This window comes from Desmodus rotundus, chromosome 13 (genome assembly GCF_022682495.2).
Source record: "Desmodus rotundus isolate HL8 chromosome 13, HLdesRot8A.1, whole genome shotgun sequence".
In the NCBI taxonomy this organism is placed as follows: Eukaryota; Metazoa; Chordata; class Mammalia; order Chiroptera; family Phyllostomidae; genus Desmodus; species Desmodus rotundus.
Genome location: NC_071399.1, coordinates 37878336 through 37950424, shown reverse-complemented (window position 1 = coordinate 37950424; position 72089 = coordinate 37878336). Strand labels below are relative to the sequence as shown.

General features: G+C 37.6%; 1 protein-coding gene across 1 annotated transcript; it reads right to left on the bottom strand.

Annotated features, from left to right (window-relative positions):
* Positions 1-27310: 27310 nt before the first annotated feature.
* On the bottom strand, positions 27311-48420 carry SLC10A2 (solute carrier family 10 member 2). The gene is made up of 6 exons (XM_024578806.3): positions 47875-48420; positions 40799-40917; positions 36299-36387; positions 35074-35249; positions 32232-32389; positions 27311-29631 (listed from the first exon to the last, which is right to left on the bottom strand). The coding sequence occupies exons 1-6, from the start codon at positions 48249-48251 to the stop codon at positions 29504-29506; spliced, it is 1047 nt and encodes a 348-aa protein (XP_024434574.2). The 5' UTR covers positions 48252-48420; the 3' UTR covers positions 27311-29503.
* Between the last annotated feature and the right edge of the window lie 23669 nt (positions 48421-72089).

Sequence of the window (72089 nt, the reverse complement as noted above, 5' to 3'; positions counted from 1 at the left end):
ATCCTTCTTACCTCATCTAACCCCAATTACCTTCCAAAGACTCCATCTCCAAATACCATTGAATTGGAAGTTAGGAATTCAACATAAAATTTTTGGGAAGACACAAGAATCAGTCTATAATAGGGCTCCTTCAGTGTCCTCAGTCTCATTTATGTTACTCCTGGGTGTGTACACCCATCTCCAGTTTTTCCTCACTATCACTACCCCTCCCCCATATTTACCTTTATGCTTTTCCATCTGCTGTGCACAAGTTCCTTTACTACCCCAACTTCTTTCCTACTCCTCTCATTCAGATTTTTCATCTTCCCTTGTACTTTCTCAAATTGGACATATCCTTCAAGATTCACTTCAAATTGCACCTGTTTCAACAAACACTTTCTAATCTTCTCCAATTCATACTAATATTTTCTTTCTATGAGCCTGTACTATAGTCACACCATAATTTAGTACTTAATTATTCTCTATTTTATAGTATTAGTGAAATATCATATTGGGATTTATACTTTACTAGGTACATTAAATCTATAGTCTCATGTGATTCAAAAACTCTGATATAGGAATTATTATAATATCTATTTTACACAAGAAAATTGAGGCTCAGTGAGGTTAAATGACTTGCCATGGTTATGAAACTAGTAAGTCAGATTCTAGTGCTGTTTTCTGATTCTAAGACTCAAGGTCCATCTACTCCTTCCTTATTCCATTTTATGAATCTTTATATAAGTTTTCTTCTTTTTCACTCATTCTAATTCAGATCTTCTTGTGTTTTATGTATCATTATATGCTAAATTTAATTTTTTGGGGGGGAACAAATAGAATGAATTTCCTTGAATTTCAGTGTTTATTCAATCAAGTTTCTTCCCATTAAATCACAATTCTAGCTAATTCTGTCTCTCCATCTAATAAATGAGGAAACTGATAGAAACAAGGACTTAATTTCTGCATTTTATCTACTGGATTAGACAATTGCTCTTTATTTTTTTACAAGTAAAAAATGTTAATGAGAAGCTCTTGGCAAAGATTACATATTTATTTTGAAAAGCAATATATTTTTGTTTTGTTTAATTGCAATACATTGACTTAACTTCTCCAGTGCCTGATTTCAGAACATTTTGGCCTCCCACACAGAAGATGAACTCTGAGGTTACAGTCATTAGGTAGGGGTGAGGGAGTGTGAAAAATTTAATAGTGGAAACCCACCGATCATACCTGACCCTAATCTGTCCAGACATAAGTGCAAAAAAAAAAACCCTACTTACAAATTCTTTTAGAGTGATACCAAATCAGAAACATTTAATGTGCACTGAAAAAGCCAAGTTAAGTATCAAATTCAGACATGTAAAGGTGTGATATCTACAATGAGAGCCAAGTTAGAAAAGGGTTAGCCTTTAAAATGGCCAAATTAAACAAGACACAATTGAGAGTAACTCATCCCTCTAGGCACTCATAAACCTACATGTGGGAACTTTTGAAAATGAAGTTAGCACCAATTCTGTCTTGTTTTGCTTGGCCATTTAATGGGCTAACCCTTTAGCAATTTGGCTCTGACTGGAGATATCGCACTTTCATGTGTCTGACCTCCCCCCTCAACTCTCCTTTTTTGGAGTATATATAGAATTTAAAAAATCAGATATGGTATTACATCATTAGGTTTAATAAGAATGAAAGATAAAAACAAAATATGAAAAAGAGCAGAATGTGTTGAAATAACAGTGTAATTAGACTACCAAGGACACTCTAGTTTCTTTCTGGTCTACTTCACAATTAAGGGCTGAGTTGCATAGTACTGGTAAAGATCAAAAGTGAAGCTACTTGGGGGGAATTCTGCCTCACTAACTTACTAACTAACTTACTAACTAAGTTAGCTTCACTAACTTACAGCCTATACACTCAGAAGCAGGCACATTTAAAAGGGAGAGCTGAATATGTGGGCACAAGAAGGCATGTGTTGAGAGTCATGCAGCAAACAGATGAATATAGTTAAGTCTAAAAATGGCTCCTGTTCAATTTCTTCAGTGTTTGAAGCTAATGTAGTGTGTGTTAGGCAGAGATGGCAGTTTCTGTGGCTGTATGCATAGGTGGGAAAGAGGATCTTGAGAACATTATGAAAACCTGCTTTCAAGTGCATTTTCCCACTGAGATATTCTGTGCTGTACCTGTCAGCAAACTCCCCCTGCTTTGAAGCTGTAAATTTAAACAGCTACTCGCCAATGCAGTGCTGACTGCATAGATTACCAGAGAAAAATTTCATGGCACTTGATTAAATTGTAAATTTTTATTGCAATGTAATAGAGAAGGCATCTGTACTGAAATCCTTAAGCACCCAAATTCTGAGCCACTATCTCAAGTGACCTCATATTCAGACACATTTATATAGAAAGCTATACTTTATTTTGGTTCCAATAACTGAGTAATGATACTTTACCATTCCTTTAACAAAGCATTCATTTGAAAGGAACATAAAGTTTAACAAGTTAAGGTATATATATCTACTCTCATGTTTTCTGGATTTAGGTCCTGCAAATCACTATTTTCTCTTTTAACATTTGTTTCTTAGCATTGCTGTGCCCATGTGAGAAATAGCCTCAATTACTTTTTACAGTCTGATTTAAGGTCTTATTATGGGATTGATTCTGACACAGAAATGGTGAAATGATATTTTCTACTGTCAGACAATTAGACAAGATTCAGTGCATTGAGCTCAGGAGAAGGCATTATATAAACATGCAATTTAATTCTTGCTCAGCCCTCTGACTGTTGTGCAGCTAATGGTAATTCTCTTAAAAATTTGTTGGCACTTTTTATTTGGCAATTTAATGTTAAGATAAATGTTGACAAATGAACAAATGGTTTCTGTTCCAGGCTCCCCATGGTTCTGTTCTAGGTCAACCTGAGTATTCTTGCATAATCTGAGAAGTTTCTGGTCAAGGAGGCCTCTGGGAGACCATCTCTTAGAACTCTGCTAACCCCATGTTCATTGGATGACTAACTTGGCAATCTATTTTTCTCTGTACAAATTTCCTGGGTATGTCTATCTATTACTGAAATTCCTAGACAGACACCACTTTATGATTCGACCAGTCATTTTTGGGGGGGGGTTGTTTTTTTTCTTAGAAAACTGGGAGTAGCTTTTCTAATTATCTGCTCTGTGTTTGTCCATATTCTCCAGGACTCACTTCTAAAATCAAAGATCCCTTTGAAGTGGCTCATTCTATGAAATTACTAAACCTTTACTTTTCTCTTTCTTCAAACCCTCCGCAATTTTTCTAGTGTCATTAATGATCTTTATAACTTTGTAATTAGTTTTTCTTCATAACAAAACTGTTGGTATACCAAAATGTACAGATAGAGATTTATAGTATATTGGAAATACTCTTCAGATAGAGAGATGAGAAGCTAAAGGAAATTTTATGCATTCATCAGGTATTAATTATAAAGCTCCTCTATGCAAGTTGCATTGTAGGTGCACACTTATATTTTTATTTTAGAATTATCTAGATATTATATGTAATTGATTAGAATGTACTTTATTTGAGTGAACATTGTGATTGAACTGATGATTAAAAGAATTTCCTAGGAGAAATGAACCTATTGCTCGAATTCGAGGAAAGCGGTTTTGATTTAATAGAGGCAGTAGAAAGAACATTTTTCAAGGAAGGGCAAGATGGCAAAAATAGTGAAATAGAAGTTTAGTCCTGGCTGGTGTGACTCAGTGGATTGAGCGCCAGACTGTGTCCAAAGGGTGGTGAGTTTGATTACCAGTCAGGGCACATGCCTGGTTGTGAGCCAGGTCTCCAGTATGGGGTGCTCAAGTGGGAACCACACACTGATGTTTCTCTTCTTTTCTTTCACCCTCCCTTCCCCTCTCTAAAAATAAATGAGTAAAATCTTGAAAAAAAAGTTTAAGAGGTTTAAATCAAGTATGCATTTATGGCATACAAGAGATAACTGATTGACTCTAGCTCTGATAATATAATTGATGTCTTAAAAAATGAGGACAGTTAGACAATGATGTTGGAGAGGTGCTCTTATGGAATACCTTTATAGACCATAGCCAGGAAGATAACTTGACCATTATCAATTTATTGACAATTTGATGATAAACTCATGCTCAGATCAGACTTCTGGAGTGGCAATATCTCTCTCCTCGATTTACTAGTGAGATATCTTAAATAAGAACTGCAAATATAAAAGACAATCTACAGTATCCTAAACAAAGGCAATTGATATACTCCCAATGCCTAGCACAGTGTCTAGAAGATAATGTTTGGTCAATAAACAAGTAATGTTCAGAAGAATGAGAGGTCTAGAGCAAGTTTACCTCCTTTGCATGAGAATATTTTGCACATACTTGTAGTTGATCAGCTATTCCTCTTTCACTGAATAATTACTGCTTTTCCTACTTTGAACTCTCACTTTTTTTAAAAAAAGACTTTATTTATTTATTTTTGGAGAGGCAAAGAGAGAGAGAAAGAAAGAGAGAGAGAAACATCAATGTGTGGTTGCCTCTCACATGGCCCCCACTGGGGACCTGGCCCACAATCCAGGAATGTGCCCTGATGGAATTGAACCCAGTGATCCTTTGGTTCACAGCCTGCACTCAATCCACTGAGCTATACCAGCTAGGGCTGAATTCTCACTCTTAATCAATTTATAGAAACCCAGAAGCTTTTCTTAGTAGAAACACTCCATCTGAGCAGTGGTAAACAAGATGTTAAATTTTATAGAATGGAAAACAAATTATGTATAGGAGTGGTGTGTGATAACTTAGAAAGAAAAAGATGGACAATTTTTAACGTACTTCTGCTTCTTTAATTGTTTTGGCATGTGAGAATCAGAGAGTCACTAAGGCATGCAAATTTTAGCATCCCCAGAAGACTGCCACTTGGCTGTTCAGAATCTCCATGCTGCAGAAAAGACTCCAATAGCACAAAGCAAGAAAATGTTGTTATGTTTGAAATGACTAAAGGTGGTTTTGAACTTTTTCACTGAAACCCATGTCATGGGTTAAAGACTTCAACCAAGACTGAAATGAACTATAAAATCATCTCCAGATACCAGCAGATTGTTTATAACTGATGTTGGATACCTATCAAGGATTACAAAGTGATATTTCACAGTAAAGACTTTTCAATATCATTGTTTGGGTCTTTAAGACTGAACATACATATTATAAATGTTTCCTTTCTTTTGTTTTTATTGCCTTCCCATACTTTTCTTGTATGAATTTGGAAGAAAAATTTCAGAAAATACAGTGATAAGAGTCAGTAAATTTTCTGCAGAAAGTTTAATGAGACAGTTAAGATTTCTTAAATAAAGAATTGTTTCTAGCCACAGACATAGCTATTCTTACAGTTATGGATGGAAGGAGGCCACTAACAGCATGACAGCCCTGATGATACCAAAGATAATGCTGAAAACAGCTGATGATGCCCACATTTAATGGATGCAGGAACTGAAGCTGGTAGAGGATAAACAACAAAGCCAAGGTCACACTGCTACTGCTGGTAAGTGACAAAGCAATAATTTGAATCTAAGTCCTCTAACTTTAGACCAGCATGTTGCATTTATTAAACAGATGGTCACTAAGTTTCCAATTATTTCCTAGTACATTTATGAAACTGCTCATCTTGGTGGATGAGTCTTACAATATAGGACAAAGTCCTGCTCTTAAGAAGCTTATACTCTTGTCAGGGAGATAAGAAATGTTGAAACAAAAACTAACCAACGTTGAAGGCAGAAAACAAGATGTCAAAACTTAACGGGAACTCCACACAGAAAAAATAGAGAAGTTAAAGAAATAGGTATGTATCTTAAACAAGGTAAGCTCATGTTTTGACCCAAATCATTTGTCTTTTGAAATATAAAATGTGGTGTCATTCTAATAGGACATGAAGACCTACTTTAGGAGAAAAGACATATCATTTACATGAATTTTACAGCTCTATGGTGTTTCCAAAGACCTGATGTGATCAGGAAGGACTCCATGGATGAGGTGGAACTAGAGTGGGACCTTAAAAGGTGCATGAAATTTGGATAAGTGGAGAGGTGAAAGGAAGATGTTGGAAGTTACAGAAATGTTCCCATTAAGGTCAAGTATGTTTGTGCAGTGATTGTAAAATATTGAGTGGATTGGAATTTTTTAGAGAATAAGTTTTCTGGGGAAGTGATATAAGACTAGAGAAATGTGAAGCCCCACAGCAGCATCTGGAAGGAAAAGGGCCGCAGTATGCAGGGGACGATGATACACAATTTGCTTTCACAGGATAGTCTGGGGGTGGCTCTGTTCACATATTAGTGTTTTTGTCTGGGATTGTTCCTTACAAACTCTTATTTTATTTTTAAACACCAAGGATAAGAGAATGCTGAAATAATTATTAAAAAAAAAAACCCAGGGGATAAAGATTGCAGGATTATTTCCCTAAGCAGCAGGGTATTTCCTGAGGCTAAAACATGTGAGTTATTTCCTTTATTACTTTTAATACTTTACTAAATGCCTGCTAGTCTTTGGAGGGTCAAAAATAAACTCTTTAGTCATTTTTCTTATCTTTGAAACTTATCTGATAAGAGCATTTCCAACTTTTGAGTTGCAGGAACAATTACCCTTAATAAAATTATATGGTCCATTTTGATATCTGATTTTTATCTCTGTTTATTGTCTGTATTTTGATATTACTATTACTGGATGCTTTTTACACACATGTGCAGATTTTTTTATTCTTAAGTATAAAGAAAACAAATTGGATAAATTTCTCTAGTTAATTATATGTGAACAGGAATAAGTTTACATATGTTTCTTTTCCATTTCAACTGATTGCAAATAAACAGAGTTAGTACATAAATTTTGACATTTCCGGAAGCAATAATTTAAAAAAGTAAAATATTATCTTTCTATTTCTGATATGTTTTTACTCTTTTTCTATTTCATGGCTCTAAATATAAGCATTTAGGAGGCTCTGATTATAAAGGTCTTCTTAAGTTATATACTTCATATTAATCAGTTGATGTAGAATGTAAGTTTTCTCTCCTCTCAAAAGTGTGTTATGTGCAAATTTGTTCTCCTTTAAGATTTATTTACTTTTTATTATTCACAGGAAGTATACAAAGGTAAAATAGCAAAAATAGAGAGTTAAGGAAATATCTAGTCCTTTACATTATTGCAGTCAGTCAAGCAAAGACCTTAAGAGAGAGTGTTCATCTTCCAAGATTATATATATCTTGCTGAGGGAAGAAATGTGCAAGAAACAGTGAAATAACATTGCAGATTAGAATGCCCAAATTTATTACTGTTGTATAGGAAATGCCATAGGAATTCAGAGAAGATAGATGGCTGATGAGGGACACAAGTTATTCTAGACATTTATTCATGGGCGTAATAAGGTAAATTTTGCATGTGTGAAAAGTGGGGTGGGGCAGGGTGCTTTGCAGACTTGGAAAATCTTGATTCTGTGATAGTGGGGTAGTTTGGAAAGAGTGGACAAAAGTTGGAATCAGTCTGAATTGAGACATACTGGGACAGAAGTGACTTTATGAACTAACCATCTACCGTGCTTTATGATAAATGTTTTAATCTATCCATCCATTCATTGATTCATTTATAGAACAAATAGTTTTAGATTCCTAATATTTGTTGGATATACTGTCAAGTGTTGGGTATTCAGGATTTGGGGAGGAAGATAAACTGAAGGAATATAGTTGTTCAGATATGAGAAAATGAGGGCCAGTATTGAAATATGGTAATGTAAACAAAGAGGAAAGCCTGGATTTAGGAGGCTCTTTAAATTAATGCTAAACTGGTTATTTTATCTGGTTGGTTAAAGGGAATTTAGAAAAGGTAAGAGTAGGAGATGCCTCCATATTTTCAAACTGGGCTGACTTGGAGAATGCTATTGATAGAAAGAATGAAATTAGGTAAATGGACACGATTTTGGTATAAAGAACACAGATATTACTTCATGGTAATAGTGTCATATATGCAATTATAATTATAGTATTAGAGCTTAAATGAGAGATCACTGTTGGAAATGTAGGCATTAGAGTAATTAACACTGTAAAGGTAGAGCCATTAAATCTAATTTAATGATATAAATTATTTTTTTTACTACAGTAGAAGATCACAGAGCCAAGAAATACATGTTGGAGATGGTCACAGGTGGTATAGGAGATCATAAAAAGATGAAGAAAAGATTTACAAGAAGCAAAGTAAATGGAGGAAAATGGGAGGAGCAAAATATTTCACATGTTCATATTTTCTTTTTTTCACACTTTTTATTGTTGTTCAAGTACAGTTGTCTCCATTTTCCCCCCACCCAGCCATCCCCACTTCCCACCCTTGATCCTACCCCCTTTGACTTTGTCCATGTATCCTTTATACATGTTCCTGAAAACCCTTCTCCCTTCTCCCTTTTCCCCCCATTATCTCCTCCTCTCCCTTCTGGTTACTGTCTGTTCTTAATTTCAATGTCTTTGGTTATATTTTGCTTGCTTATTTGTTTTATTGATTAAGTTCTACTTATAGGTGAAATCATATAGTATTTGTCACATGTTCATATTTTCCACAATAGACTTTGCATAGAATTTTATTAACAAATATTATAAAGCACTTATTATGAGCTAGGCACTGTTTTGGATGCTAAGGTTATAGGATTGAGTATAAAAGTCCTGGACTTCATGGAGGTTATTTATTGATGGGGGGTGCAAGACAGCTTGAAATACTCTAATGCCATGTGATACAACACACAGATATTTTAATAAATGGGTATCCAATATGTTATGAAAATTCAAATATTGGGTTTAACCTCCAAATAGTATAAAATATATTTTTAAATAGAGTAATTTTTCCCTTAGTTTTATGATTCCGTAAGCCCAATAACAATTAAAGAAAAAGAGTCATAAAAAAAGAGATAAGATGGAGTGTGGAATGAACAGAACTTTAGGTGTATGACTGACATTGTCATCATGATCATCATCATCAACATCATCAGATATAATACAGTTTCTTTACAGGTCTATAAAATGCTTAAGTCCTTGAAAAAGGGAGTTGTAGAAGAGGTGGGGCAGGGACTGGGTACTTAAGGTAGATTGCCTTGGGAAATGAAGCTGCTGACTAGATTTAACTACTACCCATGGCCTTTTCTGAATTGTCAGAAGTGAGTATAGTAAAGACAGCAAGCTACAGTAAGGTGGACAACTCATACTTAAGTCATAATAAAAAGCTTTCTCCTTTGCAGCTTACCTTTGCAAGGATAGTGTTGTTTCTCATGGCAAACATCTTCCACATAAATATCTGGATCCTGCTTATAGTAATTAGACACACGCACACCCAGAGAGGCATAATTGTACAATTATCCCTTTGGTAACTGTTGTCATTACTTGTAGGTTTTACAAGGATTTTATGGGCCCTAGATAAATGCTTATTTATTTCTCCAGGAAACTTTTGGTATAAATAAGAAAAAGTGGGCTGTTGGCACTTACATGTGGAGCCAATGCATATTTTGTTAGTTATGAAATATGTTGTAGGACTAATAAACTTTTGAGACACAAGTATAAGGAACCTTTTGGCTAGGTGGTACAGAAAAAGAATGAAGCAATTTGAGACTTTAAAGATCTGTAATCCTTTAATATAGTCATGAACTACTTAATGAAGGACATGCATTTTGAGAAATAAGTCCTTAGGAGATTTTGCCACTGTGTGAACTTTATAAAGTGCACTTATACAAACCTAGATGCTATACCCTACTCATACGCAGGCAAATCTGTACAGCATGTTGTGTACTGAAAGCAATTATGACACAATTATAAGCATTTATGTATCTAAACATAAAAAATACAATAAAAATATAGTGTAAAGGGATAGAAAATGGTACACCTCTATAGGACACTTGCCATGAGTAGAGCTTGCAGAACTGAAAGTTGCTCTGGGTGAGTCAGTGAATGAGTGGAGAGTAAATGTGAAGGCCTAGGACATTATTGTACACTCTACACTTTATAAACTTTGTTACACTTAGGCTACACTGAATTTACAAAACAGCATAAGATTACATCAAGCACAATAGAAAGTGACAATTAAGAAATGTAAACACCAGATGTATGAAGCTATTGCTGGTGTAACACGACATGCTATTTTACAGAAAACTTTTATAAGTAGAAAAGTATACTTTAAAATTGTAAAGGGTATATTATTGTAAATACATAAACTAGTAAGAGTTGTTTATTATCATTGTCAAGTATATTGTACTGTACATGATTATATATACTATGGTTATGACTGGCAGGGCAGTAGGTTTGTTTACACCAGTAATGCATTGAACTATGGGATTATGATGGCTATGATGTCACTAGGCAATATAAATTTTCTGGTTTATTTTTTATCTTATGGGACCACTGTCATATATACAGTCTGTCATTGACCAAAATGTCATTACATGGCATGTAACTGTACATTATTCAGCAAATATTCATTAAACCCTAACTATATAAGGCTTGGAAAAAGAGAAATAAAACTAACCAAACAAGCCTTTTGGATGTGCCAAATGCCAGTGAGGATCATAACAACTATGGGAGAAGAGAATAATGTGATAGCCAAATCTGAAAATTAAATAATCTTCAGCATCTCAGTTAATGTGGTGGGTGTTATGTAAGATAAAATGATTCCTTTAGAGATACCAATTAATGCTGGACAAGTGATTTTATCCTAACCTCCTCAGACTCTAACTAGATGGAAGACTTTCTAACAAGAAGTAGGATTTTACCAATGATACCTCAGACAAAGGTTTGATCTCCAAAATATATAAAGAACTCATATGACTCCACTCTAGGAAGATGAAAGACCCAATTAAAAAATGGACAAAGCACTTGAACAGACACTTCTCTGAGAAGGACATACAGAGGGCCCAGAGACATATGAAAGGATGCTTAGCATCACTAGCCATCTGAGAGATACAAATTAAAACCACAATGAGATACCACTTCACACTGGTGAGAATGGCCATCATAAACAAATCAACAAACTTCAAGTATTGGAGAGGATGTGGAGAAAGGGAACACTAGTGCAGTGTTGGTGGGAATGTAGACTGGTGCAGCCACTGTGGAAAAGAGTATGTAATTTCCTCAGAAAACTAACAATGGAACTGCCCTTTGACCCAGCAATTCCACTGCTGGGATTATACCCTAAGAGCCCTGAAACATCAATCCAAAAGAACCTATGCACCCCGATGCTCATAGCATCACAATTTACAATAGCCAAGTATTGGAAGCAATCTAAGTGCCCATAAGTAAATGAATGGATCAAAAAACTATGGTACATTTACATGATGGAATACTATGCACCAGAAAGAAAGAAGGAGCTCCTACCCTTCAAGACAGCATGGATGGAACTGTAGAGCATTATCCTAAGTAAAATAAGTCAGGCAGTGAAAGACGAATACCATATGATCTCACCTATTAGTGGAACCTAATCAACAAAACAAACAAGCAAGCAAAATATAACCAGAGACATTGAAATTAAGAACAAACTGAGAGTAACAAGAGGGGAGTTCAGAGGGGATAATTGGGCAAAAAGGGTGAAGGGTTTTCAGGAACAACTATAAAGGACACAGGGACAAAACCGGTGGGGTGGAATCAGGAGGGAGGTGGGAATGGCTGGAGTGGGGGGCAGTGATGGGGGGAAAAGGCAGACCACTGTACTTGAACACTTGAACAACAATAAAACTAAAAAAAAAGAAAAAAAGTAGCAGTTTCAAGTAATGGACCTTGTCTAATGGCTTGGGGGAGGGATCAGTGTTTGGTATGAGGAAATTAGATTGGATAGTAGGAGCTCCAGATGAAGAAGAAAGAGATAAAGTTGCTAGTGTGAATGCAGAGGTCAGGGCTGGAGGCATGGGAAGACAATGTGTGGCAAGTTCAGAGACCAAAGGTAGCAAAACTCTTTATAATGTTGCTGATTCATTCATGGACCTTTATGTCATGAGAAGTAACACTTGGCTTATAAAATTAACCATATTATATCACTTCAGCATTTTGGAGATCATTGACACAGTACATTAAGAATCCCTGACATAATAAATATATTACTTTGGGATTCTAGCCAGGTTTAATGAATAAATATAACATTTAAGCGCATTCCTAAGAACCTAGTCTAGATTAACTTGAAAAACTAGATAAGCTTACTGTTAATGAGTTTGCTCTGTATGACTGAGTTAATAATGAGTGCTTAATATCACAACTAATGCATATTTACTCAACAAAAAATAGTATGAGTGATAACTCTATGTGTAGTTGGAAACTATGTGTATTTGAAAACTTCAAAAACTATTATTATACATTAGGATTATATAGTTTTAATTTTCTTTCCATTTAATTCCACCTGTTCACTATGTGGCAGGGCCTTGTTTTCATTACAACAAATGAAAGTATAATTATACTTTAAAGAAATTTACATGTTCTAGGGTGAATTAATAAAAATTATAATTGTGCTGTGTACAAACTGATATATTTCAACATGTAGGTTGGCAGTAACTATTTGGAAATTAAAAAAATCTTATTCCCTATATATGTAATATATGTATTTTTGACTTTTTATCAGTGGTCTGTCTTAAAACATTTTTTAACACAAGGGCTGGTAATTTGATGGGAACCTCTTTCACTTTTGTTGAAAACAAGAAACATGGCCCAAATGAAAAACAGACAAAAACTCCAGAAAAAGAGCTAAATGAAATGGAGATAAGCAATCTATCAGATGCAGAGTTTAAAACACTGGTTATAAGGATGCTTAAAGAACTTAGTGAGGACCTCAGCAGAATAAAAAAGACCCAGTCAGAAATGAAGGATGCACTAATTGAAATAGAGAACAACTGAGAGGGAAACAACAGCAGAATGGATGAAGTCCAGAATCAAATCAGTGATTTGGAAAGTAAGGAAGCAAAAAACAACCATACGAGAAGGAAAAAAAATCCAAAAAAATGAAGATAGTATAAACAGCCTTTGGGACAACTTTAAGATGTCCAACATTTGCCTCATAAGGGTGTCAAAAGGAGAAGAGAAAGAGCAAGAAATTGGAAATCTATCTGAAAAAAATACTGAAAGAAAAATTCCCTAATTTGGTGAAGGAAATAGGCATGCAAGCCCAGGAAACACAGAGAGTCCCAATTATGAGGGATGCAAAGAGGCCCATTCTAAGATGCACCATTATTAAAAGGCCAAAGTTTGAAGATAAAAAGAGACTCTTAAAAGCAAAAGAAAAGAGGTTAGATATTGAAAAGTTGCCAGATGGGAGGGGGAGGGGAAGAATGTGTGAAGAGGTGAGAGGATTAAGAAGTACAAACAGGCAGTTACAGAATAGCCATGGGGATGTAAGTACAATATAGGAAATGGAGTAGCCAAAGAACTTATATGCATGGCCCATGGACATGAACAATGGTGAGGGAATTGCCTGAGGGAGTAGGGGGCACTGGGTGGAGGAGGGCAAAGCGGGAAAAACAGGACAACTGAAATAACATAATCAATAAAATATAATTAAAAAAGAAAGATTGGAAGTACCTATTTTTCAAATTATTTCTGAAATGAGCTATTAGATTCAGTTTCTAAGAAGTATACTACAAAAGGCTTTCCTAGACTTATCAAATAGCTCTTAGGGCCTGTAATGCTTTCACTTGAACTCAGTATTCTCAGAGAGGGTTAGGAAAATGGGATAAATTTCTTTGCTATACCTTTACCAATAAAATTTTAAATAGACTTTATTAACAGTATAATTTACATAGAATAAAATTCACCAATTTTAAGCCTAACATTCTATGCATTTTGACCAATGCTTTAAGTTGTATAACCACCACCAAAGTGATGATATAGAATTATTTCCATCACCCCAAAATGTTTCCCCATGCCTCTCACTGTCAATCCTTCTTCAGGTTTCTGGCCCCTGATCTTTCTGTCACTATGTTTTACTTCTAGTAGCTGGGTAAAAGTGAGATTGTTAAGTTATATGGTTAGTGTGTGTTTAACTTTATAAGAAACAGCAAACTATTTTTTTTTGCTGAAAGTAAAACAAACTATTTTTATTATTGAAAGTAACTGTACTGTCAATAATGTATGAGTTACAGTTGCTAGCCTCATTAATACTTGTTATCATCAACCCTGACTAGTGTGGCTCAGTGGGTTGGGTTGGGTGTCATCCTGCAGACCAAAAGCTCACCAGTTTGATTCCTGGTACGTGCCTAGGTTGTAGGCCATGTCCCCACTTGGGGGCGTGCAAGAGGCAACCAATCAATGTTTCTTTTGCATGCCAATATTTCTCTCCCTCTTTTTCCCTCTCTCTAAAAATACATAAATAAAATCTTTAAAACATACTTGCTATCATCAATAATTTTTATTTTAGCTTTTATTATTGGGCATGCAGTGGTACCTCATTGTGGTTTTAATTTGCACTTTTCTAACTACTAATTGCATCAAGTACCTCTTCATACATTTATTTGCCATTGCCATGTACTTAATTTGCTTCCATAGCCATTCTTTGATGAATTTTGTTCAAATTTTTTGCTCATTAAAAAAATTGAGTCACTTTTCTTATTATTTCATCATGAGTATATATTCTAGATCAATTATTTTTATAATGTTTTTTATATTATCATGTTTTTCACATTTTTTAAAACTTGCCTAATTTATGGAAAATGTTCTTCATATTTCCTAATTGCTAACAAAGGGCACTTTTCAAACCAATCAGCCAAATCATGCCACTGTCTGTCAGGAAAAAAAGAAATCTGACTTCATTTTTTCTATTCTAATCAATACATTAATATGATGAGTGCCTATGTCACTCCCCTCACATCTGAATTCCAATGCTAAGACAAGTAAGATTCAGACATTTGTCAAAGGTGTGTAATCCTTTGGTTGAAAAAAAAGGGCTCTTTCAATGTTTCAAACTGATGCTCCTTTGCTGGCTCTCACAAGATTATCCTCAGAAGTAATATACTCAGGAGACATTTTTAGGGCAAGTAGTTGAGCATGGAAGTGCCAGCAACATAAATGGAAAATTGTCTTCACTTCCATCCACTTTATAGTATTTCTGTATTCAAAATATTCCAACACAGGCCAAAATGCCCTATTTTTAAATTCTTAAAGAAGCACGTATACAACCGAGAAAGATAAGACTTTCTCAAACACGAATTTTATGGATTATTCCTTTAGTTGGTATTCAGTCTAACCATCCCGAGCCAATGAACCATAAGATTAGGGATGATGAATCATGTTGAGAAGATGGCAGCGAGGTAGGTGGGAGCTGAACAAACTTGCTAGGGCACCCAACTGGGACACCTAGCTGATCTTCCAAAGAACAGAGTGAACAGCCAACAGAATCCCAGCTGATATGAAGTTCGGAAGCCAAAGGTTGCAGAGGATGCTTAAGAAGGGACAGGAAGGAGATTTTGAAGGTTGTTGGGAAGGTCCCCTGGCCTTGCACCAGACACTGCGCCTGCTGCAGGAGCATTGGAGGAGAGTCAGGTCAGTAATTGCAACTTGGTGGCTCTCTCCCCTTCCAGAGCCGGGAAGTCACAGGTCTCTGCCAGGAGGAACCTGGATGCCTAAAGTCCTCGGGGGGGGGGGGGGATAAAGAGGTAGTAAGAGACACACAACCAGCAGCATAAACCTGCTGGGGCAGTGGTCACTGTCTGGGACAGTGCCAGAGAAATTGGGGAGCCAGGTGACACCTGGAGTTAGAAGAAGAGACAGGGCAGAATTGGCCAGGGCACAGATAAACTCTGGACTGGTCAGAGAGTTGAGCTGTGTGGAAAGCCTGGTGTACTTGTTTGGAATGGCAGGCCACACTCAAGGGATCATCTCTCAAAAGAGGTTCTCAGCTGCTGTGCAAAGACCTCACATACACAGAAACATTGCGTGCAAAGAGTCCTTGAGTGGCCAGTGTGGGGACAGCCATGAGGGAGGAATGGGAGTGTAATTTGCTTCTACTCAGGGCGCCTCACAGATTGATCAAAGGGGGCAGCAGGGGCTTAGAGAGGTAGCAGCACCCAGAGACTCCTTTCAGTAAAGGAATTGAGCTGCCCTGCAGAAACTTTGCACAAGCACAGCACAGGGACTGACTGAGAGGGAGGAGGAGGGGTGCAGTTTGCTCCCACTCAGTGCACCTCACGGAAGTCAAAGGGTTGCACGATGAGGTGGATTATTGTTGCTGGCCTGGTGCATAGGCGCAGAGTGGACAGTTTGGCCTACACAGCGCTCTGAGGGTGTGGGCTGGAAACTGGGTACCTGTGATTATTGTAACCACCACCCTCTAGGAACCACAGGAAAGAAAAAAAAAACAGAGCCCAGCTCCCTTCTATCTGCCTGCAGGATCTGGGAAGACCTGCAAACCTGCTTAGCAGGGATAAATGAGCAGGAGGCCTCCCCCACCTTCCCCCCTCCAAGAGTAAGACAATAAGACATGGATCTGTGAGAAAACCAGAGACAGATCCAGAAAGAAGTCAGAAGGCAAACACCAAGAGCTAGGACAAATTTCACTGTGCTATCTTTCAGAACTTGCATGTTTTTGTTATATTTCTCTTCTTTCCATTTAATTACTTTTTTGTTTTGTTTGATTGATTTCATTGTTTGATTTGTTTTCTTTATTCTCCCTTTCATATTGCATTTTAATTTTTCTTATTTCACTTCACTTGTATTCCAATAACACACTACTCTTGGTCTTTTACTTTTTATTCTTTTTATTCAGATTATATATTTCTTAGCATACTATTGTTATTCCAAACACCACCAACACCCTTCCCTGGTCTTAATCCATTTTCCATCTTCTTGAGTTTTATTATTGCTGTGGTTAACTTTATTTTCGCAAACACTATGCCAGATTTCTATCCCTTACTCTCATTATTTCTCCTCTATCTACCTCGTGTACGTGCTCAGCTTTATAAAGTCAGCTCAGATTCTTTTCCCCTTCTAATAAGAGTCTTATCTGTTTTTCACCTCTTATAAAAAGTGGCTAGTTGGGTGAAATATCACAGTAATTGCTGTACTTCTCCAAAGAATATCCTATTTTGGGGGGGTCTGCCCACAGGGCCACCCCCGGCCACCATGGATGAGAATAAGTCTACCAAGACATGATCTTCTTAGGGAGGAAAGGTGGCCAATCTCTCAAAGGAGAAGGGCCAAGAGCCTTTTCCTCAATGGGCTTTTACTGAGTTCATTTTGCACAGGAATACAGGTAAAGCTCATCAATCATTGTCAGGCAGTAAGGATCAAACAATAGATAACATACAAAGAACTCTGAGGGCTTATTCTGAGTCAGGGTCAGTTAGTTAAGGGGCTATAAGATTTTGGGAAACAAACTCATTTCAGGCTTGGACCCTTATCATTTAAATTGAGGGTATAAACAAAGCAGGTTGCACAGGATTTTATGCATTCTTTCTTAGGCCTGGTAACCCTGGGGAATCCGCCCTTTCCAGCACAGGACTGCACTGCCCTCTGTCATTGTTTCAGGCTTAAGTCAGGCAGGGGAAGTAAGGCAGCCAAGAGATTAGGAGACTTCTTGCAGACAGACTGAGGGCTCAGTCTATGTCAAAGCTGAGGGGCGAGGGTCCATCGTCCCCTTTTTCTATAGCCCCCCCGAGTCCCTCCCTGTGGGCCTTTTTTGTTACCATGCCTGTCTTAGGTCATCCCTCCCTTGAGGAATCTTACCTGTTATTAGCTAACTGGTCAAGCTCAGGGCCAAGCAAGGTAAAGTAAAGTGGACAGAGATGGCACCCTCGCCAGGGAGATAAGCTTTGTCTCCTTAGTGGCTTATGGTCCTCAGGTCTCTGACTCAGCCTGAACCATAGGGGTGTACAGCTTCTGAAACCAGGCAGGGCAGTTCACAACACTCCTCCCTCTTACCACACAAAAAAATTTTCCTTCTTATAGTCATCTCATATTCCCTTTGTCATATCATATACTATCTTCAATCCTTCTACACATTTATTAATCATAGTTCTATGACAATTGAGACTGCTGATGTGGTAGGCGGTTTCTTTTTGCAGGCATTGGTTTGATGGCCTGGTAATACCACTTTGTTAACCAACACCTGTACAACAGCATACAAGACAAGGTGGCAGTTGTGAATACCAGTAAACCTGCTGGAGGGGAGAATGCACCAAAAAAGGAGCCACCAACAGGTAGAGCCCAAATACAGAAAGAGAGCCTACAGAAATGGAAGAAAAGGCAAATCTAGAGCATCCAGATAAAGAGATCAAAGAGACCTCACCACTTAGTCCCACAGAATTCCTACCACAGAAGTTCAGCCTACAAAGACGGCTAGCAAAGCAGAGCATTCAGAAGCACAGAAACAAACAAAAAGAGTGACCTAAAATGGGGAGACAAAGAAATAGCCTGCAATAGAAAGCAGTGGAAGACTCCCCCATAAAAAAACTAAATGAAATGGAGGCAAGCAAACTATCAGTTATAGAATTCAAAAGAGTGGTTATAAAGATTTGCAAGGAACTCACAGACAACTACAAGGAACTGAGTGAGAACTACAATAATATGGAAAAGGAAATAGAAACTATAAACAAGAGTCAGGGAGAAATGAAGAATACCATATCTGAAATTAAAAAAAAAAACACAACAGAAGGAATTACAAGCAGCCTGGTTGAAGCAGAGGACCAAATGAGTGAGCTAGAAGACAGTGTAGAAAGAAACACTCAGGTAGAGCAGCTGCACAAAAAAAGACTAAAAAAATATGATGATAGCTTAAGGGAACTGTAAGACAACATGAAATGCAACAACATTAGAATCAAAAATATCAGAAGGGGAAGAAAAGGAGTAAGGGATAGAAACTGTGTTTGAAAAAATAATGACAGAAAGCTTTCTGAACCTGGAGAGGAGGAAAACTCCAGGAAGTTCAGGAAGCACAGAGGGTCCCAATCAAGATGAATCCAAAGAGGCCTATTCTATGACATATCATTAAAATGCCAAGTTTTAAGGATGAAGAGAGAATCTTAAACACAGCAAGGGAGAAACAAGAAGTGTCATAGAAGGTACTTATAAGGCCAGCAGCTGATTTCTCAATAGAAATATGACAAGCCAGAAGGGAATGGCAAGAAATATTCCAAGAAATGAAAAGCAAAGGGCTGCAACCAAGACTACTGTATCCAGTGAGACTCAATTAAAATGGAAGATTTTATTTATCAGTAATACCTTAAATGTTAATGAGTTAAATGCTCTAATCATAAGATGGAGGAGCTGAATGGATAAAAAATCATGACCCACACATACGCTGCCTACAAAATACCCACCTCAGAACAAAAGACCTATACAGACTGAAAGTGATGGGTTGCAAAAAAAATATTCCAAGAGAAATGACAGGAAGAAAATGCTGGGGTATTAATATCTATATAAGACAAAATAAACTTCAGAAAAGGCCTTACAAAGAGACACTGAAGAACATTTCATAATACTCAAGGGAAGAATCCATCAAGAAGACAAAAACATTATATGTTTATGTGCAGCCAACAGAGAAGCACCCAAATATATAAGGAAAATCTTGGAGGACTTCAAGAAAGATATAGAGAGCAACACAATTATGACACCCCACTAGCAAACATGGATAGATCTCCAAACAAAATATCAACAAGGATATTGAAACATTGAGCAATGCCTTAGATCAAATGGACTTACTGATCTATATAGAAAATTTCATACCAAAGGAGCAAAATGCAAATTCTTTTCAACTGCACGTGGAACATTTTCAAAGATAGATCACATCATAGGAAACAAAACAAACCTCAACAAATTCAGGAAAATTGAAATCATTTCAAGCATTTTCTTGGACAACCAGGGCATGATACTAGAAACCAACCTCAAGGAAAAAACTCAAAACACTCAAATTCATGGAGATTGAATAGCATGCTGTTAAACAGTGAATGGGTTAAGAATGAGATCAAGGAAGAAATCAAAAAGTTTCTGGAAACAAATGAAAATGAACACGCAACAATCCAAAATTATGGGAGACTGTGAAGGCAGTGCAAAGAGCGATGTTTATAGGAATATAGGACTACCTAAAAATGATAAAAACATTTCAAATAAACAACCTAATCATACATCCACAAGAACTGGAGGAACCAAAACAAACAAAGCTCAGAGTGAGTAGAAGGAAGGAAATAACCAAGATCAGAGTAGAATTAAACGACATAGAGACTAAAAGAACAATTCAAAGGATTGATAAATCCAGGATTTGGTTCTTTGAAAAGATAAAATCAACAAGACTTTAAGCAGAATCATCAAGAAAAAAAGATAGGACCCAAATAAATGAAATCAGAAATGAAAGAGGAGAAATTACAACTGATACCTCAGAAATACAAAGGATCGTAACAAATTACTGTGAACAACTATATGCCAAGAAATTTGAAAACCTGGGTGAAATGGACACGTTTCTAGAAAAACATAATCTTCCAAAACTGAACAAAGAAGAAGTAGAAACCTGAGCAGACTGCTTACAGCTGGTGAAATTGAATCAGTAATCAAATACCTGGTGCACAAAAGGCCTGGACTAGATGGTTTCAGGGAAGAATATTACAAAATTTAAGGAAGAGCTAACCCCTATCCTTCTTAGAGTATTCCAAAAAATGCAAGAAGAGGGAACTCCTAAACTCTTTTTCTGAGTCCAGCATAATCCTATTCCTAAAACCAGACAATGACACAACACAGAGTGAAAAATACAGGCCAATATCACTGAAGAACATAGATGCTAAGATCCTCAACAAAATATTGGCAATCTGCATCCAGCAAGACATTAAAAAAATCAAATATCATGATCATATGGGATTCATCCCAGGGATGCAAAGATGGTACAATATTCACAAATCAATAAATGTAACACATCACATAAACAAAATGAAAGACAATAATCACATGATTATATCAATGGATGTGGAAAAAACACTTGATGAAGCACAGCACCCATTTATGATAAAAACACTCAGCAAAGTGGGAGTAGACAGAGCATAATTCAACATTATAAAGGTCATATACAAGGAACCTGCAGACAACATTACACTCAACATGCAAAAATTAAAATGTTTCCCATTAAGATCAGGAACAAGACAAGTGTGTCTGCTTTCACCACTCCTATTCAACATAGTATTGGTAGTCCTAGTCACAGTGATAAGATAAGAAAATGAAACAAAAGGTATTGAAGCTGGAAAGGAGGAATAAAACTGTCATTGTTTGCAGGTGACATGATATTGTATATAGAAAACCCTACATACTCCACCAAAAAACTGCATGACCTAATAAATGAATTTGGCAAAACAGCAGGATACAAAGTCAATATTCAGAAATCAAAGGCATTTTTGTACACCAGCAATGAAATATCAGAAACAGAAATCAGGAAGAAAATCCCATTTGCTATACCAACAAGAAAAATAAAGTATTTGGGAATAAACCTAACCAAGGAGGTAAAAGAACTGTACTCAGAAAACTGTACAACACTAAAGAAAGAAATTAAGGAAGACACAAACAAATGGCAGCATGTACCATGGTCATGGATTGGAAGAATTATCATCATCAAAATGTCCATACTACCCAAAGCAATTTATAGATTCAACATTGTCTCTAATAAAACACCAATGAAATATTTCACAGATACAGAATAAACATTTCAAAAATGTGTATGTAACCATAAACAACCCCAAATAGCCACCACAATTTTGAAAAAGAAGAACAAAGTAAGAGAGATCACAATACCTGATACCAAACTATATTATAAGGCCACAGTAATAAAACAGTCTGGTAGTGGCATAAGAACAGACACATAGATCAGTGGAACATAGTAGAAAGCTCAGAAATAAACCCCAGTCTCTATGGTCAATTAATATTTTACCATGGTGTCTGAAGCACAAAATCAAGTAAAAATGGCCTCTACAACAGATGGTATTGGGAGACCTGGACAGCTACCTAAAAAAAAATGAAACTCAATCACCAACTTATACCATACACAGAAATAAATTCAAGGTGGAAAACAGACTTTGATATAAGTTATGACACCATAAAAGTCCTAAAGGAGAACATAGGCATGAAAATCTCAGATATTCTATGCAGCAATATTTTCACTGATATGTCCCCTAAAGCAAGGGACATAAAGGTAAATATAAACAAGTGGGACTTCATCAAAATAAAGAGTGTCTGCATGGCTAAAGAAAACATTAGCAAAGTGAAAAGGTATCAAATTATATGGGAAAATATATTTGCCAATGGTACCTCGGATAAGGGTTTGATCACCAAAATATATAAAGGACTCATATGACTCCACTGCAGGAAGACAAATGACCCAATTAAAAAATTGGCAGAGGACTTGAACCAATACTTTCCCAAGGAGGACATACAGAGGGTCCAGAGACATATGAAAGGATACTGAGCATCACTAGGCATCAGAGTTGCAAATTAAAACCACAATGAGATACCACTTCACACTGGTCAGAATAGCCATCATAAACAAATCAACAAACGTGCTGGAGAAGTTGTGGAGAAAAGGAAACCCTAGGGCCCTTTTGGTGGGATTGCACACTGGTGCAACCACTGTGTAAAACAGTATGTAATTTCCTCAAAAAACAAAAAATGGAACTGCCTTTTGTTGTGGCAATTCCACTGCCGGGATTATACCTTAAGAACACTGAAACACCAATCCAAAAGAACCTATGCATTCCAATGTTCATAGTATCACAATTTACAATAGCCAAGTGCTGGAAGCAACCTAAGTGCCCATCAGTACGTGAGTGGATCAAAAAACTATGGTATATTTACACAATGGAATTCTACGCAGCAGAAAGAAAGAAGGAACTCCTACACTTTGCCAGAGCATGGATGGATCTGGAGAGCATTATGCTAAGTGAAATAAGCCAGGTAGTGAAAGACAAATACTGTATGATCTCACCTATAAGTGGAACCCTAGTCAGCAAAAACAAACAGTCAAGCAAAATATAACTGGAGACAGTGAAATAAAGAACAAACTGACAATTACCAGAGGGGATGTGGGAGGGGATAACATGGGAAAGAAGGGGAGGTATGATCAAGGAACATGTATGAAGGACAATGGACAAAATCAAAGGATGTAGGATTGAGCATTGGGAGTAGGGATGAGTGTGGAGTGGGGGAATGGTGAAGAGAAAATGGAGACAATTTTACCTGAACAACAATAAAAAAGATTAGGCATCCTGAGAGTAAGGTATTCCTTTTTTAAGGGGGAGAACCCTGCCATAAAGAAGAGGTGGGAAATGCAGCGATGTGGGTTTCTCCACCCTGGTGAATAGCTAAGGTTCTGCCCCTTACTAATATGGCTCAAATGAAAGAACAGATCACAGGTCCAAAAAGAGAAACGATGAAGAGATGGCCAACCTTTCAGATGCGCAGTTCAAAACATTAGTAATCAGGATGCTCACAGAAATGGTTAAGTATGGTCACAAACTAGAGGAAGAAGTGAAAGCTATGCCAAATGAAATAAAGGAAAATATACAGGGAACCAACAGAGATGGAAAGGAAACTGGGACTCAAACCAACGATTTGGAACAGAGGGAAGAAATAAATATTCAACCAGAACAGAATGAATAAACAAGAATTCGATAAATTGAGGAGAAACTTAGGAACATCCAGGCCAACTTGAAACGTTCCAACCTCCAAATCATAAGGGCACCAGAAGGAGAAGAGGAAGAGAAAGAAATTGAAAACTTATTTAAAGAAATAATGAAGGAGAACTTCCCTAATCTGGCTAAGGAAATAGACTTCCAGGAAGTCCAGGAAGCTGAGAGAGTCTCAAAGATGCTGGGTCCAAGGAAGCACACACCAAAGAACATCATAATTACATTATCCAAGATTAAAGATAAGGAGAGAATCTTACGAGCAGCGAGAGAAAAAGGCACAGTTACCTACAAAGGAGTTCCCATAAGACTGTCAGCTGATTTCTCAAACCTTACAGGCAAGAAAGGGCTGGAAAGAAGTATTTGAAGTCATGAAAAGCAAGGACCTACATCCAAGATTACTCTATCCAGCAAGGCTATAATTTTGAATGGGAAGGCAGATAAAATGCTTCCCAGAAAAGGTCAAGTTAAAGGAGTTCATCATCACCAAGCCCTTAATATATGAAATGTTAAAGGAACTTATCTAAGAAAAACAAGAAGATCAAAACTGTGACAGTAAAATGACTACAAACTCATAACTATTAACAACTGAACCTAAAACCAAATAAGCAAATAAGTACAAGAGGAACAGGATCACAGAAATGGAGATCACATGGAAGGTTATCAGTGGGGAGATGTATGGGGGAACATTACAGGGAATAGGAAGCATAAATGGCAGGTACAAAATAGTCAGGGGGAGGTTAATAATAATATGGGAAATGGAGAAGCCAAAGAACTTATATGCATGACCCATGGACATGAACTAAAGTGGGGGAATGGTGGTGGGAGTGGGGATGCTGGGTAGAGGGGAGTAAAGGGGAGAAAAAAAGGGATAATGGTAGTAGCATAATCAATAAAATATACTTAAAAATAAAAATTTGATCATAAGAAATAAGAAGTGGGAAAGGAAAACTCAAGGTAATTCAATTCTTTTAAGCAGGATAATTTTGGGAATGTATACATATGGAAGTTGAAGAAATGGAAATGTGTTCCCTGTCTGGCCTGCATAGCTCTTTGACAACTTTAATAAATTCCAGTAGTATCCATTCTACTAAACAAAAGTTTGAAGACTTTTGTTCTAAACTAATGTGGTTTTTGAAGGGATAGTCTTGAGAGGCAATAGGATGTCAAATATTACAAGAAAGATCAGTTGTTTCGTGCTGGAAATGTTTCCGAGATGGAAAACTGAGCGATGTCTTTGAGTAATCAAATGAGGTTCATAACCTGAATTTCTTCAAGTCTTGTTGATGAGAAATTTTAATGCACTGGCACCTTAATTGAAGTTTCTCCCTCTCTCTACTTTTTATAGGAGGTAGTGGTAGTCTTATTATTAAGTATACATAATACTTTTATTATTATTTTAAATGAGCTATCATCATCACATTCTTTTAAGTCTTCAAGCAATTCTCCCCTAGTATGGTTTTCTTGGGGACAATCATAATCTGTATTACTATAAGACCTAATTATTTGAGTATTCAATTTTTAAAATTTTATCATAATCTGAGGACATATTTTTCCATTGCTTTTGGAGAGGATGTGGATAGGAGAGAGAGAGAAACACTGATTGGTTGCCTCCTGTACACACCTGGAGTAGGAGTAGTGATCAGACCCACAACCTATGTATGTGCCCACCCTGGGAATCAAACCCACAAACTTTTGGTGACAGGACCAAGCTCCAACCAACTGAGCCACATTGGCCAGGGCTGCTGTGTTTAATCAAGAGTTTCTTTTTGTGTATGGCATAAGTTGGTGATCGAGTTTCATTTTTTTGCACATAGCTGTCCAGATCTCCCAACACCATTTGTTGAAGAGGCTGTTTTTGCTCTATTTTATGCTCCTGCCTTCTTTGTCAAATATTAATTGACCGTAAAGACTTGAGTTTATTTCTGGGCTCTCTGTCCTGTTCCATTGGTCTATGTGCCTGTTTCTATGCCAGTACCCGGCTGTTTTGATTACAGTGGTCTTGTAATACAGTTTGATATCAGGTATTGTGATCCCTCCTGCTTTGATCTTCTTTCTCAAAATTGCTGCAGCTATTCAGGGTTGTTTATGGTTCCATATGAATTTCTGAAGTGTTTGTTCTATGTCTGTGAAATATGTCATTGGTACTTTAATAGGGATTGCATTGAAACTATAAATGATGATGTAAACGATGATGATGTTAATTTTGATGATGTTAATTCCTCCAATCCATGAGCATTCCATTTGTTTGTGTCTTCCTTGATTTGTTTCTTCAGTGTTGTACAGTTTTCTGAGTATAGGCCTTTTACTTCCTTGGTTAGGTTTATTCCTAGTTACTTTATTATTATTGTTGCTATATTAAATGAGATTTTTTTTTCCTGATTTCTGTTTCTGCAGTTTCGTTGTTGGTAACAGGAATGCCTTTGATTTATGAGTATTGACTTTGTATCCACAAAAATAAATTCAAGATGGATAAAAGACTTAAATATAAGTCATAACACCATAAAAGTCCTAGAGGAAAACATTGTCAGGAAAATCTCAGACATTCCATGCAGCAACATCCTCACAGACACGTCCCCTAAAGCAAGGGACATAAAGGAAAGAATTAACAAATGGGACCTCATCAAAATAAAAAGCTTCTGCATTGCTAAAGAAAACAGCACTAAAATACAAAGAGAACCAACAGTATGGGAAAACATATTTGCCAATGATACCTCAGACAGGGCCTGATCTCCAAAATATATAAAGAACTCACAACACTGCACTCCAGGAAGACAAACAACCCAATTAAAAAATGGGCAAAGGACTTGAACAGACACTTCTTCAAGGATACATACAGAGGGCCCAGAGACATATGCAAAGATGCTCAGCATTACTAGCCATCAGAGAGATGCAAATTAAAACTACAATGAGGTACCATCTCACACCAGTCAGAGTGGCCAACATAAACAAATCCACAAACAAATGTTGGAGAGGATGTGGAGAAAAGGGAACCCTAGTGCACTGTTGGTGAGAATGTAGACTGGTGAGGCCACTGGAATTTCCTCAGAAAACTGGAAATGGAACTGCCCTTTGACCCAGCAATTCCACTGTTGGGATTATGCCCTAAAAACCCTGAAACACCAATCCAAAAGAACCTATGCACCCCAATGTTCATAGCAGCACAATTTACAATGGCCAAGCACTGGAAGCAACCTAAGTGCCCACTCAGCAAATGAGTGGATCCAAAAACTATGGTATATTTACACAATAGAATTCTACGCAGCAGAGAGAAAGAAGGAGCTTATACCCTTTGCAACAGCATGGATGGAACTGGAGAGCATTATGTTAAGTGAAATAAGCCAGACGGTGAGGGACAAATACCATATGATCTCACCTTTAACTGGAACATAATAAATAGAAGAAAAAAGGAAACAAAATATAACCAGAGACACTGAAGATAAGGACAATCTAACAATGGGCAGGGGGGAGTGGGGAGGGGACAGTGAGGAGAGGGGATTACAGGAACTACTTTAAAGGACACATGGACCAAATCAAGGGGGAGGATGGAGGTGGGGGAGTGAGGGGGTTCAGATGGGGTGGGGTGGAGGGATGGGGAGAAAAAGCATACAACTGTAATTGAATAAAAATGAAAATTAAAAAAAAAGCAATCAGATTGTGTATACTACATTGTAGCTTGCCTTTTTTGCTTTATAACATATCATGGACAATTTCTTTTGTGAACCAATAAACTTTTATTAAAATTAAAAGAAATTCTTTTTAGTTCTTTTCAAAGAACAATTTTCTATTCAAGACACTTCAAGTTATTTATACTCTAGACTTGAATAGTAAAGAAATCTTGACAGTTGTCACAAAGACTTAAATAGACCAAACATTACAAAAATTATTTTCATTTATTCAAGCCTTTCAAATAAAATACTCATTTAATATGATACTCACAGAAACAATAAAATACATAATTTATTCAGCTTTTCAAAGTCATTTAAAAATACATAACTGTCGTTTTAAAAAGCTCAGCTATTTTTCTTCCCTCTAGCACATTAGGAAAAAAGAAAACACAACTCAGAAGACACCACATCAGGTAAAAAAGCCAAGTTCTGTCTCACTCACATATCTTGATCAGCAGGGAAGAAAAACCTGCTTGCTGCAGCTGCTGGTATCCAGGCCCTTGACTTTGGGTGTGTGGGAATTATGATATGAATTCATAATGTGTCTTTAGTTCACCTGTCTTGCCATCTATTTGATGAAGAAAATATAGGAAGTGTTTCACGGTAGACTGAAAGTCTTCCTTTTGCATTGTTGGAATCATGTTCTTTTACCTTCCCTAATAAGAAAATGTGTACCACTTTTCCCCTACTATCTTTAATAGAAGTCCCTAGTCCCTTGTATGTATTTGTGTAATGATAGAAAAATATATGGGTATTATTATATTGTAGATGTGAATCTTGTATAAAAAGGTATAAATGTTACATTGCAAAGAAGCATCATCACACCTCCATTGAAAGCTAAATTGAGAGTTAATATTCATGTTCCTGTATTGCCAAGGTGCACCAGCAGATCTGAACTCACATTATTTTAAGTGCAAAAGGCCCTTTGGAGCCAAAACATTTGAAAGGGAGTCAATGAGGCAGTAAAAATGTCCAAAAGGAAAACGGAACTAAAACACTGTGAACTCAGTTATGTGCTTGCGTCTTGCTGCAGAATGAGGGAAATTAAATTAGACACTATAATTGAGAACCTACATTCAGCCAGTTGTTTTCCTGTTGCCATAATATCCTGCTGCTATTGAACATATCCCCTTGCTTCCTCTTGCTACACTTACTTACAGCCTTCAAGGAACCCACTTGACAATGCCCTTCCTATTTATGGGACCAAGGCATGTTCTCTTTTTTCTCAAATATTGTTTAATACTCACTTCCTCGATGGCTCTCTGACTTCATTCCTCTTATTGTTATTTACTTCTGCACATCTACTAGACTCTTGTCATGCATTTCAAGTGTGTTTCTGTTATGTTGCTTTCCCATGTATTAGCTGTTATCTCCCATTGAATTGAATTCACCCACTGGAGTAGTAGTGTTTCCTCCAATACTTCTACTGTCTTTGTGCATCTTGCCACCTCCTTGCTCCATGATGCCTACTGTGGGGCTTCATAGAAAACAAATAGCTGTTGTATTAGCCAATGTGGACCTTCCTTATGCAGGCAAACCTTGAGAAGTCCCTCTCCAGGGCTTTAAGAACACTTTGCTAAATTCAAGCCATTTTTATAAGAAAAAAGTCTAGTGGGTATATAATATCAGTGATGAATATGGTCATGATTCTAACTTGGTTGCTAGATTCTATTTAGTAACTTTTATTTGTGCTTTTGGATTATAACTTAGAGAAGTGACAATTTCTGCATTTTTGAATATAGGAAGTCAGATATTCGTCCATGTTACACTACAAAGTTATATAAGTAGGTTGCAACATTTTCAAAATAATATGTCAATGAAAGACATTAATTTCAATCTTTTTAACAATTGTAAATACTGGAGAAAATTTTAATCACTATATAACAATTCGGTGGGTCTATTTTATCATACAAAAACTCTAGTGCTCATCTTTGAGCTACGAAATTCTGGGTAAGAGTTCTGTTCAGGAATTTTGTCAGGTTTAGTCTGGGGTCTGAGAGCATTTTTTGGCATATTTTTAAGACACAAAAATATTTATATACCTATAAACATTTGTCACATTAAAGATTTGGACCACCATGTCTGGTACCAAAACCAATACATATATGGATTCAATTGGAATTTAAAATTTCACTTCAATTTTTTCCTGCCAAATATTCCATCAAAACAAATAATTAAATATTGTTATAGCTGAAGCATGTTCCTTAGAATTCTTCTTTTTTGTCCACTTGTTGTCTACTTTTCATGTGGTTGAAATCCTTCATTCACCTTATAAAGTGATGACTCGGAGATCATTTCGTTGTTTTTGCTCTCTAGAAATTCCTCATTGTTTTTTCCATAACATTTCTTATATGACAAGTAAACTGGAAAAAATACACAAGAAGTTAAGCAAATTTTATAATAATTATCTGCAAACTTTGAAAGTGATTATAAGCTATGGTCCAAAAAGCAGTTTGCACATTCTGTAGGCTGGAGGCTGCTTAGAGCAATCACCATTCCTAGTTCCATAAACACTCATGGTTAGAGGAAGGACTGCACTTCAGGAAGACCTAGCATACAACTGTGCAGAATACTTGCTCCCATGACTTATGCAGGTGGTATTCACCAACAGCAACAGTAGCAAACATTCATTCCATACCTACCATCTCCCAGTTAATGTGCTATTCCTCAATAATTATTTTACATGATAAGGGGTGATGTCCAGGACCTTGGCCTAATAGTCTATGTGGGAAAACTTGAGCTGGAATAATACTCCATCTCTCCCAGCCTTCTTTCATTCTTTCTCATTAGGAGGGTATGGGATGGGGTGTGGTGGCTGATTGGTGATCATGATGCCTTCCTCTGGTACATGGAACTGCTAGTCTCTGGTGGTAGCTGTTTCTCAGCATATTTTTGAGATCAGTTCACCTGGACAGACTGCCCTGCAAAGGGACACCTGTAGTTTATGTGTGTATATGCGTGTTGTGTGCACATCTGTGAGGCAGTGTAAGGGGCCGGTATTAACAACCCCATTTGGTTGCAGTTTCGAGCTATATTTTCTAATTGTTTTGCTGTAATAAAAGTGCTATTTTGCTATCTAAATATCTGATTTTTTTTCTATCTCTTAATTGGTTCCAGAGTTCCCAGGGGAAGAGAAAGTTTTATTTATCCTCAAATTCCAGTACTTCACCCTTAAAATTGGTATAATAATATTATCTACCTCATAGGGCAGTTGTGAACATTAAGTGGGATAAAATAGTAAAGTGCCTAGCATGGCCCTATGAGAATAATGAGTTCTCAGAGAATATTAACTATCATTAAGATAGACAACTAAGAGAGACAATGTCTTTCTTCAAAGATCTTAAAATGCCAAGATCAATGTCTTCTTGGGCTTGTCCCTGCACTTCCAGTAATATTTTAGACTTGAAGCCACTGACTTATTGAACCTATTGAATTGAGCTTGTGGTTAATTAAAAATCCCAATATTTTTATTTTAAACACTTTTGAACTGGAATGCCCTCAGTTTATTTAACCAAACTGTTTATTGCTTTCTTTTTCTTCTTCCTTTGACCCTCTCTCCCTCCTTCTCTTTTCTTGTTCCAAAAAATATTTAGATTTCTAATCTTTTTACCAAAATATGCTTCCAAATATTATATATGCTTAATAAAGATGCCTTCCTTCTTTTCAAAACCAATATGTGGATTCAATTGGAATTACAATTTTATTGCTAAAATTGGGAAAGTATGAGTCTTATACTAGTGCCTGCCTCATCATTCCTTCATTTATCCATTAATTCTTTCTGAGTTAGTTATTCAACTAGCAAATCTACTTAATTGGCCTATAAAGCCGTCTACTTTCTCTGGCTTGTCTAGTAGACAAGCTAATTATTTGGAAAGTCTTAAGATGTACCAAATGGATATATCTGTATCACACAAGAAAACAAAGTAATTAGACCATGAACCCCTGTCTCCTGCATTGGTGATAAATCAGAGAAGGGTTTCCAATGGTTTCAGTGAGTCCTAAACTAGAAAGGTAAACTCTGCTTTTAGAATGACATTAGAGATAGTTGCGCAGAAAGTGATTAGCACCCACGGGCAAGTTGAACACCTATTAGAGTAAAAATGTAAAACTGAACCCAAACAAAACTCTATTTCCAGGCATTTTATAACTTAACATTCACATCATTTCTGTCCTTCACCTTCACTATATAATCTGGGTTAAAATGCCATGTAGCTTAAAACAGCAGTTTCTATATTAAAAAAAAAAATAGAATGTAAAAACAGAGGTTAAACATTGTGAGTCCTTGGAAAACAAAATGTAGAAAAAAGTTTCAATAAGGTGAAGAACAGTAGGTGACAGGGGCTAATGTATGAAAGCTATATGCTACATCAAAGTAAAATTAAAAATTAGGTTAGCTATCCCTAGTATTTGAAATAAAGAACACATTTACTTCAACTATTTCAGTTATATAGGCATTTTAAAAATGTATGTACATATACATGCACACACAGCTATTTTCCAATATAACTTAGCCTGCTAAATATCTTTTTTATATCATTTTTTCTGATAAATATCCTATATTTACAAATCACATCAACACAATGTTTTGAAAAAAAATGACCAGATGAGGATTCCTGGAAGCATGAAGGAAGGCGCACAATAACACGGTGCTAACACAGGTCCATGTGCCTCCCTAACTATGGAGGGAAAGAAAGTCAATGGAGAGAATCAATATCCACTACTTTACACTTAAAAATAATCTTTACTAGAACCTTTTGGTAAAATTACAATAATTTCATTAGCAGTTGGGAAGTCATGATAATATTATAGGTAGCTTTTCTCATCCATTTTTTTTTTCACTGCCAGAAAAAAGGCAATTATTTAAATCATTGTCAGAAAACGGTTGTTAATAAAAAGCCATATTGGTAAATCTAGGATATCTCAAAGAACATCATAGTGAAATGTGATTAGTATTATTCCTTACTTCCTAAGAAGATTGCTGCAAAGGCGAGCTGGAAAATGCTGTAAATGAGTGGGAAGGTGAAGACCTGATTAAGCTCCTCGTAGGTGAAGGAGAGCTGGACTATGGTTGAGCACAGCTGAGTGTTCTGCATTCCTGTTTCCAAAGCAACTGTTCGGCACCTGAAAGAAATGTTAAGAGAATATGTTTTTATTGTTTTTGTTTGTTTGTTTTGCATTTCTTTGTTATTGTATTAAATTAAAAGCAGATACAAGGTCTGTCCGGAAAAAGTCCAGCCATTGTTAATATAATGAGAACAGTTTGTGCGACATTGATGTAACCTGGCAGAGAAGGAGAGTGGACTGGAATGTGCATGTGTGAACAATGACAACTAGTTAGTGGGGGTGGTAGATGCTGTTGAGTCAGCGTGTGTACTGTGTGGCCATTGCATTAAAAAATGACTGAGTGAGTAGAGCAATGAATCTGCATCAAATTTTGCATTAAGCTTGAATTTTCCTCTGTGGAAACTACTTGGATGATTCAGAAGGCCACAGCTATGAGCAACTGGTGATTGGTAACACCAACACAACAACGCACCTGCTTATGTATAAGGTCCTGTGCAGGGTGTTTTGACGAAACATCAAATTACCTAGGTGACTCAGCACAGGTTTGGTGCACTGCAACTTCTGGCTTTTCCTAAAACTAAAATCACCTTTGAAAGGGAAGAGATTTCAGACCACCAATTAGATTCAGGAAAATATGAAGGAGCAGCAGATAGTGACTGGGAGAAGGATGTGAGGTCCCAAGGTGCCTACTTTCTGGAAGGGGACTGAGGTATCATTGTCCTAAATACAGTGTTTCTTCTATTTTCAATAAATGCCTCTATTTTTCATATTACATGGCTGGATACTTTCTGGAAAGACTTCATATAATGAGAACAAGTACATATATATAATATATATAGGTATGCTTTTAATGTATATATGCAACATATGATTTAATTTATATAGAGTAAGTATATAACATAATATAAAAATAAATATTCTCTTTATATACTTAAACACATATATACATAGATCAATTCTTGCCCTACTCATCTTTTATGATTGTTATGATGGATATTAAATGGATATAAAACCCTATATAAGTTAAAAAATAATATGCAAGCAAAAGCGATTGTTGTTGTTTTCTCCTTTTTACATTAAAGAAAAAAAACCCCTGGAGATTATAATATCTTTTTGTTCAGGGAAACAATGAATACCAGATAGCTGATTTTGCCCCTGAATGGTGAAATATACCTATATCTATATATCTTCTATATCTATATGTATATATGTGTGTATATATGCATAGAGAATATTTATTTATATTTAATATGTCATATAACATTTAGTAATAAGTAATATATTTAATATAAATAGAAGTATATATTAAATAAATAATTACATTAAAAGAAGGTATATATAAATTTAAAATATATATGTAAAAGGAGCAGCTCATTTATCTTAGTGTTCCATGAATGTCAAAGGGGGTTCATTTCACTCTGTTCCATTAGAGGAAACAATCAAGATAGAGTATTTGTTGTTTAAAAATATATTTTTGCCCTCAACCTAAGACATTTTTTTATTGCTTTTAGAAAGAGAGGAAGGGAGAAAGAAATAGAGAACGAAACATTGATGTGAGAGAGACACATCAATCCATTGCCTCCTGCATGTGCCCTAACTGGAGGTCAAACCCACAACCCAGGTATGTGCCCCAATGAACCCTCAAACCTTCAGTTTATAGGGAAGCACTCCAACCAATTGAGTCACAACAGCTAGGGCTAGTTTTGTTTTTAATCATTAAATCTTGATCAAAAAACCTTCAAGGCAGTTGTTCCAGCCCCTATTCTATAGAACAGAAAAGTCAAATAAAGAATAAGTGCCTGTTCCAAGGTTTCACAGTTGGTAAGTGGTCAGTTGGAGTGCAAACCCAGTTGACCAGACTCATGTCACACTCTTTCCACTGTTCATGGCTCCTCATCTCTTTCCCAACCTCACCTACATACTGGCACTTTCCTCTGCCTACTGACTGAGAATGGGTTAGTCAGAGAGGAAATGTTTTCACTCAATATCAAACCCATAAATGCTAAACCCCATTCTAATAGCACCTTTGGATATGTGTTCATCCTGTTGCTGGCTGGAGGAACCCTTGTGTATTATGAGGCCAAGCTCAGTGCTTTTATTGACGTTACTTTGCTTGGAGAATAAGGATAAAGACAGTGGAAGAGCTCATCCTGCATTGTATAGGGTATGGTCCAAAAGAATTTCAGCAAAAGAGAGACAGTATTTTCTTTCTGGAAGACTTACATAATTTAGGGAAAAATAACATTTAGAAATAGGGTAAATGTTATTACAGGTGGAAGATTTTGAATTTGTTATCAGTATTTATTTACAGTTGTTATGGGTTGAATTGTATCCTCCCAGATGTGATCTTACTTAGAAATACGGTCATTGCAGATATAATTAATTAAGACAAGGTGATTAGAGTACATCCTAATCCACTATGACTGGTGTCTTTATAAAAGGGGGAAATTTGGATTTAGAGACACACATTGAAGGAAGACAATGTGAGGAGAAATGGGAGAAGATGACAATCTACAAGCCAAGGAGAAAGGCCTGGGGCAGATTCTCCCTCACATCCCTCAGAAACCAATGCTGCTTGCTACACATTGGTTTTGGACTTCTAGCCTCCAGAACTGTAAGACAATAAATTTATGTTGTATAGGTGAACCCATTTGGGATACTTTGTTACAGCAGTACTAGCAAAGTAATATAATAGCTATTACAGAAAAAAATTCCCAGTCAGCTTTATCAAAATACCATACCTGTGCCAGGGCTGACCAGCTATCCTAGCCAGAAAAAACCCTAGAGAGTAACCAGCCACAGGAAATATTGTTCCTACAATCCACAATTTGGGAGCTATGATCCAGGAAGATTGGTACAGTATTCCTCCAACCACAGCTATGAGCACGATAAGGACTGCACCTGTGATGGACCCAATCTGGAAGAAAGACACAAACAGACCCAACAACTGTGATAATGAAATTTCCTCTCAGTATATTCCTTGTCTGATGGCCATGGTTGGCCCACCAGAAACACATGCTTGTCTCACGTTCTAATTTTTAGGAAAATAACAGGACATATAACATCCATGCTAGAATAGCCTAAAGAATATATTCTAGCTTGCAAATTATCCCTGTCAGAGAGGAAGAAAACACACTCAATAAAACCTAGTACACCTGGCTCCCAGATTCCATATCCGCTCTCCTTGTTTTGATAAATCTTGAAACCTCTCTGAATCTTCTTGGTCTATAATTGGGGATAAAATCTTGGCCTGGCCACCTTTTATGATTGTTACAATAATGAGAAAATGGATATAAAACTCTATATAATTTAAAGGCCTATGCAAACAAAAGCCACTGCTGTTATTGTTTTTTCCCTTTCACATTAAATAAATTAGATTTTAAAACTTTTTTTTGTCCAGAGAATATCAACTAAGTCATTTCCCCCCGCCCCAATCAGTGGAATATGACTTTGTCTCTATCTATGTTTATGTATCTCTGTCATTGGTGTTTATAGCATCTTTACCATATCTGTATCATCTAGTTAGAGTATAGTTAGTGAAATGAAATGAATGGTTACAGATTATTATATGTATCACCTACTAATTACCTGGCACTGAACTAACCATGTAGATACAGGGATAAGAAAGATATGATCTATTTTTAAGACCATTGTGTAGCTATATTTTATAATACAAACCCACATAAGAGAGATAAAAGCAAAGTGCTGTGGTAGAACAGAATAGAGTAAAACCAAGATGTGATGTGTGAATTGGGCATCTCAAGGGGTAAATAGAATTTTTTCCTGTAGTTGGAGTGGGGAAGGGTATCCTAGAAGAATGGACTGCATGCCTAATAACTTCAGGCAACACCCACTCCTGAATTAGGTTTATGCTATGATAAGAAAACCAATGGAGTAGCTGGAAAGACCTATTCAACTCAAACTGTGGTACATTTGACTGTGCAGCCTATGGCACAGGCCACTTACCTTAAGTATGATCTTGGCCTTCTGGGGCCATTTGTGATTAACAAACATTCCAATGGAAACAGGAACAACAAGAGCAACCAAAGATGTACCTAAAATTGACAGAAGAGCAATTTGATCAATGGGACACAGCACAAGTAAAGAAGAAAATGAAACAGTAAGCAGCCTGAAGGTTTAGGGAATGTATCAGTCCTTCTCAAATACACAAAACAGAATAAAAACAAACTATCCTTTTTTATCTACATCAGTAAGTAATTTAATATTATTGGAGAGAATCAATAATAATGATATAAATCCTTTCCCTAAATCCTAGGTTAATTTTTCAGAGTTTCTTATACTGCCAATCACCACATTTTAGTTTCTGTGTGTCAGAATCTTGACTTAGTTTGTGTTTGGGTCTTTATATTCTGGGCAAATACTTTTTTCAAAGTGTATGTGTATGTGTTTTCTTGGAGAGACATAAAAAATGATATTTTTTATCTGTCTGTTACTTCATGGTTGTAGAAATAAAAGTTTGAACTACTCCAGGCTTTGACTTCTAGTTAAGACTGACTCAAATCTAAAGCAGAGAGGTGAGAGAATAGGTTCAAAAGCATGATTTAAATTTTCTGTGAGATCAATGGAATTCTATGCAGCAGAGAGAAAGAAGGAGCTTATACCCTTTGCAACAGCATGGATGAAACTGGAGAGCATTATGCTAAGTGAAATAAGCCAGGCGGTGAGGGACAAATACCATATGATCTCACCTTTAACTGGAACATAATCAATAGAAGAAAAAAGCAAATAAAATATAACCAGAGACATTGAAGTTGAGAACAATCTAACAATAGCCAGGGTGGGGGGGGACAGTGGGAAGAGGGGATTACAGGAACTACTGTGGAGGACACATGGACAAAACCAAGGGGGAGGGTGGAGGTGGGGGAGGGAGGTGGGTTCAGATGGGGTGGGGTGGAGGGATGGGGAGAAAAGGCATACAACTGTACTTGAATAACAATAAAAATTAAAAAAAATTTCTGTGAGATAATATATTTGGTAATGTCTCAAGTAATTATAATCCTTTGTAGGAATGTGCTCACCCAGCCAGACAAAAGGGTCATGCTTCAATTTCACCTTAATAAATTTACTGTTGTTCTTGTGACATATGGTTTGTTTCTCCATATTTAACACTCATTTGTCCAATAGCTGCTCATGGGTCATTGTTTTTTTCTTTTTAACATCCTTTTAAATCAGTAAGAGAAAGTGTAATTGAATAATGAAATTCTAAAATCACATGTTGCTTAGTAATAGAGCAGATCAAACTAGGACTGGAAAACAGATTCTAGAATCCAAGTCTATAATTTTGAATTTAAAATAAATATACTAGTGATAAAAACACAATTTTTTGTAGAGTTCTGGTGGCTAAGGGTACCAAGAGCAAGACAAAAAAAAAAAAAAAAGATGGTGAAGAGCCATTAGGAGAAAATGATGGAACAATGGATATGTAGAAGGTTGTTTATTGATATACTGACTGGTAAGAGCCCTCAGAAAAATCTCCATTGAGTATCCTTATGTCCTGATACTTTGGGAGGACATTTCCTCCTCTGGGTCTCCAGACTATTCCCTAAATTATGTAAAGTGATTGTACTGTGGTAGCTTAAATCTAGGTGCAAATACTGTGCATGGAATGTGTGTGGTTAGGTTTTGGTAATATACTTTTTTAATGTGTGAAAAGACTCCCAAACACTCCCATATTTGGCTGCTCTTGCTAAGCGGCTTTATCTCTTTGGGACAGCCCAAGGCTACTGAATAAATAGGCAAGCAGGGCCACCTGCCAAAATCCATGGCAGATTTCCTCTCCTCACCATATGAAGCCAGATAAAATTTTTCCAGGACTTCAAGTTGACTGGAAAAGACACTCTTTACCCTTCACACTCAGAGTGTGTGGTTCCTGCCTAGAGAGGTGAGTTGTTCTAACTCTTTATTCCCCAGTGTGCTAGAGGTCCTGCTTTTTTCTTCTCTCAATCTCTGTTGTTTTTCTTATTCCTCATATGCCTATTTTCTGTCAAATGCCTGTCTATTCATCTGCTTATAGTTGTACTAATTGAATCATAACTTGGTCTTTAATCAAGTTTACACAGCAGATACTAAGGAGGAAAGAAAGGTAGGAGAAAAAAAGAGAATGAAAGAAAATGGTGAATGGAGTCACATGGTAGAACTTGGAGCCAGATAATCTTGGAGCTGAATCTTATTCAGAAACTGTGAGAACTATGCAGATCAACTAAGCCCTCTGGGCCTTGGTTTCCCTGTTTGTGAGAAAGATAAAATTATGTTTCTCTCACAGTGTTGTTGTGAGAATTAAGTGGCGAAATAGATATACAGTTTGTGGTACTGGATACTCTCAAATGTAGGGTAGAGAGTAGTAGAACAACTTGCTGCAGTGGGTTTTCAGTGGGACCAGCTGTAAAGCTGCCTCCTCCTCCACCCAGATGTCATCATCTGAAAGGGCTCAGTGGTGTTTACTGAATCTTCAGAGCATGGTGTAGAACCTATGCCAAACAATCCTGCCCACAGAGCAGAGTGGAGAGCAGACCAGGGGGTTATTTCCAGCTCCCTGGTCATCTTGGTCAAATTAAACAGTTACATTGAACCTCAATTTCCTTATCTAAAAAGTAGTGATAACTTTTGAAGAAATTAAGCTGTTTGTTTTATACATTAAAGGATTAAAAAACCAATAGCAAGAAAGTTAGGTAGGAAAGAAGCTTAGGCAGAATGGAGAGTAAGTTAAGTTAATATCTTTGTTTTTCAAACTCTCATTTAACTGTTTTTTTTATCTTTTCATTCTCTTCTATTTTTTCTTTTTTTTTTGCCTTTTACTTCTCTGATTACCTTTTCTCCTATTCCTAATTACTCTTTCTCACTTTCTCTCCCTTTCAAAATTTATTCACTTTAAAGGATTTGATATAAGTCATTCACACCATAATTACAATTACTCATATTACTGTAAGGCATTTTCCAGGAGGAAATGAATACCAAGAGAATATTTTAAGGCTTAAATTCTTTTTTTAAGTAATTAATAATATAGAATTACAGCTCTTCATTCCACAGACAGGTTCTTTGAGAGGCCTACAATGTATGTAACACTCAAGCAAACTACATTTTTTAACTCTAAGGAAGATGTCTTCCAAGGGAACAGGCAGAGAGCTCAGCAGCATGAACATAGGTAGGTGGTTGTGGAGGGTCATCCTAAAACATGTTTGCAGTAGGAGATTATGTCTGATATGGGGGAGTTCTCAAAGGTCAGTAGAAGGGCCTTGACCAAGGAAATCCCATAGTGAACATGGTGTGTCAAGGAGGACCACTTAACAAGTTTTAATTAATTAATTAATTTTGGGGTCTGATGGGGTGGGGAGAGAGAATGGGTTATTTGAAAATATTGCAATATAGTTGTCCCCAATTAGTATTTCCAAAGTTCATTCTAAATCAGCTGTGTAGACCCTGAATCATGTTTATCACAGAAAACAATCTTCCTTAGAAATGGAAGGGATTTTTAGGTGCCATCCATTCCAGCTTCCCATGTCAATAGAAATTCCTTTTACAAATATCCTGCTGAGTCATTATTTATCCTTTGCTTACATGCTCCCATCAATGGGACACCTACATACCTCTTTGAGGCAGCTCATCAGGGTGACATTTGTCTCCAAGGTCAGCTGAAAACAGACTACTTATTATGTGATGTACCTAGTAAGTGGTACCGATGTACTATTTTCTCTACATCTCATCCTTGATATGATAGTTCCATGGGGAATATCTGGTTTTGATACACCAGGAACCATGTTTTCTTGACACCATGTTACACAACAACTTAGTCTTCCACCATCATTTATTGTCCCAGAAATAGAAAAGAGCTCCACTGGGATGGGTGGTGAATATCTGGGAGTTAAAATGAGTGGAGACAGAGTTATAACTATCAAATTTGATTTCCAGGGCATCAATGCCAGACTGTGCCAGTAAATCAACTTTTGAATCAAGATGTGGCTCACAGTTAAATGTTATAAGCAATATGTTTTATATAGTAGTTTCCTATTGCTACACTTGTGATTGCTTATTGGGTGCCCTATATTTAACTCATCAGTGAAACGTTTTTTGTATTTCTTCAGTCTAAGTGTTTGGGAGCAAACTCTTGTACTTATGAACTAGTTGCATTGTGGGTTAAGGGAAATGTAGCAACTTGTCCTCCTAAGGTCCAGACAGCTATGCCAGGGGACTCTAAGTCCTCTCCTCTCCCTGATGATTTCAATGGAGGAAAAAACAGGCTCTCTCATGGTGTCAAGGTTTGGAATTTAGATTCTGCCAACTCAAATTCAAATGCACAATTCATTTGTAATGAAATCCTGATTAGGCACACAGTGCTGCTGGTGCAAGAGATAAATACTAGCTGGGTCTAAGCCTGACCTGAGAATGTATCCAGGGATAGGCAGAGAGTAGAATAATAATATTCAGAAATCTTGCAGAGGAATGACTTACCTATATTATCATAGGGAATTATGATCGTCCCAGAGTCGACCCACATTTTGGTATAGATTAAGAGGCACAGTGGCATCATTCCCAGGGCCAGCAGTGTGGAGCACGTAGTCATGCTGACGCTGGAAAGAAACAGGCAGGTTAATACATCCACCTGAGTTTTCTAGGGGAGAGGTTGTTTCATTTTCCAATTCATGATTAGAAAATCCTTCAAAAAACTTTCTCAACCAGCAGCACCATCCAGTTTGATGGACAGAAATGTACATCCACCCCAGTTTGTGCAGGGTTCAGCCTTGGGCAAAATGGTGAGATCCGTATTTGGTATCTTCCTACTTTGTTTTGTTCCATCCCTCCCTCCCTCCCTGTTGGTCCTCAAAAATTAGAGAATATATTTAATGGCCATTTAAACTCATTATTAAACAATATCCAATGTGCTTGGACATGCCTCTCTTTGAACCTTCAATGAAAGAACAATAAACAGATTTGTACACAAGTGACATCAGGGGCTTCACAATGTCTGTCTATGTTGGGATGAGATGGGCCTCCTTGGGTCCTTAGAGGAGAATTCATGCCCAAGAGAGGAAGCTTCAGTGTATTTCCTTAAAGAGACAAATTACTGAACCAAATGCTCATATCTTGAGAAACGAAGAGAGGCTGACTCCCCACAAAACAAAGAAAACATATAAGCAGGCAAGGTAGGTCTGGATTCTATTTCTGCTAAGAAATTGCCAAGTGTGTATTCAGAAAAACCAGGGTCTGGTACATTTCTGCCAAGAGCATCTATGTTTTAGTGGTGGACCTGGTTAAGTGAGTGGATTTTGACTTTTGACATGGAAGGATTAGTATGGAATGGTGTTATTTTCCATATTGTGACAGCAAATGGAAAAGAGGGTTTTGGGAAATGAGTCTTCCTGCTCCCATTAAAGTACCCTGCATACAAGGGTACATTCTTTGCTCAGGGAACAGAGCCTTAAAATAGTTGGCTAGATATTAAGGCCAGACCCTGCCTGGGTTGGAAGCAGGCATGGACACTTGCTATGTGACTTTGGGTATTTTACTTTAATTTACTTCTCTTTGCCCATTTTCTCATCTGTAACATGAAGATCATAATCACTGCCACCTCATAGACTATGAGGAGTGACCGAGCCAGTGAATCCAGTACTTAGAATAATGCAAGGTTCTCACTAAAAGCAAGTTGATGTTATCATATATCTGGCCATAGTGTGTATGGCCATTATGCTGGCCATATTGCAGCATATTCCAAATCAGGAAATTAGAGAAATTTTTCTGAAAGTCTCTTTCTCCAATAGCTATAGCATTGAGACTAGCAGAGTAATTTTGTAAAGGTATTATATATAGACTTGCAGGAAGATGCTAAGTTATGTGCACCACCTGCCTCCTCCCCAAGAAAGAACAAGCAAACAATTACCTTACACAATGTTAAGGGAAACAACTGCAGGTAAAAAATTTAATTTCAATGCATCCAAATTAGCAAAGTTTTGGCAAAATAAAGGATAGGAAGAGTGTTTATCAGGGGGCTTAACTTCCCTAATAATCATTTTTTAAAAAAATAAAAGACCAGAAATGACCTCACTTAAAATGTGTTTTAAAGGATTTAGGAAAAAAAATACTTGTCTTAGTAGAGGTAAAGTAGTATAACAGCAATCAATGCTAGAGTGTATGTAAACCACTTCTAAGAAGTTCAGTTGATTACAGTGACAAGCTAACTTAATTTATATACAAAATAAGATGCTAAGGCAGTGTTCTACAGCACAATAAAGTAATTTCTTATAAATTATACTTTGTTCTACTTAAAATTACAGTAGTGGGGTTTGCTTAAGATTTTTCCCTCCTTACCTTTCTCACTTTCTATGCCATTCTCTTTTTAAATCTTTTATTTTTAAAAATAAATTAGAATAGATTTAAAGTTATCCCATAATTAAATCACTTTTATTCCAGAGCATCCTATAGGTTTTCTCAAGTGGAGTGGATGAGAAAGTGGTAGTGGAGGAAGACAATATTCATTACCTGGATCATAGTGAAGAGAAGCCTGAGAATTTTTCGCTTTAAACTATGAGAAAAATTTTAGAAGGGATTCTGTTTTTCTTCTTGTTTTTATTTGAAATTTCCTTATGAAAGCTTCAATTGTGAGTTATTGCTAAGACAATTTAGGAAGTGGTATTATGGTTTTGAGTTTGGCAAGAGCAGTTTCTTAAAGGCCACAGGAAGGATAAGACAGGAGCTGGAGAAGGAAATGGTTTAGCTTTCATGGACATCTTGACAGTGAGGTGCTGCTAGGAGGCAAGAGAAGTGGTGACTGGAAGTCAATGTTGTTTGAAGTAATATGAGAACACCATCAAACCACTCAAAATTAGTTGAAAACTCACAGACAAATAATTTTAAGAAGCAATGTTGGGGAACTCATTAGTAAAAGAAAAAAAAATCATTTATATGAAAGAAATTTGAAGTTGTATAAAGAGCATAGTTATCAGTAATAGAAATACCACCATGGATTTATATTAAAATGAGAGAAAATATAGGGAAAAAAAACCTCTTGTCTTTAATTCTTGGCTTTAGGTCTATTTACTACCAGAGAGAATTACTTTACTTTTTGGAAATAAAAGCAATGAATGAGAATTCAGTGAATACTGAGGAATTTGGTGAAGTCAGTGATAAGAAATGAGAAAGATTTTAATCATGTTAAAAGCAAAACACCAAGTTTAAAGATTAAAAGGAGTGTGTATAAGTGATGCCAGAAAGTGTAGATGTGGTACAAAAATAATGCTGAAGAAAGGATAAGAGTCTGGACAGAGACAGTGGATAGGTCTGGATTCGAGTTCTGATTCTGATAGGACTGACTCTGTGAACTTGGTCAAGGTTATGAAGCTTAATTTTATCATCTATGACATGTATTAGATAATAGTACTGCCCTCAGAGTATTATTGTGGGGATTAAATACATCAATAAATTTAGAGTACTTACACTGTATGTACCTAATAAGTATTAGTAAAATAAAAATAGATGCTACATGAGAGAAACAAAACTTGGTTACTCTGAGGAAAAAGAAAGAAAAAATCAAAATGTTGGGTTTGTTCTTAGAGAGGAGCTGACGCTTATGTGGTTGAAATGGGAAGGATTGCTTTAAATTTGTGATAAACTGTGGGGTCAGGGATCTTGAACAGCTACAATAACAGGAAGATGAACCATGTAACAATAGATGTAGTAGCAAAATCTAGAAACTATTGACTCTAGAAAATAATAAAAAGGAGTGTAGAAAGTGCACAGCAGTGGAAAAATTGGGGGAAACTGAAGAAAAGATATGAACTCGAGAAGGAAAAGCCCTTGTGTGGTATGGCTGATGCCATTGCTAAGAAAGGAGAGATTTGAAAATGGGGAATCTCTGAGGGTAAAGCAGACATATGAAGATGGGATGTCTCTGTGGCCCCTGTACTATGGGCCTAGGACTCAGCAGATACACCTGAAAATGTCACTTTTATTTTTTCCTGCAACAATTTCTGCATAAGGTTCCCACTGTACAGGTAGAATAGGTGACAATACCTGTGCACTGATCAGATAGAACTTTCTAGGCTGGAGCAGAGGAGAAGGAGCTGAAATATCACCTGTTATATTTCGATGATCAAGGATCCCATGAGCAAGGTCTGTTATTTCATTTTGTGTGTGTGTGTTTTGTTGTTGTTGTTGTATGTGTGGTCCCTTCCTTCCTTCCTTCCTTCCTTCCTTCCTTCCTTCCTTCCTTCCTTCCTTCCTTCCTTCCTTCCTTCCTCTCTGTCTCTGTCTCTGTCTCTTTCTTTCTTTTGTCACTAGAGATTTCAAAATGCAATGGTTTCCCAGGTTTGGAAGAGATGATGGGGAGAGGGAAAGATGATCTTGTTTCTTCTCCCTGGAACCACATGTGGGAAAGTTAAAACCAGGTATAATTGTTTTGCTGGCACTGTGTTAGGTTTAGGGGATCTGTTCAACTAGTTATACCTGTTGCTATAAACAATCATATCACTGCCATTGGTAGAGTTCAAGTGGAAATGAAGAAGGTAAAATTCCAAGAAGATCAAATTAGAAATATAAATGGTAGATAGTACTGTATCTAAATAAATTATCAGGAGACTTTAGTTATCCAGTGCTTGCTTGAGAAGAATGAAAAGTGTTGGAAAACTGTTTCCCAATAGCAGACATATTACTTTCTTAACTGGCTTTAAAGAAATAATTGAACAGTTTTCCCCTAACATATGCAATGTATAATGTCATCATCTTACATGGCAACATAACTTAACCTCTTTGTAATGATTATGGGTCATTGTGATAAACATTATTATCTCTGCTAAAATATATGTCTTGTGGGTGATTGTATTTGTTCCTAAAGTAAGAAATGCAGAAGCTACTACTGTGCTTGTTGAGTTATGCTCTTTACTCTGGAGGCATTTTTTTATCTTAAGATCAAACTTTCAGGGCCACTTGCTGCTGTGGGACTCAGGCCTGCCTCTCTAGCCCTCCCTCCCCACTTCATGTTTCTCATCCTCTGGGCTGGGAAATAGCACCATAGAGTGTTGGAATTAGGAGAGTAAGTAGGTCCTGTGTGAGGAATGTTTATGAGATTAAGTAGAATTTATTTTGGGTGTGCAATGTCTTCTATTGGGTCTTGTTTGAGGTCTAGATAGATGAAATTGCTAGAGAGGTTACTATTGGACTGGAGACATATTGGTGTTAATTTGAAGACAAAGGGGGTCTGTGGGGTGTACACTTTCTAGAATGAAAATTAAAATTTTCCATGCCATCCCTCCTGTTATAGGACTTATTTTGTCTTGCTGAAGGATATGTTTTCAAATTCTGATTTTGGTTCTTATATCTTAATATTATTGTTTCTTGCTGAAGGATATGTTTTCAAATTCTGATTTTGGTTCTTATATCTTAATATTATTGTTTCTTACAGGAATTGTTATGAAGTGTAGACTAGATTATATAATTATCTCAAGAGAAGTAAGATTTCCTTAAAACCACGGAAAAGTGAAACTTGGAGCTTTAAGTTTAGGGTGTTACAGTTTTAGCCAGTAGAAGAGAACCTGTTTCAAGAGCCAAACAACTCATCATCACATATACCCTTCTATCTTACAAAATAACTACATGTGTGGCATCATGTTGAAGTATAATACTCTTCAATTTTGTTAAAAATTTACAAGTATAGCTGACCATTGAACAACTGTTAGATTTAGGGGCACAGATTCCACACCCCACTGTACAAGAGAAAATCCATGTATTGTTTTTGAATCTCTGAAAAGGCTTACTAATAATTGGAAGCTAACTACTGTTGACCAAGACCCTCACCAATAGCATACTCAATGAACATATATTTTGTATGTTATATGTATTATATAATGTAATCTTACAACAAAGTAAGCTAAAGAAAAAATGTTATTAAGAAAATCATAAAGGGCCCTGGCTGGTGTGGCTCAGTGGATTGAGCACTAGCCTGCAAACCAAAAGGTTGCTGGTTTGATGCCCAATCAGGGCACATGCCTGGGTTGCAGGCTAGGTTGCCAGCTGGGGGCAGAGACAACCACTTCATGTTTCTCTCTCTCTCTTTCTCCCTCCCTTCCCCTTTCTCTAAAAATAAACAAATAAAATATTTAAAAAAAAGAAAATCATAAAGAAGAGAAAATACATTTATAGTACTTATTGAAAAAAATCCACACATAAGTGGACCTGCACAGTTCAAACCCATATTATTCAAGGATCAATGAATGTTACGTCAAAGCTGTTTAGTGGAAATCAAAGTCCCATATTCAATTTAGTTTACTCCCATCAATGAGAGCTTTTAGAATTCTCAACTCTGTGGGCCCATTCGTAGGTCAAATCAAGTTAAAGTCTGAAAAGACCTTATTGCTATATGGTGGTTCATAAATTATCTGAACAGCACTTGCTATCCTTTGTTCTTTACAGGACTTTCCTTAGGGGAAAAAATCTATTGCAAGGAAGATATCTTATGTGAAAAATATGTATGGTAAAGGTGTATAATTTTCATGGTTTTTCTAAAGCTCATGGTGAAATTAGCACCAGCTCTGTGGTGGCTGCCTCCCAATTACTCACTAGGCACTGGATCAACCTGGAATAGTTTCCATTTTGCAATGGCTACATTTCTACACTTTGAGCTTCTTTCTTCTTAGTATAGGATCTGGTGATTGAGCTGATTGCCCAGTATATAGTGTTTAATAAGCACATATTACATATACACCTGCCTGGTTTGCAGAAATGCATACTTGTCACAGGAAAAGAGGCATTGTGAGGTAATAAAAAAGACATTTGTCTATTTGACTTCCAGCATTAAAATTCTCAGTCTCATCACATTAATGCTTGTCATATTTCTATTAGTTCTTTTTTCCCTAGTGCTAGTTCAGCCTAGTGTATGATGAATTGTGAAAATATTGCAATGTAGCTTACTATCTGGGAAAGAGAGAACAATTTTCTGTTTATTTTACAGTAAGGTAAGCATAACTTTTAAAAAAGCTGCTGTAGTTTTTTTTCCTTTTAATCCCAGTAGAAGTGAAACAAATGTACAAATTATTTCTTAGTCTTTATGCCAAGAAAAATCTCATCCAAATAACTAGCTGTTTTTGATGGAGTTGATTGTATCATCATAGGTTCTAATGTTTAATGAACAATTCTATTTCATAATTGTACTCAGAGTAACTCATCACCACACAGTAGTTGTTTTTTTCTCTCTGATACCAGAGAGGAAAACTTTCTTAACTTCAGCTTGTGGGGCTTGGAAAAGATTTTTTTTTTAATTTTGAATCTTTTCCAAAGATAAACATCAGTTATCCAATTCCCTTTTAACTGAGTTAGATTACAAACACTCACACACACACACAAACACAAAACGTAACCCAGAAATTCTAATATGTAATCTCAGCTATGCAGGATGGTAAGTAAATGCATTTATTCCCTTCTGTTTAATTCCCCAGTTGTAGCCTAGTTCAGTGGCAGAACAGATGTATATTCACAATGCCATAGGCTTCTGAAAGATTAATTCAATGTGATAGCAGTATATGAAGATTTAGATATCTTACCTCAGGTCCATGTCGCCATCAACCCAATAAGCCAAAATATTGGATGCAGTTCCTCCGGGACAACATCCCATGATCAGCACCACTACAGCCTGGATGGGAAGGATGTCAAAGGCCACCGACAGGATGAATCCCACGAGGGGCATGATTCCAAACTGGCAGAGGAAGCCAATGCATATGCCCCACGGCCGCTTTATGTGCCCCAGAAATTTCTTTATTTCCACATTGCAACCCATGGAGAACATCACCATAGCCAGTAGAATGGTCAAGACGGTACTCAGGACCACACTTAGAATGGCATTGAAGTCGCTGACAGGTACCACGCAGGATGAACCATTGCAAACTGTTGCAGTAGCCAAACAGCTTGTTGAATTATTCATTGCTGGCTTTTGGCTCAAATGGTCACAGAAATCCACAGAGGCACCTATCCTCCACTCGTCACTAGGTAAGTAGTGCCTACTGCAATCACATTAAACTTTTAAACCCTTTCTAAACCTGTCATTTGGTGTCTCTTTCAAAAGCCACCTGAGAGAGGCAATAAAAAACAATAAATGCTAGTGTGTCAGTTTCAAGAGGTAACATTACAACACAGTACATATTATGATCATAAAAATCCTGCCAAATTATTGGTCCAGACAGATAATTATAATTAATCATTTATTGACATGGTAATGAACCGTGCCATATAAAAAAGATCTGTGTTAATGTTTAATGCTGGGAAGATTTGTTAAATAATTTTGTTAAACAACACTCAGATGTTATAGAATATTGAGAACATTAGAGGGGCTAAGCCATAGGAAATCATGTTATTCATTCATCTCCTTTAAGTTAAGGGTGGGGAGGGTGTCCTGAAAAGTCAAGTACCCTGTGGAAAGGTAAGTTGCGAAACTGTGTCAGACCCTGAACCAAAACATCCAATTTCCTCCTCCAGTAGTTTTCTTACCGTATCAATGCTATTGGTTTGTGGTGTTCATAAAGTATATGTAAGTTCGAGAAATATGTGGGAGGATAGAATGCTTTCATATAGTCTGATGGGAGGCAGCTGACTAGGAGAGCCACCCTCAATTCCTCACACACCCAATTATGTTGAGTAGCCATAGTAACAAAGTGCTTTATAAATAGTGACAACACATTATTTAGAGGGATGAACCTCAGAGGATTAGGTCAAAGTGACAAGTGCTCTTTGTGCGTAGAGTCAGGTATTGAAATTAGAAATTTGTTTTGGAAAGGGGAGGCAGTTGGAGGTTACAAGGGAAGTTAATTTTTGTAAATGTCAAATAGTCAACCTCATTGTGGGCAGAACACTGCATTTGGTGTATAGGGAAGATAAGAAAGAAGTAGAGGAGGAACTGTGTCCTGTTCTCAGGAGTTTATAATATGATCATTTAGTCAGGATGCAACATCAGAATAAAATTGAATATTTTGATCATTATTCACAAGTTATAGGACAAATTCAATTATTCACTTTAATCATCTTAAATTAAGTAACATTAGCATCCTCATTTTAGAGATGAGGACTTGAGGTTGAGGAAATGAAGTATTTTATTCAAGGTTACCCAGCTGATAACTGGAAATACTGAAACTCAGTTTGGCTTGGTGGAGATTTAGAGAAATACTTTAGAATAGAATTTCTCAAAACTCAGTGTGCACACAAATCCCCTGGTGGTCTTGTTAAAATGCAGATTCTGAATTCTGGAAGTGTGGGGTGGGCCCCAGATGTCTGCATTCTGACAAGCTTAGAGTTGAGGGCAATAATACTATTTCAGGGACCACACTTCAAGTATCAAGGCTTTAGAATACTGGTGTTGGGGTGATGACAACTCTCCAAACTGGTGAAAACTGAATTTACTGGTCACATGTGAAAGCAGCATTTACAAAGCACCTCCATATGGAGAATAAACCTTTTGCATGACTTGAGTAGACATGAGCTGTTGGCAGTGGAGTGGGCCTCTGAGCAGAGACATGGATGGAGTCAAATGTCTCAGCTGCTGGGGGCCTAAGGGATGATGCCCCTTTAATCTGGGATTGAGCTTCTGGGAAAACCCTGAGCCGTCCTTTCAGAGGCGACAGTGATTCACACCCATCGTTGGTGCATTTCCTGTCCCAGGAGTGCTCTTTCTCAGCTGTCAGCCTCCACTGCCTGCCTTATCTTGCATGGGAGGGCTGCCATTAGCTCTGCCTGGCTGACTGCCAGTTCCTCGAAGATCCTTCTGTCTCTCCCATCACCCTCTCCACTCCCACAGCTATATGATTAGCTAGGTAATTCTCAGAAGGGCTCCCTTCCTACTCCTGGTTGTGGAATTACTTGGCTCTGCCCTGCTGGTCCCCTCCCAGCATCACAGAACTGATCTCTGGCCCACTTCTTGGCTTTGGTGCTAGCTGACCTTGGGTTAATGAGTCCCAAGTGCCCCCTGCTGCTGCACCTGGGTACTATCAGTGCTGGCTCTTTTCCCCAAAGCTTGAATGAGGCTGAGCACAGAACTGCAGAATCCAGAGCCTGACACATCTGTAGTATTGATCAGCTTTCAAAGCAGCTGCCCTGCTTTAACCTCAAATATTACTAAGAGTCCAAAAGCTGGTCCACGCCTATCCACAAACAGGCCAGGTCAAGTCTGCAAAAATAAATTTGAGTCTTGTACATTGGAGGGAGCAATTTGGATTTTTCCCAGGGTGAATTTTAGGTTCTGGCCATAGTTGGAGTTGCCGGGTGAAATTTTACTTAGCCTTTTACCCACATTACTGGAAGCAGTGAGGAGAAAGAGAGCAGATAGCACATTCAGAACAAAGCTCTTCTCAAATTTCAGACGACTGACTTGCTAAGGAGATTTGAGGCTCCCAGGGGCAGAACGCTTTGCATATAGACACCTTGCAAATGAGCAGTCTGTTTGACTAGACAGAGTGCTACAATTCTGGTTTAAAAAATATGCCAATGCATTTCTAATTTTCGCATTGTTTTAACATAAATTTGCACATTAGGCTCGAGAGGCCTATATGAAAGTATTAGAATGATTCACAATTAACTCATATCGATAAGTTCAACTGCATGAAAAGTCAGGCATCAGATCAAGATAAATGGAAAACATCTGACTATGTTAAAACTGTTCTCTTCATTTAGGACACAGAATCAGGGAACAGATGATCACCTGAGTGGGCCATCAGGAGTTTGGGGCTTGATTTCCATTGTCATTTTTCTCAACCTTTTCTGCTCAGTTTCTCCATACACTGGACTCAGGGACAGGCCATCTTCAAGAATCCTTTTGGTTTCTGTGTATCACTTTGGAGAAGTAAGGGCTTAATAGCTTTCCAAAGTGTTTTCCCTAAAGCTCACATGATAAAAGAAGAGCTTTCTATTTCCTATTGTGTTTCATTGGGTATTGCTCTATTAAGGTCAGCAGTCATTTGCAGATTGAGTGATTTTGCTCAACAGTTCCTTGTGACTGAAATGGTCCCCTTCTCTCCTCTTTCCCATTCCTCGAACTTTTATGGAACCTTAAAGTCCCACAGTTAGAGTTGTTATTTGAAGTCTCCACTGACCCTCTTTGAGGCAAAGATACCTTGGGGAGAATGGCCCCATGAATGGACTAGCTGTCCATTAATCTATCTGAGTGGTGTTAAAGGAAGAAGGCAGCAAATATTGGAGAGAGAAAAGTAGTGTTTAAAGAAGGGATTAAATTTACTGAGTGCAGAAAGCACTGGACTTAGAATCAGAAGATACGCATTTTAGGTCCATTTCATTTGAAAATACTGCACCAATTGTTAAGAGTTTTATGAATGAATATGAATCCTCAAAAAGCCTGGAGGGTACAACCACTTTCAAAAACTATTAGAGCTAAATATATACATGCCCTATGACCTAGTCATTCTAGTCCTAGGTAAAAGTCTGAACAAATCTGTAAATTGAGTGTTCAGACAGATGCAAACTAGAATGGCTATAGTATTAATGGAAAATGGCACCAGATGTTAGACCTTGGTCATTGAGTTGGCTAAGAAAAGAATTTAGAGCCAAGAAATTCAAATACAAACAAAAGTTTATTTGGAAAGTCACAGGGGTAGAAGAAGTGAGCCATGGAAGAAGTGAGTGAGCTGGGCTGTGTGGACTCAGGAAATAAGTTACAGAGGCGAAAGTAGGGCCCTTGGAGCTTAAGAGAGAGAGAGCAAAGAAAATTAGCCTGGGAAAAGGAGAGGGAGAAAGGCACAGGTGTGCTCCAGAGAGAGCTTGCCTGGGGAAAGAAGGGGGTGGGGAAAGGTGCAGGTATGAGAGAGAGAGAGGGAGAGCGGTAGAGAGCACTTGAGCACTGGGTCTTGTCTAAAGGTCTTTTATCTGGAGGTCTCAGGGGAGGATCTCCATATATATTATTCATCAGCTCTCCAGGTGTGTCTCCTCAGGGTCATGGTCTTCACTGGTCAGCACCAGGGCAGAGGATCATTAGTCATCACAACCAGTGTCAGCCCACTTTGGTTTTGCTGCTTCTCTAGATCTAGAGCTAAAACACAACTAAGGCCTAGATGTCATCTTTAGTTTGACCAAAACTCTGTGAACAAGAAACCTGAGGCTTTGTTTCTAAGATTATTTGATGTGTGTCAGAACTTCATTTTCTTCAGGGCTTAATGCTTAAGGGAGTAGTTATGAAAGGGCTTGGATGGGAGATGTATGAGGCTCTTCTCTGGCACTCTGTATCCTCCTCTAAGGGGGTCTACTACATGATTAGCGACATGTCAGGGGAGGAAAGGTCAGGGGAGGGTCTGAACTGCATAGCCAGTGATATGAAATGTCAGGGGGTCTAAGCCACATGTCCAGCAATATGCTAGCAGAGGGAAAGTCACCCTGGGGGTGAGGTCCTACCCTATAATACTTATCCTCAGAGTTCTGCCTGTTGCTAGGTACCCCAGGCTTTCCACCCTGGTGACCTTCCGTTCCTGGCTTATTGTTCCTATTCTGCTCATGTCTGTCTAACTGCCTACTATAACAACAGTAACTCCATTCATAGTAGAGCTAAACTGGAAACTATCCAAATGTCTATCAAGAGTAGAATAGGTAAATATATTCACACACTATAATTCTATACATCAATTAGGATGAATGATCTACTATGACAAAGTCACTGTTGAGGAAAGAAAACAGACACACAGGAGCACACACAAAAACAGGCGAAGTTAATCTATGATATTGGAAGTCAGGATGGTCTTTATTCTTGGAGTGTAGGAGAACAGAAACTGAAAGGGTCACATATAAAGTCTTAAAAAACAGCAACATTTCTGTTCTGGTAGGAACAGCCTGGGCAAAGATATATGTTCCGGACTACAGAAGGCAAGAGACAGAATGATAATATTAGACCTGAGAAGATGCTGTGGGAAAAAAAGCAGGTGTTAGAACTCAGGGATGTGGGTGGATAAGACTAGGAGGGCATGTAGGAGATGGATATTTTGACTTCCACCGTTTTAACAAGGGTTAGCTCTATTATTCATCCTATGGCTTAGTAATTGTGTTGTCAGTTAAACATTTTAAAATGTCTATAAACATTAATCCCTGTAAATCTTTAATAAGGTAGATTTTAGTTAATCATTTCTAGCTAAACCTTACAGAAGCCACTGTTTGTGTCCTTTTTAGTTCATTAGTAACCCATAAACTTAAAGTGGAAAACTGATTTATGTGTTTGCTAGCATCTCCTGCTAGATCCTGTTGTGAACTTGATAAAACTTTAGTTATTTACAATTTTGAGTTTCATTCTTTTTTAAAATAAAAACATGATTAAATTTTATTCATTAAAACATGAGACCTTAGATACATTTCAAATAAAACAGTGGGAAACATTAATGTAAGAAATTGAATGTTAACCACAAATATGTACATACTATTCTTGTTTTATTCATAAAACTCTCTAGTAACTATCCTCTCTACATTGTATAAGAATAAGATACATCTTTATTACTCTTTTTAAAATTATTGATCTTGGGGAGAGAAAAGAGGAAGAGAGAGAGAGAAACACTGATTTGTTGTTCCACTCATTTGTTCATCCACTGGTTGCTTTCTGTATGTGCCCTGCTTGGGGATTGAACCAACTTTGGAGCATTGACATGACACCCCAACTAACTGAGCAACTCGGCCAGGACAATTCTTCATTAATCTTTGGCATCCAAGTTATTGCAATTTAATGAAGAAAGTCACCATTTCTTCTGCATTATTTCTACCACATAATCTTTTTCTAGTACCCTATCACTAACTTAGTGACTGTGGTAACAGAGCAGGGTGAGGACAGAGTCTCAGATATTTGAGTGGTGGGTGAAAGAATTTGGAATTGTTCCTTCAGAGGGTATCTGTCTTGGCGATGGAATTGAGGAGCGGAAATGAATTTGAGATACTCATTAAAATTAGAAACAAAGAATGATTAATAATCAGTTGCCTTATTAAGACAGAAGGGGTCAATGATAGATTTAAATTTCAAGCTGCAGTTTGATAAGCCTGTCTCACCCTTGATGAAACACAAGAAAACAAGCTTGGAATAAAAAGAATAAAGCTAGTCATTTTTTATTTTTATTTTTTGATGGATGATGTACATGTTGAATATGAGTTTCTTTTAGGACGTTTAGGTAGCGATATCTCATTAACCAACAAGTAATTTATATTTTAGACCTGACTTGTTAATTTTTACAACTGATATATATATTTATTATAAAGGATTTAATTATGCAAACAGGTTTGAAGAAGGAAGTAAATATATATTCAAATCCCATATTCCAGAAATAACCTTTGTTGATATTGAGGGTCACTCTAGATGTGTTTCTGTGCAGACAAACAGAGGGAAGGATAACGTCTTTCTGTTTGCACAGAAGGAGATAAACTTACTCCTTAAAATGGGATTATGTGTGCATACTCTTGTAAAAATTATATGTGTTAAAATTATTTCATGTCAGTTTAACAGAAAAATATCAAATAAAGTGATTTTAGAACTTTTTTTAAAGTAATGAATTTTATTTTTGTTTTTTTAGATAAATCCATTATTTTATACTTTTTAAATTGTTGTTCAAGTATAGTTGTCTCCATTTTCCCTTCAACACAACCCCCAACCCAGCCACCCCCATGTCCCACTGATGATCCTAACCCCATTGGCTTTGCCCGTGTGTACTTTATACATGTTCCTGAAAAGCTTTCCCCCACTTCCCTCCATTATCACCTCCTACCTCCCCTCTGGTTACTGTCAGTTTGTTCAAAATTTCAATGTCTCTGGTTACATTTTGCTTGCTTGTTCATTTTGTTGATTAGGTTCCACTAACAGGTGAGATCATACGGTATTTGTCGTTCACCGCCTGGCTTATTTCACGTAGCATAATGATCTCCAGATCCATCCATGCAATCACAAAGGGTAGAAGCTCCTTCTTCTCACTACTGCATAGTGTTCCATCATGTAAATGTACCACAGATTTTGATCCATTCATTTACTGATGGGCACTTAGATTGCTTCCAGCACTTGGCTATTGTAAATTGTGATGCTCTGAACATCGGGGTGCATAGGTTCTTTTGGATTGGTGTTTCAGGGTTCTTATGGTATAATCCCAGCAGTGGAATTGCCAGGTCAAAAGGCAGTTCCATTATTAGTTGTCTGAGGAAATTACATACTGTTTTCCACAGTGCACCAGTCTACATTCCCACCAATATTGCACTAGGGTTCCCTTTTTCCACATCCTCTCCAATACTTGAAGTTTATTGATTTGTTTATGATGGCCATTCTCACCAGTGTGAAGTGGTATCTCATTGTGGTTTTAATTTGTATCTCTCAGATGGCTAGTGATGCTGAGCATCCTTTCATATGTCTCTGGGCCCTCTGTATGTCCTCCTTGGAGAAGTGTCTGTTCAAGTGCTTTGTCCATTTTTAATTGGGTTGTTTATCTTCCTAGAGTGGAGTTGTGTGAGTTCTTTATATATTTTGGAGATCAAATCCTTTTCCAAGTTGTCATTGGTAATTATGTTTTCCTATACGGTTGGTTCTCTTTTCATTTTAATGCTGTTTTCTTTAGCCATGCAGTAGGTTTTTATTTTGATAAGATCCTATTTATTTATTCTTTCCTTTATGTCCCTTGCTCTAGGGGATATATTAGTGAAAATATTGCTGCATAAAATATCTGAGATTTTCCTACCTATGTTCTCCTCTAGGACTCTTATTGTTTCATTATATATATATATATAAATTTTTATTGTTATTCAATTACAGTTGTGTGCCTTTTCTCCCCATCACTCCACCCCACCCCGGCTGAACCCACCTCCCTCTCCCATCTCCACCCTCTCCCTGATTTTGTCCATGTGTCCTTTATAGTAGTTCCTGTAATCCCCTCTCTTCACTGTACCCTCCCCCCTCCCCCATGGCTATTGTTAGATTGTTCTTAACTTCAATGTGTGTCATGACTTATATTTAAGTCTTTTATCCACCTTGAGTTTACTTTTGTGTATGGTATAAGTTTGTGATCGAGTTTCATTTTCTTGCATGTAGCTATCTAGCTTTCCCAACACAATTTATTGAAGATGCTATTTTTACTCCATTTTATATTTCTTTCCCCTTTGTCAAGTACTAATTGACCATAGAGACTTGGGTTTATTTCTGGGCTCTCTGTTCTGTTCCATTGATCTATGAGTCTGTTTTTATGCCAGTACCAGGCTCTTTTGATTACAGTGGCCTTGTAATACAGTTTCATATCAGGTATTGTGATCCCTCCTGCTTTGTTCTTCTTTCTCAAAATTGCTGTAGCTATTTGAGGTCATTTGTGGTTCCATATAAATTTTTGAAATGTTTGTTCTATATCTGTGAAATATGTCATTGGTACTTTAATAGGGATTGCATTGAATCTATAAATTGCTTTGTATAGTATGGACATTTTGATGATGTTAATTCTTCCAATCCATGAACATGGGACATGATTCCATTTGTTTGCATCTTCCTTAATTTCTTTTTAGACTGTTGAGTAGTTTTCTGAGTACAGGTATTTTACATCTTTGGTTAGGTTTATTCCTAGGTACTTTATTATTATTGGTGCTATAACAAATGGGATTTATTTCCTGATTTCTGCAGTTTCATTCATCCTGTTTCGGCAGTTTCATTGTTGGTGTACAAAAATGCCTTTGATTTCTGAATATTGATTTTGTATCCCGCTGTTTGCCAAAATCACTTATTCAGTTGAGTAGATTTTTGGTGGAGTATGTAGGGTTTTCTATATACAGTATCATGTCACCTGCAAACAATGACAGTTTTGCTTCCTCCTTTTCCATTTGGATGCCTTTTTTTCTTTTTCATGTCTGACTACCTTGGCTAGGACTTCCAATACTATGTTCAAAGAAGTGGTGAAAGTGGGCATCCTTGTCTTGTTCCTGATCTTAGTGGAAAAGCTTTTATTTTTTGCCCACTGAGTGTGATGTTGGCTGTAGGTCTCTAGTGTATAGCCTTTATTATGTTGAAGAATGCTCTCTCTATTCCCACTTTGCTGGATGTTTTTATCACAAGTGGGTGTTGTACCTTATCAAATGCTTTTTCCACATCTATTGATATGATTATGTGATTTTTCTCTTTCTTTTTGTTTATGTGATGTATTATGTGATGTATTGTTTATTTATTTGCAAATATTGTACCTTCCTGCATCCCTGGCATGAATCCCACTTGATCATGGTTTATGATCTTTTTACTGTATTGCTAGATGAGGTTTGTCAATATTTTGTTGAGGATTTTACCATCTGTGTTCATCAGCAAAATCAGGCTGTATTTTTCTTCCTTTGTTGTGTTTATCTGGTTTTGGGATTTGGATGATGCTGGCCTCATAAAAAGCATAGGGGTGTTTTCTGTCTTGGATTTTTTGGAATAGTCTGTGAAGGATAAGAGTTAGCTCTTCCTTAAATATTTTATAAAATTCTCCTATAAAACTGTAGGTCAAGGTCCTTTGTGTGCTGGGAGTTTTTTGATTACTGAATCAATTTCATCAGCTATTATTGGTCTGTTCAGGTTTTTTGCTCCTTCCTCACTCAATTTTGGAAGACTATATTTTTCTTGAAATTTGTCCATTTGACCTAGGTTTACAAATTTCTTGGCATATAGTTCTTTGTAGTAATTTCTTACAATCCTTTCTATTTCTGTGGTGTCAGTTGTAATCTCTCCTGTTTCATTTCCGATTGTGTTTATTTGGGTCCTCTCTTTTTTTCTTGATGAGTCTGCTTAAAGGCTTATTGATTTTGTTTATCTTTTCAGAGAACCAGCTCCTGGATTTATTGATCCTTAAAATTGTTCTTTTAGTCTCTATGTCATTTAATTCTGCTCTGATCTTTGTTATTTTTTTCCTTCTATTTGCTCTGGGCTGTCTCTGTTTTTGTTCTTCCAGTTCTTGTAGATGTAGGGTTAGGTTGTTTGTTGGAAATGTTTCTACCTTTTTTTGGTAGGCCTGTATTGCTATGAACTTCCCTCTCAGAACTGCCTTCACTGTGCCCCATAATTTTGGACTGTTGTGAGTTCATTTTCATTTGTTTCCAGAAACTTCTGATTTCTTCCTTGATCTCATTCTTAACCCATTCATTGTTTAATATCATGGTATTCCATTTCCATGAATTTGAATGTTTTTGAGTTTTTTCCTGGAGGTTGGGTTCCAGTTTCAGTCCCTTGTGGTTAGAGAAAATGCTTGATATGACTTCAATTTTCTTGAATTTGTTGAGGCTTGCTTTGTGTCCTATCATCTTGGAAAATCTTGGAAAATTTTCTATGTGCATTTGAAAAGAATGTGTATTTTGCTTATTTGGGATGAAAAGTTCTATAGATACCAGTTAAGTCCATTTGATCCAGGACATTGTTCAATGCAGCAATATCTTTGTTGATATTTTGTTTGGAAGATCTCTAATTTTGACAATGGGGTGTTAAAATCCCCTACTATGATTGTGTTGCTGTCAATATATTTCTTGAAATCCTCCTAGATTTTACTAATATATTTGGGTGCTCCTATGTTGGGTGCATATATATTCATAATGTTGATGTCTTCTTGATGGGTTCTTTCCTTGAGTATTTTGAAATGTCCTTCTTCATCTCTTTTTATGGCCCTTGTTTTGAGGACTATTTTGTCTGATATGAGTATCACTACCCCACCTTTTTTTCATGTTTATTTGCTTGGAATTTTTCTCCCACTCCTTCAATTTCAGTCTGTGTAGGTCTTTTGTTCTGAGGTGGGTCTCTTGTAGGTACCATATGTGTGGATCATGATTTCTTATCCATCCAACTACTCTATGTCTTTTGATTGAGGTATTTAATCCATTTACATTTAAGTTTATTATTGATGGGTACTTATTTATTGCCATTTTCTTCCCTTCATAACTGTGTTCCCCCCTCTCTCTTTTTCTTCCTTTTGTTAAAGCAAACCCTTTAGCATTTCTTGCAGAGCTGGTTTGGAGGAGGTATATTCTTTGAGGCTTCTTTTGTCCAGGAAGCTTCTTATTTGGCCTTCCATTTTAATTGAGAGCCTTACTGGATAGCATAGTCTCGGTTGCAGGCCTTTGGTTCTCATTACTTGGAATATTCCTTGCAATTCTCTTCTGGCTTGGAGTGTTTCCACTGAGATCAGCTGCTAGCCTTTGGTGCTCCCTTGTAATATACATCCTGTTTCTCCCTTGCTGCCTTTAAGATTCTCTCCTTGCCTTTGAATTTTGCCATTTTAATTATGATGTGTCTTGCCCTGGGCCTCTTTGGGTTCCTCCTGATTTGGATCCTCCATGCTTCCTGGATTTGTGTGACTTTTCCTTTCATCAAATTGGGGAAGTTTTCCATCATTAGTTTTTCAAAGAGGTTTTCTATCCTTTGCTCTTCCTCTTCTCCTTCTGGTATCCTTATTATACAGATATTATTATGTTTCATGTTTTCCTGCAGTTCCCTTGACATCGCTTCATTCTTTCGGAGTATCTTTTCCTTTTTTGCTCTCTCTAGGTGTTTTTTCTAGCTTGTTCTCCAGCTCACTGATTCGATCCTCTGCTTCATTTACCCTGCTTTTGATTCCTTCTACTGTTTTCTTCAATTCAGAAATTGTATTCTTCATTTCCTTTAGGCTCTTGTTGATAGTTTCTACTTCCTTTTTCATGTTGATGAAGTTTGTAGTGAGTTCATCATCAATTCCCAGTAGGTTTTGGTAATTCTCAGTGAGCTTATTGAGCTTCCTTATAAGCATTGCTTTGAACTGAATATCTGCTAGTTGACTTGCCTCTATTTCATTTAGCATTTTTTTTTGAGACTTCTTCCTTTGAATTTGTTTGGGGTTTGTTTCTTTGTCTTTCCATTGTTTGTGAGATGCTTCTTTTTGCCTCTGCTTCTTAAATGGATCTTTTCTGACTCCCTGAGTTGTGGTGTGAACTTCTTTGGTGGAATGCCTGTGAGATTTAGTGGTGCAGTCTCCTTGATCACCTGAACTTGATGCTCTTGTGCTGCCCTTTATGCCATTGATGTTGGCTCTCTGGATGTATTTGGTTTTGATTATTGTTGGGTGTTCTTTGGTTTTCCTTCCAGGTGTTTGACTGAGGGTCACTCCACCCACCACATGTTGTATGCTGTTGTGCAGTTGGTGCCAGGAAAAAACCACAAAGCCCAGGAAACAAACCCACATCTGCAAAAATATCCACCCGCCCCCCATTCTCAGTATCAATAACAAATGAACCAGTATTAATAAGGGTGTAAAGAGATTAAAACTATTATAAGGAGAGAAATAACCTATAGTATAAATTCTAGTGACTTAATATATGCAAACTTGCTGGACAAGAAATGAATTTTAAAGAGCTATGCAGGAAAGAAAATATCACTAATCATGGAGAAGACCACAGTAGACTTCATCTTGGTAGCCTTTAGTATTTAGCACTGTTTTTTTCTTTCTGGATCCACCTCTGGAGTGGTATCAGTTGTTGACCCTGTTTGACCTTAGGCAGCCTGCTCTGAGAATGCCAGAGATCTGCTGTATATAGTTGTCTCCTTCAGTTTTTAATTAATCACTTTGCACTCAGCAGTCAGGCTTAATCCTCAAAGAGTGAGACAGAGTTCCTCCTGGGGTTGGGGCTATTGTTTTCCCTCAGGCTGCTGCTGCTTGGAGTGGGGTGGTCTGCATGAGCAGAATGACTGCTGCAGTGTGGGTGATGACTCAGCCCGGTATTCCCATGGCCGCTCTCTCAGTTCTCTCCCCCAAGCTCCTGTCCTCAAAGTCTCCTCAAGTGTCTCTAGTACCCTCTCCCCCCTTCCTTTACCTGGGATCTACGTCTGTGGCTGTCTCCTTTAGTTATTAATCTAGTCACTCGGCACTCAGCAGTCAGGCTGAAACAGCACAGAGTCAGGTCAGAATCTCTCTTGGGAGAGGGGCTGTTGCTTCACCTCAGGCTGCTGCCACTTAGAGGGGAGTAGTTTGCCTGAGCACAATGCCTGCTGCCATTCAGGGTCCCTCAGCATCAGGGTCCCTGTGAGTACTCCTTCTGCTCTCCCCAAAGCTTCAGTTCCCAGTCTCTCCTCAGGGGTCTCCAGCACACTCTGCTCCTTCCTTTGCTGGAACCCCGGGTAAGTAACAACAAATGAAAATTTGTGCATTGGCCCTTTAAACAGCTCTTTGCATCTCCATCCATCCATCTCTAGCAGAGAGCAACCCTGCTGCTTTTTGTCACTAGTTGTTATCTGTGTACTTTCTGTGCTCTGGTGCTCTAGACTGGGCATCCCAGTTTAGAGTTTAGACCCCATTTGTCTCGGGGGGGGTCCAACCTGCCACTTAATTATCCCTCTGGCACTGCTGCCTGTGGGCGCCCAGCCAGCCCTCTCTCCTCTCCACTGCACTCCTTACCAGACAGGTTGTGCTGAACCTGGTTCTTTTGTCTGTCCAAAGTCAAAAGGCTTCTCTCTCACTATAGTTCAGTTGTTTGTTCTGGATAATTTCTCCACAATTTAGTTATAATTCCAGATTGTTCCTGGGAGGAGATTAGTGTGGCTTCCACTCACTCCTCGCCATCTTCAGATCAAGGAATTATATAACTTTTGATAAATATTGAGAGGGCGTTATGGAAAGCATAAGATGGTGAATTCATTTAAAAATACTGTATGTTATGCAATGTTGACTGCTTAGCAAAAAAGATAGGCAAATCAGCATTCTTACATTTTTCCCCTGTCTGACTTCCAGCTTCCTAATTGTATTAATTCATGTATGCTGAGCACCAACTATAAGCTATGAATGGTCTCAGATGTTTCAGAAACCTCAGTAAATAAAATGGATGTTAAACTGGATTTTTGCCCTTGTGGAGTTTATTGTATTTTTCAGGGGGAGATAGAAAATGAATAATGAAGAGAAGCATAATAATGTAGTAAATAAAAAAATAAATAAAAATAGAAAAACAAAGGATAAGAAGGAGCAGAGTGCCAGGTGTGAGAGTGAGAAGAAGGTTGTAATCTTAAATAATTCATTGTGAAGGCAAGATTGCAGAATACAGGCAAGTGGAGTGAGATATATGGGATAACCATTCAAGGCACTGAAAAGCTAGATTAATTCCCTAAAGGCATGTTTGGCAGTTCTAGGACCAGTGAGGAGGACAGCACTGCTAGAAGAGAGTGAGTGAAGAGGAAATTAATGGGAGAGGACAGTAGTTTACAGATGGCAGAGCTGATCAAGTAGAGCCCTATGGGCCATTGTAAACACTTTGCCTTATACTTGAAGTGAAATAGAAGCCATTGTGAGTTACAACATTCTTTACCTCAGTGCAGTTATTACAATATTTATATCCTGCTTCATAGCTATGTTTCATAGATGTTTAATTTTTCAAAATGACTTTTGTGCTGTCAATCATTCTGTATTAATGTTTTAGTTTTCTAAAACTGTGTAAGAAAATATCCCAAAGCTTAGTGATTTAATTCAATAACTATGACCTTATCTCCCATAATCCTGGTGATTGACTAGAACATCTAATATGGTGCATTCACTGCTGGCCATTGATGCTGCCTGTTGGCTGGAAGCTTAACTAGAGCAACTATACATTGTCTCTCCATTTGGCTAGTAGAGTTTCTCATAGCATGGTGCTCAGAAAGAGCATCCCCCAAATTTTCAGTCCCCTTAAAGTCTAAGTCTGACACTGGCACAGTGCCATTTTTACTGCAGATTTCAGTAGAAGAAAACAAAATAAATAAGCAAATGCCTATTTTTCATTGGGAAAAATGACAAAACAAATTATGGCTAATTTTAATTCACCACAGATTATTTTTTTATTTTTTTCTCTATTTTTTTTAAAATTTTGATTTATTTTTAATTGTGGGTATTTCATTGATTATTTTTATCTGATCATGGTGGGCTCATGGTGTTTGCATTCTCTGTTCTTTCCAGTTTGAGAATGTATATCTTATTGCCTTTCTTTTTTTTAAAATATATTTTATTGATTATGCTATTATAGTTTCCCATTTTCCTCCCTTTATTCCCCTCCACCCTGCACATCCCCTTGCACCCTCATTCCTTACCTCTTTAGTTCTTGTCCATGCATCGTACATATAAGTTCTTTGTCTTCTACATTTCCTATACTATTCTTAAACTCCCCTGCTGTGACCAGTGTAGAGTGGGAGTACCTGAGTGGGGGCAATGGGAGATTAAAGACACAACACAGACAGTTTAAGGAAAAGTGGGGACCAGGTGGGACATTGTCCTCTGATGGAGAGACAATGAGCCCTGAACATGGGCTCCACATTTGTTTTATAGGGGTAAGTTACAGCTCAAGGACATTTTGCAAACTTAGGGAGACACTACAGGCACAGTTTGTTCCGTTCCCAGGCTATCTAACTGATACATATGTCTTCTGCAAAAGTTACAGCACATACAGTTGAAGCTTGTGGTTATTTATCTCCTTTTCAACCCCTGCAGGTTCCAGCTATGTCGGCTGCTGGCTTGATCCGCCTTCAGACACAAGCAGTCAAGTGTGGCTTTGTTAAGCACTCAACCTTGGCTATGATGCCAGCCTTCACCATCCCCCACACTCCCCCTGTCTATTTTCTACCTATCATTCAGGCTACTTATTCCCTGTACCTACTCCTCCTTTCTCCCCTCTTCTCCTCCCCACTGATAACCCTCCATGTGATCTCCATTTCTGTGGTTCTGTTCCTGTTTTAGTTGTTTGCTTAATTTGCTTTTGTTTTTGTTCTGGTGTGGTTGTTACTAACTGTGAGTTTGCTGTCATGTTTACTGTTCATATTTTTGATCTTCTTTTTCTTAGATAAAACCCTTTAACATTTCATATAATAAGGGCTTGGTGATGATGAACTCCTTTAACATGACCTTCTCTGGGAAGCACTTTATCTGCCCTTCCATTCTAAATGATAGCTTTGCTGGATAGAGTAATCTTGGATGTAGGTCCTTGCCTTTCTTGACTTGGAATACTTCTTTCTAGCCCCTTCTTGCCTATAAGGTCTCTTGTGAGGAATCAGCTGACAGTCTTATGGGAACTCCTTTGTAGGTAACTGTGTCCTTTTCTCTTGCTGCTTGTAAGATTCTCTCCTTCTCTTTAATCTTGGGTAATGTGATTATGATGTGCCTTGGTGTGTGCTTGCTTCGGTCCAACTTCTTTGGGACTCTCTGAGCTTCCTGGACATCCTGGAAGTCTATTCAGTTTGCCAGGTTGGGGAAGTTTTCCTTCATTATTTGTAAAAATATGTTTCAATTTCTTTCTCTTCCTCTTCTCCTTCTGGTACCCCTATGGTTTAGATGTTGGAACATTTAAAGTTGACCTGGATGTTCCTAAGCCTCTCCTCATTTTTTGGAATTCTCGTTTCTTCATTCTGTTCTGGTTGATTATTTATTTTTTTCCTTCCAGTACAAGCCATTAATTTTGAGTTCTGGTTTCCTTCCCTTCACTGTTGGTTCCCTGTCATTTTCCTTTATTTCACTTTCCATAGCCTCCACTTTTTCCTGTATTTTGTGACTATACTCAACCAATTCTGTGAGCTTCCTGATTCCCAGTGTTTTGAACTGTGCATCTGATAGATTGGCCATCTCTTCATTGCTTAGTTGTATTGTTTCTGAAACTTTGATCTGTTCTTTCATTTGGGCCATTTTTTTTGTCTTGGTGTGCCTGTTACATAGTAAGGGGTGGAGCCTTGGGTATTCCCCAGAGTAGGGCTACTCTACTATGTAATTGGGAGAGGGGTTTGAGGATGAACAATGTCACTTGGTCCGCTCTTTGTCAGCTTTCAGGCACTTCCGCCACTACCCACAAGCAAATTGGGCCTTCTGGTGTTGATTCCCAGGTGGGTTGTTTTGTGTACATTCTGGGACCCTGTGGATCTCTCCAATGAATTCTCCTGTGAGTCTGGGAGTTTCTCACACTGTGTCAATCCTCACAGGCTTTTTCATTCAGAGGTTTTGATGCTTTATTTTCCTGTGCTGCAACCCTGGGTTGCACGGTCTGTCTTACTCCACAGTTGTTCCTCCTGGTTTATCTGCACACAAATATGGGCTCACCTGGTCCTCCAGCTGCCACCTCGCCAGCTGATATCTTGTTTTCCCCGGTCCTACAGCTGCTGCCCTTCCAGGAGCCCTCTCTGCTTGGCTGCCCATCTTCGCCTCTCCTACTGGTCTGGATGAATGTTTCTTCATTAACTCCTTGGCTGTTGGACTTCCATACAGTTCGATTTTTTGTCAGTTCTGGTTGTTTTTTGTTTTCAAATTTGTTGTTGCCCTCCTTCTGATTGTACAAGGTGGCACAGTGTGTGTACCTACATTGTTCAATGCAGCAATATCTTTGCTGATATTTTGCTTGGAAGATCTATCAATTTAACAAAATATAACCAGAGACATTGAAATTAAGAATAAACTGACAGTAACCAGAGGGAAGGAGGGAGGAAGTAATGGGGGGAAAGGGAGAAGGGTTTTCAGGAACATCTATAAAGGACAAATGGACAAAGCCAAGGGGGTGTAGGATCAATCTTGGGAAGTGAGGATGGCTGGGGTTGGGGGGGTGGTGAGGGGAAAATAGAGACAACTGTACTTGAACAACAATTTTTAAAAAAGAAAGTTTTCTTATATGTTATCTCTGAATGCCTTGTTTTGTGTTTTAACTTTTATATTTATTAAAAAATCTATTTAATTTGGATTAACTATCTTGGCATTTCATTTCTCTAATTAAAAAAAATCCCCCCTTCCATTTCATTTATAGAGAATTTCTCAAATCTTTTATCTGTTTGATTCCTTGTCATTTTGAAATTATTTTTTTTACCATGGAAATTATATTTTTGTCCTCAAATTGTTAATTCTTCAATGTCCCCTTTATTCTACTTCTGAATTTTTTTTGGCATTTATTTTATTGAATTCATTTTTAGTTATTCTACACTGGAAAATACTCACAAGCAATTTCATTCTGTTCCTTGAATTAGGTTTTGTTCCAGAGTAGGCTCATTGTTTTTGTCCTTTCATTATGGTTAGATTGTTTATTTGAGATTTTTCTATCTTCTTTAGGTAGGCCTAAATTCCTGTGAACTTCCGTCTTAGGACTGCCTACGATGTGTCCCATAGTTTCTGTGTTATTGTGTGTTCATTTTCATTTGTTTCTAGATACTATTTGATTTCTTCCTTGATCTCACTGTTAATCCATTCATTATTTAATAACATGTTATTTAGCCTCCATGTATTTGAATATTTTTTTTTTCTTGTGGTTGGTTTCTAGTTTTAAGCCATTGTGATGAGAGAACATGCCTGGTATGATTTCTATTTTCTTGAATTTTCCAAGGCTTGTTTTTTGTCCTCCAATGTGGTCTTTGAGAACGATCTATGTGTGTTTGATAAGAATACATATTTTGCTTCTTTGGGTTGAAATGTTCTGTAAATATCATTTAAGTACATTCGATCTAGACTGTGTTTCAATGCTGCAATATTTTTGTTGATTTCTTGTTTGGAAGATCTATCCATTGTTGACAGTGGGGTGTTAAAATCTCTTACAATGACTGTATTGCTGTTGATGTCTTTCTTGAAGTTTTCCTAGATTTTTCTTATGTATTTAGGCACTCCTATGTTGGATGCACAGATGTTTACAAGGGTTATATCCTCTTGTTGGACTACTCCCTTAATTATTTTGTAGTGACCTTCTTTGTTTCTTGTTATGGCCTTTGTCTTGAAGTCTTTTTTGTCTGATATAAGTATTGCTACCCAAGATTTTTTCCATGTCTGTTAGCATGTAAGGTATTTTTCCATCTCTTCATTTTCAGCCAGTGTATATATATTGTTTTGACATGGGTCTCTTGTAAACAGTGTATGTGTGGGTCATGTTTTCTTTTCCATTCAGCTATCCTATGTCTTTTGATTGGAACATTTAATCCATTTACATTTAAAGTTATTATCAATATGTACTTATTCATTGGCTTTTTTTTCCTTCGTACCTGTGTTCCCTCCTCTGTTTATATTTCTTCTTCTTTTTAAAGCAGTCCCCTCAGTCTATCTTGTAGTGCTGGCTTGGTGGAGATGTACAATTTTAGGCTTCTTATGTCTGGGAAGCTCTTTATTTCACCTAAAAGAGAGCCTTAATGGATAGAGTAGTCTTCGTTGCAGGTCTTTGCTTTTCATTACTTGGAATATTTCATGCCAACCCCTTCTTGCTTGTAGTGTTTCTGTTGAGAAATCAGCTGATACCTTATCAGAGCTCCCTTGTATATTACTAGCTGTTTCTCTCTTGTTGCCTTTAAGATTCTCTCTTTGTTTTTAAATTTTGCCATTTTGATTTTAATGTGTCTTGTAGTAGGCTTCTTTGGGTCTATCTCAATTTGGACCTTCTGTGCTTCCCAGATTTGTGTGGCCTTTTCTCTTTACCACGTTAGGGAACTCTTCTGTCATTTTCTTTTCAAACAGGTTTTCTATCCTTTGTTCCTTTTCTTCTCCATCTGATATCCCTATGATGCAAATATTGTTATATTTCATGTTGTCCCTAAATACCCTTAAACTATCCTCATTTGAGTCTTTTTAAATATTTTTGCTGTGACTCAGCGTTTTTTTCTATCTTGGTTAATAACTTGATGATTTGATCCTCCACTTCATGTAATATGCTTTTAATTCTTTCTAGTATGTTCAGCATTTCAGATATTGCATCCTTCATTTCCAACTGGTTATTATTCAATGTTTCTATGTCCTTTATTCATGCTGATGTAGTTCTCACAAAGTTCCTTGTTGTTTCACCAATTTCCTTGAGCATCCTTATAACCATTATTTGGAACTCTATGGTTGACAAATTGCTTGTCTTGATTTCATTTAGCTCTTTGAATGTTCCTCTGTTTCTTTCATTTGTTTTTTTTCTTTGTTTCCCCATTTTAGTATTCTCTTTGTGTTTGTTTCTATGTATTAGATTGATTTCCTTTGACTCTTTGTCTTGTGGAGTGGCCTTATGTGTTAGGAGTCCTGTAGGACCCAGTGGTGCAGACTCCTTGATCTCCTGATTTGGATGTTCTAAGAATGTCCTCTGTGTGGGTTATGTGGGCTCTACTGTTATATTTGGGTCCTGATTGTTATCAGCCCATTCATTGGTGGGTACTCCCCACTGGCTGGCTGACTAACAGGCTCAAGCCCCACCACGTGTTATACGCTGTTGTATAGGTGTTGGCAGAACAAAGCAAAACAGCACAAAAAGAACACCAGAACCATGAAACTCCTCACCCTGACCACCACAGCAATATCAATAACAAGAGATCAAGGAATAATAAAAGCAGAGAGATAAATGAATAGTAGAGAAAGGGTAAAAAGAAAAAGAATATGAGAAGACCAAAGGAAAGAAAAGCGGTTATGAGAGGAGAAAAGGGCAGAGAACTAATACTCATAATGACTTGAAAGAGAAAAAGTAACAAAAGTAATAAAATGAGAGAAGAAGGGAACAGTGGAGTAATCAAAAATAGGAGTAGAATAGGTGATATGAAAGAAAAATTAGAGCACCAAAAATAAAAGAAAAATAAAAAATAGATAAAAGTAATAAAAAGGCTATGAAAAAGAAAAATAGTGAAAATAATGAAAAAAGTACCAATTGGGTTTGTCTCATCAGAGTTTAGATCTTGCCTGCTGGTTTCTCCATTTGGCTACTGCTCTGATGTCTGAGTCTGGTGTAAGCCAGTGTCAGGTGCTGTCTATGTCTAGTCCTTGGCAGCTGTTGTGAAGTCACAAGCGATCTACCGTTTGTGGCTAATTCCTCCAGGCTTGGCTATTCCCAGTGGCCAGGCTGCTCTGCAAAGTTGGCTTTTGTCAGCATTGGATCCAGTGGTATTTTAGCCAATGTCCCAAGTTACCACAGGATCCACTTCTTCCTGTCTCTGCCTGTTGGCTTGCTATCAATATTAGTATAGTAGCAGACTGGACTATTTCTGAAATGGTTTCTGATGGAAACAGGTAGCTGTGATTCCTGGATCTCCCATGGCAGGTGCCCTTCAGACTTCAGGGAAGGCAGTGGGTATGTTCCCCCTCCTCTGAGACATTAGTCTGAATCTCCTTGGGATTATATCCCTGTACTTGACAACGAGGGGCACCTAGTAGGCTTCTAGAGTCCAGATTTTGGTTCTGCTGGATGCTGGGAGGGTGTTTTGTGGCTCTCACATGAAGGGGAAGCACCAGTATGTTTTCCAGGATTTTGAATGGATTGGCTGCACCCTACTATCAGCCTCTGACAACCCCTGAGTCTGTTTATGTTGCTGTTGACTCAGCAAGGCTTAAGATGCAGGATGGGAGAACAGAAAGAAAAAAAAAATCAAACAGAACACCAAGACAGAACAAAACTTAAAAACAAACAAACAAACAAACCAAAATTTGCTGGGTGGAGCTAACAGGATTTAATGTGGCCAAGGGGAATTCCAGAGGGTGGTAGAAGCAGTATCCCACAGAGTAAGGTAATCAATTTTCCCCTGGGAAGGGCTAGCTCTTTTCAAAACAGAAGGCTGCTCTGGAGTCCAGGATATTTGAGCCCTGAAAACTCCACAATTTCTCCCCCAAATTGCTCCCCAATGCCTCCCACTCCAGATTCACCTCATGCGACTCAAGTCCACGATGCCCTCCCTTTGCTAGGGCCCAAGGTGGGTTGCCACAAGCTGTGCTTTGCCCCCTTAAGGAAAAAAAAATAAGATGGTGGATTTGTCTCCAGCAGTTTTCTTTCCCAAAACAGAGAACCCCCATGGTGCAGACTTTGTCTGACTCTGTTTGGTTAGTAGTTTCAGCTGTGCCCAGGGCCCAGAGGCAACAGTCCCCTCCCTGGCAAATACTACAATCCCTGGACCCTGGTTCCCAGGGGCAGAAGGGCACATGGCCCAGACCAACGCAGAGGTCACAGAAGCAAGGCTGGGTGCCAAGGTGTGGTGGCTCCTGTGGCTTCTTCCCAAGGAGGATTTTGTAAATTCCACAAAATATCTTGCACTCCAAATCTGCACAGCCAGAAGTGCTGGGCTGGGGTGGTGGTGGCAGTGGCTCTACCAGGAGAGCCTGGGCTGCCCACCCCCGAGTGTCCTCACAGATGGATAGGCACTTGCACACATCCTTGCACAGTCGCCTCTGTACATGCTCACTCATATATGCTTTCATACACACTCAACTGGATTTTCAAGTTGATTGCTCTGTAGTTTAGCTGCAAGACCAGTGCTGGGCTGGGAGCAAGTGGAAGGAGCTTCCAGCTACTCTGCAGCCATAGCCATCTTGGATGGGTTCTGTTTACTTTTCAGATTTTGCTGACTATCCTTGCCAGAATTTATTCTATCTAAAGGGGAAGTTATATTCTATCCTTGAACTTTGAATTGTTTCCTAGTTCAGTATGTACTTTAAAACATGTAAGGTGACACAGCTCCATGCAGTTTACATCCTCATTCACCCTTTCTCCTGATTAAAAAGTATGAAAATTAAAAATATAAGGATATCACTTCAACTTGCTTGGTTCCATATTCTGGAATATCAATGATTAATTTTATAATATTGCCTTCACATTATGGGAGAATGGATGGTAGTTGGGGGACAGGTTTAGGAGTCCTGCTACAACAGAATCTATAACAATCTCTTTGTTTCCAGATGATTGGGAGGAGGGAAAGAATGCTGGTCTCGCCTATTTTTGGAGGCAAAGTCTTACATTTTGACATCTATTTCTGGATCTCATTACTTTTTCTCTTGACTGTGGGTTACATTTTTCTTCTCTTCATATGTCTAGGATTTGTTTTCTTAAGTGTATATTGGGCATTGTGCATTATTTGTTGCAGAGACACTAGTTATGGAATCTTCCTCTGAGGAGTGTTGCTTATTGACCCAGTGGGCAGTTAAACTATGAGCTTATTACACTGAACTTGTATGGACTATTCACTTTGCAAGTATGAATAGGTTGGCTATGAACTTAGTCTAGTCCTATGGCTAGACTGTTTGTCCTCAGACACAAATTTTTCTTGAGGCATGGCCCTGCTTTGATATTAATAGAAAACCTGAGGTATTTACAAAACCCCTCTAATTTGGAGGAACCCAAATCCAAAGCTGTTTCAGCTGTGATGGGCAGGAGCTAAGATTTACCAGCTTCCTGACTTCCAGCTGTCTCTTCTTGCCTTTCTCTTTGGAAGCTAAAGATTTGAGGGTCATTTACACAAGGAATTGGGGGTATTTTCCTGGGATTTCTCCCTTAATTTTTAGTTTCTTTGGCAATCCCAAACCTTTTTTTTTTTTTTCTTCTGAGATCGCAAGTCTGTGTGGCTTTCTGCTTTAATTCCAAGCCATTCAGTGTGGATCAATGGCTGCCTCCAGGGAAAAGCTTTGTAATAATAGACCTTACCCAGAATAGTTCTCTTTCATCAAGGGTCAAATCTCTTTTGGCTTTTTTCCTGCCTTTGGTGACTATTCATTTCCTTCAAATAGTTTTTTGTTAATGTTTCCTCAGAATTTATCATTGATATTTGTAGAAGGATGAGTTCACTTTGAGTCACTCTGCCATTACAGGAACCAGAGGTTCTTAAACTATCCAGGGACTTCTGGGGACAATCTTCCTCTTGTTCCTCCTATAGAGTTTAGTGCCACTGCTGCAACCAAACCAAGGTTTCTGCACTGTTTTACACAATCCTTATAGGGTAAAAGGAGGCAGTCCGGCTTCCTCACCAAGGTGCCTGGGCAGATAAGGGAAGCAGTTTCCCATAATCTTGAATGGGCCTGATAAGAAGTGTTCTCATAGCCTGGAGTAGGCTTGCATGCATAGTATGCAGCTCTGTTGCATAATATCTGTTGGCACCTTGCTGGCTTTGTTT

Excerpts from the sequence above, each read along its gene's own strand:
- SLC10A2 (XM_024578806.3), bottom strand. The coding sequence starts at position 48,251 with ATGAATAATTCAACAAGCTGTTTGGCTACTGCAACAGTTTGCAATGGT. Across the intron at positions 40,918-47,874 it reads GATGGCGACATGGACCTGAG|CGTCAGCATGACTACGTGCT; the intron begins GTAAGATATCTA and ends GTTTCTTTCCAG. Across the intron at positions 29,632-32,231 it reads TGCAGCAATCTTCTTAGGAA|TTTACTTGTCATATAAGAAA; the intron begins GTAAGGAATAAT and ends TATTTTTTCCAG.